This window comes from Maylandia zebra, linkage group LG2 (genome assembly GCF_041146795.1).
Source record: "Maylandia zebra isolate NMK-2024a linkage group LG2, Mzebra_GT3a, whole genome shotgun sequence".
Classification (NCBI taxonomy): Eukaryota; Metazoa; Chordata; class Actinopteri; order Cichliformes; family Cichlidae; genus Maylandia; species Maylandia zebra.
In genome coordinates, this window is record NC_135168.1 from 8,230,931 (window position 1) to 8,302,130 (window position 71,200).

General features: G+C 42.4%; 2 protein-coding genes and 1 long non-coding RNA gene across 3 annotated transcripts in view; 1 reads left to right on the plus strand and 2 right to left on the minus strand.

The window, feature by feature from the left end:
- Positions 1–25,218: 25,218 nt before the first annotated feature.
- On the minus strand, positions 25,219–39,272 carry LOC143420700 (uncharacterized). The gene is made up of 3 exons (XR_013100430.1): positions 39,217–39,272; positions 25,577–25,620; positions 25,219–25,282 (listed from the first exon to the last, which is right to left on the minus strand). It is a non-coding gene; the product is annotated as an uncharacterized LOC143420700 (long non-coding RNA).
- Positions 39,273–43,236: 3,964 nt separating this feature from the next.
- Positions 43,237–54,189, plus strand: LOC143413500 (uncharacterized). Its single transcript, XM_076876704.1, has 3 exons — positions 43,237–43,328; positions 51,881–52,729; positions 53,055–54,189. The coding sequence occupies exons 1-3, from the start codon at positions 43,311–43,313 to the stop codon at positions 53,745–53,747; spliced, it is 1,560 nt and encodes a 519-aa protein (XP_076732819.1). The 5' UTR covers positions 43,237–43,310; the 3' UTR covers positions 53,748–54,189.
- Positions 54,190–70,672: 16,483 nt separating this feature from the next.
- The window catches only part of LOC143413398 (uncharacterized), a 38,448-nt gene continuing 37,920 nt past the window's right edge, over positions 70,673–71,200 (minus strand). The window contains exon 12 of the mRNA XM_076876369.1: positions 70,673–71,200. This exon is cut by the window's right edge and continues 337 nt beyond it. Within this exon, the coding sequence (XP_076732484.1) occupies positions 70,999–71,200 (202 nt within the window). The 3' untranslated portion in view covers positions 70,673–70,998.

Here is a 71,200-nt window from a genome sequence, read left to right on the forward strand (position 1 = left end):
CGAGCTGACGGTTCACTCGTTAAGCTGAAAGAAAGATGCTTTAATCACAGCAGTCGCACATGTGTCCACTGCACCATCTGGAACTCTTCTTGTTTACACTTGTAATAACACAAACACTAAATCCTGCTTCTCTGGTGCTGTTGTGTAGCAGTGTGTACACCTGAGACTGTCACCTGTCTGTCTGTCCTGCACTCTCTCTCTGTTTCTTTCTCTCTGATTGTGGAATAAAAGTATGAACATGTGTTTATAAGTTACACTTGTGTTTGAATCCTGCAGCTTATCACGCATTTGATTTCCATGTGTGACGACTGCAAGTGTCCAGAGTGAGGACAGACTGAGGGAGCCACTGCTGCACATCATCTGTGAGGCTTTGCAGCCCTGATGATCCACCAGGACAAACTCAGCAGTGTGTGAGGAAGAGGAGGAGGAAGAGCCAGCAGCAACTGACAGATGGAGAGAATAGACAGACTGTTCCCTGTTTGTGAAGGACTGCTAGGAAAGTTTAACATAACTGTCTGTGCTGAATCAGTCTTATTAGGTAATGTTCAAATAATGTGATCATCCCAGTGTTTTCAGTGTGGGAGAAAGTACTCAGGGCCTTCAAGTTACACACTATGAAAGACAGCAACAAGTTTAATGTTCAGAAACCTAAAGTCTGTATCAGCAGCAGGATGGAGCTAAAAATAAATGTTGGTTTCAGTTCTATGAAGCTTTGAGTATTTTGGATCAGTAGCTGCTGTGTTTGTTGCATCATATTGCTGTAACTGTTTATATGCTTTATATATTCTGAGCTAAGTTGATCTATAGTGTTACATCATATTCTATAAGGATGTTATGTGTTTGTAGACTTTCTGCCCAGTTTGACCCATTTAGCAGAAGTCAGCCTGTTTAAGGCTGACGTCTGCTAAATGTTACATGATACACTCTCAGAAATACGAGAGAGAACAAGGGGAGAGAAGAGAAGAGAGAAGAACATTTTTGGTCTTTAAATATTTGGTCTATAGGAACATACTGGTGTTTAAAAGTCCAGAAATGCCCCTTTAAAGGTTCAATCTGAAATAAAGTACAAATCTGTATTATAAAACGTTTCCAGCTGTTAGTATCATGGTTGCTAGGCAACCTGGGCAGCGCGACGGAGGCTAGACGTCCCGTTTCACGAGCCTACGAGCCTCGCACTTCGGCCTTAGCGGTCTTTGAGTACGCGGCCCTTGAGGACTTTAAAGCTGCAGAACCTGAATCGGGATGCAGCCATGATGATCTCCAGCCTCGTGCTCGCCAACATTCTCACCTGAGTTAAGAAGACGATCACTGAAATGGTCTCAGCAGGTCCTTTGATGACAGCAATGAAATGCAGCGGTAAGGCTTTTTGGGGATTAAGTTCGTTTTCATGGCAAAGAAGGACGATGCAGTTCATCTGATCACTCCTCATAACATTCTGGAGTGCAGGCAAAATGCTATTATAAAAACTTAAGCAGCAACTTCTCCAGGTTCCAATATTTATGCAATTCTCAAACCTTTTGGCCACGACTGTATAACCTCTTCTGAAGTTTAGTGGATATTATACATGGTTATGCTCAGGATGTGTCGGCCAGTTTCCACTGGAAACGCCTTTTGGTTAAACTGTCAGCGAGGAATTTGCATTTGCACTGTTACATTTTTATATAACTTTAATGCACATAAACAACAGCTGCTTGTTTCAGTGAAAATACATTGATGGGTTTTTAATAAAGTTGTGCAGCTGTAAAGTATTTTGTCTGGTGTCAATTCTATCGTCAGCTACATCGTTATGGCAAATGTTCAGATGTATATGGTGATAAATATCTTTGGTCATATGGTCCTGCTCTGTCTGTCACCTTCTGTGTTGAGCTCATTGTTTCCTCTGTAGTGGCTGAGCTGAGTCCAAGTAGCTGAAAATGTTCCTCTGCTGCTCCGTCAGACTCTCCTCCTCCTGCTGATCAGCTGGGACACAAAACAGATCTTTGTTAGGCTCCACACTGCACTGAAGAGTCAAAGTGTCTCATATGTTCATCTGACAAGTAAAAGAACACATTTTTGTTTCCCGAGGTGGGCAACTTGTTGGAAACAAACACAAAAGCTTTGAGCACTGATACCTGCCATTGCTGCCATTGAAAGATGCAACGCCAGCAATGTGGATTGTCAAGACTCAAACCAATCATCAAGCAAAGACAACAGGGATCATTTGTTTCTGTTTATTTAGCATTCACAGCATTTGTAGTTGCCTTCTGTGCAGGGGAAGTCCACGCACACTGTGTGGTACCGCCATCCGCAGAAGGTGCATTCAACCTCTGTAAGAGAAACGAGGTTGTCTGAGACTGAAATGATATTCACTAAAGAAGTGGTGATTTGTAAAACTTCACATTTTGATCCGGGACGTACTCTGCATGAAAACAAGCGCTCACTCTTCCTGCTCAACAAATGACAAGGGCGGAGCCTTATACCACGTGATACAGAAGCTGTGCCGTGTGATGCTAAAATTAGCAGGGAAACAACAACGGCGAGCACGTCAGGGACTGTGCAAAACGAGGGATTTAGGAAAAGGAAGAGAGAGAGCAAGCAAGAGAGAGAAATAAAAGAGCAAGAGAGAGAGATGGAAGAGCAAGAGAGAGAGATGGAAGAGCAAGAGAGAGAGATTGAAGAGCAAGAGAGAGAGATTGAAGAGCAAGAGAGAGAGAGCCAGGGCATCGATTATGGTTAGTTTGAGTCTTGACAATCCACATTGCTGCCATCTTTCAATATGTTTGAATGCACCAGTGTAAGTGCAGCCACTCAGACTCAATGTGTTCATAGAAACAGGTGCACATGTGTCACGAGTTCATCCAGCAGTAGCTATGGCACTTGGCCACAGGGGGCAGCAGTGGACTGACCTGCATTTGAGACTGCTCCAGCTGCTCTGTGACAGTCAGTAGATCTGCTACAAATTGCAGATCATATGCAAGTTTTGGAAATGACATTATAAATATTCCTAACTTAGCCATGGCAGCCATGTTGATGCATTACCTATATTGGCTGAAAATGTTCATTTGCAGAGAAAAGACACAGGCAGACTGTGCTTACAGGACAACAACAACAACAATCTTTATTTATAGAGCACATTTAAAAACCAACGGCATGCCAAAGTGCTTAACATAGAACAAATTAACACAAGTATAATCAGAGTCATAAAAATAAAAGTGTAGAATTATGTTCATAGGAAAAAGCCACCAATAGAAAAAATATAACTATAGCACATAGCTATAGCACAATATAACTGTGCCATCAACACACAATGGGGATAAGACATACACAGCGCAAATAAAAAGCAAGACAGGAAAATTAGTAAAATAAATCACTGCAGACAAGGCCAGCATTTAACCGGTAGAAAACGCAAGATTAAACAAATACGTTTTAAGCCGTGATTTAAAAGATTGAATAGAGTCAGACGCCCGAATGCCAATGGGAAGGTTGTTCCACAACTCTGGTGCGGCCAGGGCAAACGCTCGATCACCTCTAGACTTCAGCCGAGATCTAGGCTGCACCAACAGTAACTGTGAGGATGATCTTAAAGCCCTAGCAGGACATATAAGCTTAAGAGTTCCTTAAGATAGCTCGGTGCTGTGTTATTAGTGATTTTAAAAGTAAACAGCAGAATTTTAAATTGGATACGGTATTTCACAGGCAACCAGTGCAAATCAGCTAGGACGGGAGTAATGTGGGCAAACTTCTTAGTTTTGGTTAGAATGCCTGCAGCAGCATTTTGGACTGTCTGTAATCTATGGAGGAGGGAGAGTGGAGTCCAAAATAGAGTGAATTGCAGTAATCCAGCCTCGAAGTTACAAAGGCATGGATGAGTTTTTCCAGGTCTTTATGCGGGATGTACTGCCTGGCCTTAGAAATAAGGCGGAGTTGGTATAAACTCGATCTAACAACAGCAGACACTTGTCTATCAAGTTTAAATGAGCTGTCAAGTAACACGCCCAAATTCCTAACAGTGTCGGAAAAGGAGCTAGTGAGAAAACCAAAAGCATCACGAAGTTTGGCACGAAGGACGTCACTGCCAAAGACCACAATTTCAGTTTTCTTATCATTAAGGATAAGAGTATTTGCCAGGAGCCATTGCCTGACCTCACACATGCACTCTCGAAAACTATTCAAGGACAAAGCTAGGTCATCATTTAACTCAAAGTAGATCTGAATGTCATCAGCATAATAATGAAAAGCGATGTGATATTTCTCAAAGATAGCGCTTAATGGAAGCATGTACAATGAGAACAGAGTAGGGCCTAACACAGATCCCTGAGGGACACCACAACAGACAGGTACAGCGAAGGAAGAGGAAGTGGCCAAGTGAACCGAGGAGAGCCGATTGGACAAGTATGATTTAAACCAATCCAAGGCAACACCCTTGATGCCTACAGTGTGCTCAAGTCTCGCCAATAGGATTTTATGATCAACCATATCGAAAGCCGACGATAAATCCAATAGCACTAGGACCGAGGAGCGCCCATTATCAGCCATTAGTAGAAGGTCATTGAGAACTCGGAGCAGCGCTGACTCAGTGCTATGATGTGGTTTGAAGGCCGATTGGAATTTATCATTAATGCTATTCTCATCCAGGTAGGCCTGGAGTTGAAGCAACACTATCTTCTCAAGAATTTTGGCCAAGAACGGAAGCTTGGAAATCGGCCTATAGTTCGCATAATCATTATAATCGAGGTTCCTTTTTTTAAGAACAGGCTGAATTATAGCATGTTTAAAGGCTGATGGTACGCAACCAGAGAGCAAAGAAGAGTTCAAAAGGGACAATATACTAGGTCCAATTGCACTAAAACAGTCCTTAACTATACGAGATGGAAGAACATCATATACGAGATTAGTATTGTTCAGTTGTTCAACCAGACGCTTAAGAGTAGGGAGTGAAACGGGTTCAAACTGATAGAAGGAAGAGGAACAGTCAGGGGTAAACGCAGGGCCTGTCATTAAAGGAAGAGCAGATTTAAGAGATGAGACTTTATCTAAAAAATAATTTAAAAATTGTTCGCAAAGAACCGTGGAGCACGGCAGCGGCATAGTGGGGCAGGGGTTGACCACAGAGTTAAAAATTTTAAATAAAATTCGAGGATTGTTACCATTGGTAGAGATAATTTTTGAAAGAAAAGCTGCTTTAGCCATTTTGGCAGCAGTTTGAAACTTCAAGCGACTAGTACGTAGGATGTCGTAAGATGCCTGGAGTTTATCTTTCCTCCACCTTCTCTCATCCCGCCGACACGCACGTCGTAGAGCGCGAACAGAGTCACTTAACCAACATTGTGAGTAAGTTCTGGGGCGCTTCATTTTAATAGGTGCCACAGTGTCGAGGATGGAGGAACATGTAGTTAACAGGGTATTGGCAAAATTCTCAACCATATGAGGGGTAAGACAATCTGACGTAATAGATGCAGAATACACAAAAGAAGCAGAGAATTTCACCACAGCATCAGCATTAACAGTACGCACATCACATAATAACGTTACATGTTATTATGTGATGTTACTGAAATCATCATGAATAACAGGAGTGGTGATTCCTGTAACTTTGTGTATATAATTTGGCATTTCTTACTGATGTAGGCCAAAAATAAATACATAAACTGAGCACCTGATGGCTTTGAACTTTTGTTGTCCATCTTCCATTGGTTTGAATTTTGCGCTCCAGTACAAACACAAATCCCCCAACCCGAGGATCAGCACAATTAACCTAACAGACCTACACCTTAGTTCACAGATTCACTTTGTCTAAGGTTGATTTCTGGGATTTCACACAACCCAGGATTCAGATCGTGAATCCATGATGGGCTTGGATTTACATCATTATAAATGAAATGTGCTCTACTTGGAAGCAGCCGGCCCCGCCCCTTTTGACGGGTTGTGTGAGACTTTAAATCATCAAACTGTAAATTATAAATTTTAATTGTTATTGATCCTTTACCCCGAGTCCTAAAGTGTAGATTTATTTTCTTACTCTTCTTATATTTATTGTTTGTTTACTTGCACCGCTGTAACTGCAGCCTCGTCGTCTCGTCTCTCTATATGCTGGACTGTCTGTAGCGGAGATGACAATAAAGTTTACTTTGACTTCAGCAGCGCGCAGGCGCACCGAGGGCTCTCGCGCTCACTTTATAGAATTTAGAAAAAACATCGGTGCAGATTATAAGTCTGTATCATAATATCTGTTTGTTGTGTTGTTTTTATTTTGTTTTGCGAGTTGGTTATTAGATGCCGCTCCAGCCAGCCAGAGACTCCCCGCCATAATAAACTACGTATTCTCTTATTGCTGTTACCAAGTTCCTGTGAAAAGCAGATTTTTCCCACTGCTGACTCAGCTGGATCAGGGAGAGTGACTGAGGCAGATATTGAGCTGTCAGTGTTTTTATATAACATTAAAGTCCCTGAGGGTATGGCACCAAGCACCATTGAGAATTCCCCAACACTGTTTGACAAGTTTGACGAGCATCTTGACTTTTGGTCTTTGGATGTTAACAGTCCTGGGTATGTGACTTCTTGTTTAACAGAAATGTTACAGAGAGCATTTGCAGTGCAGCCTTTAATTGCTAGTAATTCACATTTTTTTAGATTTCGACATAAAGCAGATGCCTCAGAGAAATCACTAATAACACTAAGGGCTGGACGGATTTGATTTGCATTCTTCAAGAAGAGTGTGGTGTCATCAGCTAGCTGGCTGATGATGAGCTCCTTATCAGCTGTGCTGATTCCTTGTATAACAGGTCAAATCTCGGGGTGGAGTCTTAATCATTTTAATTGAGCTATTGCCATTCGTGTACAAGGTTTTGATAGCTTTACAGAAAAATGCCAAATTTTTCCAAAGAGTGGAAAATAAATTGATGTTCAATTGTATCAAAAGCCTTTTAAAAATCCAGGAAGAGAATGAAGCTATAGTCAGATACCAAATCAGAGTAATCAAGTAGATCTAAAACCAGTCTCATGTTCTTAGAAAGGTGTCTGTTTCTCATAAAGCCTGATTGTGTCTCATCCATAATTGTGTCCAAGAACTCTTTCATTCTGTTAGCAAGTACTAAAGCCATAATCTCATAGTCATCATTGAGCAGACAGATGGGTCTCCAATTATCAATAAGAAGTAAGTCTTTGTTTGGCTTTGGAATAAGTGTTATGAGACCCTGAGTAAGAGTAGGAGGGAGGATGTTATTCTCTACACTTCCTATGAAAAGCTGCAGTAAGAACGGAGCCAGGAGATTAGAAAATGATTCATAAAACTCTGCAGTTAAACCATCTGTGCCGGGAGATTTGTTGGCCTTAAGTGCAGAAATAGGATTACAAACGTCCTCCACAGTCAGAGGGCTGTCACAGTGACTTCTATCTTCCACAACAATAGTTTTTAGGTTTTTAATATTATTCAGAAACAGCGTTGAGACATATATATATATATATTCTACTTTTCTAAATGATTGACTATTTCAATGGAGAACCTAAATGACACGGACCCGTGTTTGTTATTACATATCTCTATTTTGAATGTGACAAGTCTATCATTCCCTGTTATTCATAGGTATTAACAGAGTTTTTGGCCTTTTTTTCCTCTATAACAGTTAATTGACTCTTTACAGTGGCCTGCTATGGTTAATAATAACATGTTCAGTCATGAGTGAAATCAAAGCTTTTCTTCACTTTAGCATTTAACATTCCCAACAATATAATGTGATACCTTAATTAAAACACAGCTAATAAAACACAATTTTCTTAATGCAAACATCAGTGACTCAACATTAGCAACCAAAGGGTTCAGTCTGCAGCTCACACTCATGTGAAGCTACAGCCTCCCCCTTTAGTCTCTGTCATCCTTCTGCTCCTGCACAAACAAAGCAAGACAAAACCTCCACCCTTCTTCTACAGGCTGGGTGAATTGTTGTGGACATTCACTAATCCTAAAGTCGGCACCGTTTTTGTCTCAGTATCAAGTCAGTAAAACTTTTAGTCGTCAGTCCGTCACAGTCCAGTCACATGCATACATCCACACACATTCATACCAGATATTGCTGATAATGGAGTCTCACGCGCAGCCTATTCGAGCCTCCATCACCAGCAAGATGACGTCATCATTTTAAAGGAAAACAGCTCCTTGTTTTTGGACTGGATTGACTCGCTGCAATCCTTTTAGGCTCAGGACTTCTCATGTGATCAATGTCACATATAAGTGAATTTCTCCCAAGCCCATTATAATCATGGAGAAAAACACTTTGCCACTGTTTCCAGTAAGAATATTTTATAGCGCTTTAAAGTTCAACCTCTCAGGTCTGGATTAAAGAGCTGATTTGTTAAATCGGGAACTCACAAAATACCAAAATATCACCAGCGGTGGATCACACCTCTCAGATGTTCTTATCTCAGTGCACTGTAACAAAAGCACAAACAAACGCAACCAATAAAATACTAATAAAGTAACAAATACTGGGGCCCATTGCAAACATGTCCAAGCATAAAACCATCTTTCTCTCTCTTAGAGAAAGAAAACAATCCAAACCTCACTGATAAAATCAACCTAGTGTCAAGCAAAACCCAAAAATCAACCAAAACTTCACCAGAAAGTTTTCCTCCCTCCCGGGACAATATTGTGCAGGAATACAGGCACCGTAACTCCTTTTGCACTGACAAAAACATGTTGGATTTACTTGATTCAATAGTGGACACTGGTTGCACACAAAGGTTTTGCTTTGGCAGAAACTTAAACAACTGAGTTAAATCAACACAACCTTTTCATATTCAGTAAAGCTGCATGTTGTGTTCATAAAACACGATTGAAACATGTTCAGATGGAGTAAGTTGAGCTCCTGGAACATTTTAATCCTTCAATTGAAATTGAATGGGTCTACAACAACTACCATCCTCCTATCTCTATCCTGGTTGCAGCAGGGCTGGGAAATAACCCTGAAGTGATAGGTTACCAGGCAGGGTACACCCTGGACAGCTCACCAGTCTATCAGATAGAAACACACAGCCGTTTACATTCATGGATAATTTAGCCCAGGACCTTCTTACTGTGGAGCAACAGCACTAACCAGCATGCCAACAATGGAGGAAATACAGGAAAGCTATGATTTCCTGTATTTGAGGCAGAATTCTTTTGTTCTTGCCCTTGACAGGTTAATCCACAATAAATAGCAACAGCATGCATGTGGTGTGTGTGTCGTTGTCTGCCTCTTATAACTCCAGTGATTTTCCTGTAGTTTGAAATCTTATGCGGTGTTGACACAATAATTTGTTGTAAACCAGGAAATTCCCAACTGTGGTAGAAAGCACAGCTTAGCCTCAGCAAATGTTCAAAGAAAAGTCGTCACTTCCTGATTTCTGCTTCACTGATAAATATTGTCACACTGGGGTTTTTGCAAATGATATCAGTGAGCACTGTGTGGCAGCTGGAGTCAGACAACTGAAGCTCCCACAATCAAGACCACAAACAGCTTTCAAAGGAGATTTGAAGCTTTTCTGGCAGCAAGCTTCATGATTTATGGGACTGGAACTGGAACAGAAACTACCTGATCACCAATGGTGAGCTGGCATGGAATTATTTTTATGACATTTTATCAAAGTTATAAATAAGCATGCCCATTAACACATAGTGAGTGAGCATGTTGTCTTCCCACGCAGTGAACAGCGGATGCTAATGTTTCTGTCACTTTTTACAGAGTCAAACTCAAAGTAAGGTCAGTGCTTCCACGCTTTAAACGCTGCACGCTCACACTCTCTCCACACTCGATAGATTATCCATTGTTCATCTGCACACAGCTGCGGTTTTAGTAACGCAGTAATGCAGCGTGCTTACGGGAAAGTAACAGTAATCTAATTACCTTTTTTGCAATAGTAATCCCTCACTTTACTCGTTTCTTGAAAAACGTAATCGGATTACCGCCCATCTCTGGTTGGAGCTGTGCACTTGTGGGTTCCACCTTGTGTACACGTTTATCTTTGCTGTGTGTACTTGTACCTCTGAGTGGAAGCTGAACTCTTGAGTTCGAGTATCGAAGCATCAGCTGTGACGTTAAAGTCCAAACAGCTTGTTCATTTGACGTGCAAATGAACGAAGGTAACGCCGTTTTCATGTGGATGTGTCACTGAGACACTTTCCACATCCACAGCTCACAAAATGGGAAAACTATAGAAGTATAACAATGAAGAAGTTACTATGTTACGGGTCCCAAGGATGAAGACCTCGATGACAAATATGTTACCTGTAAAAGCAGGTGAAGAGCAGAGTAAGGAAGACACGATGCGTCTCTGCTTTCCTCCAGAACGTGTCTGAGTCTGATTTATTTCACACAAATAAATGCTATAAAACACTAAACATGAGCTTTCAATATACTGTTCAGCTGGTTCCTCATTCACATCAATGACATTTACTTATTTCACAACATCAGTGAAATATACTCTTTTTAACTGGTTCAGTTTCTCAAGTTCACACTTCTTTCCATAACAGCTACATCCTTTTATCATATCAATAAACACATCACATTGTCTTCTGCAGTGTCTTACTGGCTAAACAGTTCTATTCAATAACAGCATTGGTAAATACATTACATTTGTTCCCTCCAGTAATTTACTGGCAAAATCACTATTTAGTGCATCATGAAACACAGCTTGTTGAATCAACCCATGAATGCCTCTGTTAGCTACACAGAGTTGCTCAGAGTGCTTGTGTTACACTAGCTAATCTACTCAGTCACTTTAACAGAACTATTAACATTCACATCTCACAGAACTGATTTGATTGGAGCATTACAACACGTTTGCACAGAGCATAGGAGCGCACTGACTCTGCTTCACGAGCGCTCCACCTAACGAGCGGGCTCGCGGTGCGGTCGCGCGGGACACTCCTCTGGTTTTCTCCCGTGTTTACATATAAATAACTTTGGCGGACCGCCTTAACTCTCCCATTCACATTAACGTGGGTAACCATGGTGACAATAAACAACATTTTCGGTGCGAGCACCGTGTACCGACCTGTAAAAGCAGGTGAAGAGCAGAGTAAGGAAGACACGATGCGTCTCTGCTTTCCTCCAGAACGTGTCTGAGGAAGCAGCGGAAGGTGGGCTCCACTTACTGCTCCCCGAAACCCCGGAGCAAGCACCAAAGTTCCGCCCTCACTGCTTTCTAACATAAAATGAATCCCTGTTACATGGATTTTCTATCCTCTTAAAGAAACTGAAAATAAATACATATAGCAATGAAAAATGTCCCGTTACATGAGTGTTTTACACAAAATAATATTCATGTGGTCATTCCCTCACAGGGGTGCCACAACTACACTGCTGTTTTGACAGAGACACAGTGTGTTTATCTAACTTGGCTGAAGCCAAAGTTCTCCAGACAAATTCAGTCTGTTTCTGCCAAGTGTGAACTCACTGGATGAGTGCCAGATACACAGAATCAAAAAGGGATAAATTACTTTTCTTATGTCATGTTCCCGTCACAAACTGGCTCAAGAAGAGGGGAAGCAGGAGTCCACAGATGAAATGTTCCTATAAATAAAGTGGAATTTATTCAAACTTTACCAAAACTTCAACACATCAAATACAAGCAGTTCAGCAGGGAGTGGATGTGTGTTGCATGTGCCAGGTGGATGCAGAGAGAGGCCAGGGCCACGTTCAAACCTGAACACGCTGCACAGTGTTTTGTTCCATTTGTTAGGGATGAATGAAATGCTTCCTTGAAAGGATGTGTGCAGTCACCAGTGGGCGTGGAAGCATGTGCGCCCTCATTTGGTGGGTGTGCAAGAAAAGTCATCCTGTCACACAGCAATGCCTACATAAATCACACCACTCTGCTTAAAATAATAATGTTTAGTGAAGCAGGTGAAGCAAAGGGCTGCTTTTAATAGGCTGGGAGACCCAGGTGTGCTGCTTTAGCTGCTGAGCCTCTTATGACAGAACAGCGGAGAGTGGTAAGAAGGGAGGAGGGGGTCTGGCTGTGTTTGTGAACGATAGATGGTGTAACTCTGGGCATTTCTCTATCAAAGAGACGCTATGCTGTAAGGACATTGAGCTGCTAGCGGTTAGCATGAGACCGTACTATCTACCACGAGAGTTTACACACGTGATTATGATAGCTGTGTATGTCCCGCCCTCTGCTAACGCTGCAGCAGCCTGTGAGGTCCTGCACACTGTAACCAGCAGACTCCAAACACAGCACCCTCAGGCCCTTTTCCTGATCTCTGGGGACTTTAAAGATGATGTAACCATTTAATTATGGTTACATAATTAATTATGTAATTAATTATGCAAAATGCAAAACGCTCAGCTGTGTCTCCAATCAAAGCTCTGTAACTTCAGAGGTGATGTTCATATGTTGACTAATGGTTTTCTTTCATTTTTGATGTACTGCAGAATATTTGTATAAAATCCAGGCCAGGAAAATCTCCTTCATGTGTTTCTGTGTTTTGTCTTCAGCTACGTTGACACAAAGGCCTCTGCTGTGACGCTCACACCTTTGATAAAGTCTGGAGAGTGTCAGCTTCCTGTTTATAGATACAAAAATATGTAATGTTGTGAACTCTGGCCGCAGCGGCGCAAGAAAAAGGAGAATTACGGGAAGCACTCACAACAGGTAAAATCAAAATAACAAAGTAAAGTAGGATAAAATAAAAAACAACAAAAGAACAACACAATATACTTCCCCGTACTGTTACTGCTAACCTCTGTTAACCTAGTAACTCTTACCTTCTAACTGACAGCTGGTCAATAAACGAGCTCCATAAACGCTCCATATTCACCTTTACATGGAATATAAAGGGAAAAGAAGAAACACAGTGCTGTGTCAGCGTTAGACATATAGATATATCCTTGCTTTTAATACATTTGAAGGTGGGTGGGAGAGGTGCTTCTCTGCGTAGTCTACGGTCTCTTTGGGATCGGTAAAGCTTTTCCTCACATCACCATGGGTCACTAACAGCTTTGCAGGGTATAGCAGTCTGTACCTGACGCCGGTCATCCCACGTAGTCTTCCTCTCATATTTGCAAATGCGGCTCTGCGTTTCCAACAGAGGGAGGGAAATCTGGGAGGATGTTTATTTTAAAAACCCTTATACATCAGGTTCTTGTTCTCTGCAGCTTTCAGCAGAATTTCCTCACCAATGTGGTAGTAGTGCAATCTCAAGATGATGGGCCGAGGAAGATGACTTTGTTTGGGACGCTGGCGATTCACTCTATGTGCTCGATCAATGAGTGGCTTCTCCTGGAGAGATAGCGCCTCCGCCAACAGGTGTGAACCAACTCAGTCATCTTGGGTCCCTCTGTGCCTTCTGGTATTCCTGCAGTTCTTAAATGATTCCTCCTGGAGTGCCTCAAGAGCTCCACATCTCTCATCTAACTTCTTTACCTCCGCAGACAAACGCTCCACAGTGGCCTGGAGAGTGGCGATGGTGTCAGAGTGGTTCGAGGCACAGTCCTGCAGTTCAGTCAAAGTGTTATCATGCCTGGCCACGTCGCTTTTTATGTCCGAAATTGAGGGCTGGATGCTCTGGTTCAAGGATGATATCTCGCCTCCTATGGTGGTAGAAATCTCTAATATGCAAGTGTCCAGTGCTAGTTAGTTAGTTCTAGTTCTAGTGGTTAGTGGGGCTTTATTTGATGATTCTAGTGTGTGTTACATTGTTGTCATATTGTTGAGTCGCAGAGCTGTACAGTGTTACAGTTTCTGTAGAGTCTGGTATAAGGAACTCAGATCCCTCTGTGAATAATGTTCACTGAAACTGATCTGTAGTTAATGAACTAGTCAGGATTTACACTAGAGAATGTTTCTGCCATTACATGGCCTGTATTTGTAGAGCGCTTTACTCGTCCCTAAGGACCCCAAAGTGCTTTTTTGCCCAAGGACACAACGACCGAGACTGTCCAAGCCGGGGCTCGAACCGGCAACCTTCCGATTACAAGACGAGCTGCCACCTCTTGAGCCACGATCACCCCACATATTGTTGTCTTTTGTTGCAGACACCAAGTGTTGAGATCCTGTCTCAACCTCCTACATTCTTCCAGCAGGTTACACATTATTTTTTGTATTTGGAATCAAATATATGTGTCAGTTGGGCCTAGTGCAGGGGTCAGCAACCTTTAACACCCAAAGAGCCTTTTGGACCCGGTTTCCACGCAAAGGGTCAGGGTTCGGGAAAACACTGGGAGCCGCAAATACTTTGTGACATCTAAAATGAAGATAACACTGTGTATATTGTTTTTACCTTTATGCTTTGTGTGAACAACTACAGTGTGTTGCTTATGAAATCCATGAAGTGCTACAGAGAAAATTACATTTGATTTATGTAATGAACACATTTTGAGCTCTTAAAGAAATATAACAAAGGAAAGCTGAACTACAATGATCCATGTAGCAAACACAAACTGTTATATCGCCTTTGGGCTTTTGGAGCCTTGACCTGACTTTTAAAAAAAGCGCGTTCATGCAAACATCGTCGGGTCTGCCGTGATATGTTTACAACGGGACTTCTGCTCCTGAACCTCTGCGCACAGCGTCTGCAGGTAAGGTAACTTTATTTATACCCAAAGGCAAGGTAAATTTGCTTTACAGACAAATGGCAGCATTTGACATCCCTTTAAAAACACACATACCTAGTAAATATATAAAGCTCACTGTGATACATACTTTAATATTTCGAATCAAAAACAGTTCTTATTTAATTCAGTGACAGCAACGGGGACAAAGCTGTTTTTATAACGCTTTGTCCTGCATCTCGGAAATAGAAACCTCCGTCCTGAGGGAAGAAGCTGAAATTCACCCCTTAGAGGATGGGAACCATTTTTAAGGATTGATAAAGCCATCCTCTGTACCTGCTCAGAGTACAGGGAGGCTAAACAAGACTGTGGCTCACCTATCAGACGACTGGACCATCTCACTATCTGATTCAGAGAGTTTTTCTCTGTGACAGAGGTCTGACCGAACCATGCCACCAAACAAAAGGATAAAACAGACTCAATAAAAGAACGATAAACAAAGTTAAAATTTTTTGGTCAATGTGGAAATGAACAAGTTTCCTAAGGCAATAAAGGTGCTGGTGACCCTTTTTACAAACTGATTTGCAATTTTGATCAAAGTTCAGTTTTTCATTGATTATGGTCCCAAGATATTTATATGATTGTACTTGCTCTATTTTCTGACCTTTAATTAAAGTGACTCCGTGCCCATTTTGTTGTTTCCTAAAATCAACAACCATGTCTTTTGTTTTAGATATGTTCAGCTGGAGATAAGACTCCTCCCACCACTGAACAAAGTCATCAATGACTGGGCCGTGGTTAGTTTCACCCTCTTTCAGTAAGCTGACAATAACAGAGTCATCTGCATATTTAATAATGACCCTGTTTTCATGTCTGCCCTGACACATGTTTGTATAGAGAGTGAATAATAAGGGCGATAGGACGCAGCCTTGAGGAGAACCTGTGGAGGAGAACACTGGGTCAGACAGAACCCCATTTATTCTCACTCTTTGTGACCTGTCAGTTAGAAAATCTAAAATCCAGCCCAGCAGGTTTTTCCTGATTTCAAACTGTTCTAAAAGTCTTTTAATTAAAATATGGGGCTGTGTTGTATTAAAAGCCGAAGAAAAATCAATGAAAAGAAGTCTTGCAAAAGTCCCTTTACTCTCTACATGTTTAAGAATCAGATTTAGTAAAGTCAAAAGTGCGTCCTCCACTCCTCTGTTGGGCCTGTATGCAAACTGCATTGGATCCAGCTGACCTTCAGTCTCTTCATAATCACATTTCTGATGATTTTTTCAAAGACTTTCATGACAACTGAAGTGAGGCAACAGGCCTGAAGTCGTTTAGATTTAGGGACAGGAACCACGACTGCTTCTTTGCAAAGAGAGGGCACATGTTGTGTTTGCAAGGATTTGTTAAAAATAACCTGAAATATAGGCCTGAGTTCATCAGCACAAGATTTAATTAGGCGGCCACTAATATTATCAGGACCTGGCTCTTGTTCACATTGACTGTATGAAAGGCCTTTTTAACATCGCTGAGTTCAATGATAAAGTGCTGAGTATCTCTCAGTTTCTGTTTCACTTCCCAAATATCCTCGCTGAAATCAGAAGAACTAAAACGAGCATAAAACATGTTTAAAGCATTTGAAAATCTCTGTCTGAATTAAAACATCTAAAATGACCTGACTGCTGCTCTGGGGATTTTGAAACCCTGCTATGGTTTTCATACAAGTCCAGGCAGACCCAAAAGTTTTTGCAGCAAATTTGCTTTCAAGAAGGTTTTTGTCTGTTTTGCTTTCAAGATCTCGATTTTCATTTCCTTGGTAGCTGTCTGAAAATCGGTAACAGCCCCTCTTTAAAGGCCCGTCTCTTTTTCCTTAAACAGGATTTGACACTTTTAGTGAGCCATGGATTATTGTTAGCGTAAATTTTAACACGCTTACGGGGTGTAATCATGTCTTTACAAAATACTGCACAGGAGCTAGTAACATCCACCAAAGCATCGAGATCATCTCCACAAGACTGAAGACGGGGCTGTACGAAGTCACTTTATCTCTACAGACTGTAAGCTGTCGTCTGTGAGGCGTGAGCGTGTTTGTTTGAACACAGTTCACGGTGGAGAACAGCTGCTGACATAATGTGGATCCCAAGATCCATAACTGGCCTACCTGGGGCTGAAAGTCTCCATAAATGCAGGCGTTTCGGCGGCTACACCGGCTTCCACGAGTGTGACGCTTATTTTGAGAAAATAATAGAATATAAATGTATTTTTATATTTCAATATCACAATAATCTTCCAATGTAGAACTACAAGTTAAAAAAGAAGTAACATAAATCAAATCCACTTCAGCTAAATACTTCTCATTTATTTCCATCTTACATGCTGTGACTGCAGCCATTCCCACATCTCTGTGAATGGGACTCATGGACATGGATCAGTGGTTGTTGATCAATGGTCCTGAGAATCTGCATAATTAAGATGAAGGAACGGAGCTCCCAGCCCATCGTTCCTGCAGCTGCTTTCAGTCTTTATGCAAATGTCCTGTTTGTAAGACTGAAACCTGCAGCTGAGACTGAAGACGTCACCTGATGATGACGACACGTTTCTCCCACAAAACGCTGCGTCCAGATGAACAGAAGCAACAGACTCACTTTCCTGGATGATTGAGATGCATCAAGACTTCATTGTGTGTTACTTCTCATTCAGCACAGACACATTATTCCTGTTAGGTCATGTCAGCTGTCACTCAGTACAAGCACAACTGTGAACAACACAAACTTCTCTTCAATGTGTGACAGAAACACTAAGTGTGAGAGCCTGTATGACACACAGGACAGACTGTAAGCTCTGCTGGCTGCACAGCACTTTGTAGCAGTTTTCCAACATGTCCTCCACCCGTGATGTCAGTGGTGGGACCGCAGTCACAGCACTCAGCACCACCTCCTTTAAATGGATTTTATAGCAGTTCCTCCCGTTACTCGGTGCAACGCTTCTTAAATGTGTTTTTGCAGGATAAAACACAGCAGGTGGTGTAGAGAGGACGTCAGCTGACGGAGCAGAGGGAGGCAGACTGTGGATAAATGACAGAGTGAGAGGAGAGCAACCATGACAGAAGCACAGGTGTGGCAGATAGAAGTGGCTTTATAGACACTTATTGTCAGTCCTCGTGCATGCTGTGGAAATAAGTGTCTGTGTCATGAGGTGACATGTGAGCTTATCTTTGGTCAATAAAGCTGAACGACCAGTTTTCACTTTGCTTGTTACGCTTGTTTAGTGACGTCTGGGTTTCTGTGGAGCCCGAATTTTGATGAGTTCTGGTGAAATCATCTGAGATCATCTGAGCATCGGTGAAGAGTCAGCAGAGAAAGTGTGGGACAGAAGTTTGCTTTGGACACATGGACTGAAATCAAAAAGTAACAAACAGGATTTCCAATGGACAGTATGGAGAAGTGAAAGTACACAAAGGCTGTGCTGGAACACGTGTGTTACACTTTTTGACAGCTGAGAACAAAACACAATATTTTGCATCATCTCTGCAGTGTCTCTTCTTTCCTCTGCTGTTGTGCTTTTAGCTCCAAACTGTTTCAAATGGTTTGTCAGCAAGCTGACCTCTGACCTCTGCAGTACTAACTCCTGACCCGTACAAAGAGCGGGCGTTTCTGACCTTTGACCTGCAGCTGTATGTCTCTCAGTCTCAGTTCTTCTCTCCGTCACTGATGGAGCAGGTGTAGTTGCTGCTGACAGTCAGTCGTTTGTTTTCTCAGAGTGAGGCTGAAGTCTGAACTGTTCAGAGCATCAGGTCTCATCAACGTGCGCTGCTGTAACGCCGCTTTGTCCTCTGAGATCACCAGGTATGAAACCTGAGTGCTGACAGAGCAGCATGTTCCCCCTCATTCACCTCCACCACCACAGCCAAGGCATGCTGGGAAACTGAGGACACACAGACGGAGAACTGAAGTGTCTGCTGTGTGTTCATCTCAGAGTCCTCACAGGTGACACATTAGCTCCAGAACACCAAGCCAGGTGTTTGAAGCCTGACAGGGATTCTTCCCATCCAGAGGGAGGATTTAGCTGCACAACAATGAACATTAGTGTGTAGTTTAGAAACACAGACTGTGCCTGCACTGCATCTAGTGAAGAAAAGTGTTACTGCCAGAGAACGAGGCTCCTTTAAAGCAGCTGATATTAAGGTTGAAAAATCAACAATAAGCTGATGTAATCAACGTTTCACAAAATGGTCAGCAGCTAAAATCTGGAGCCGTTCTTTGGTGGTAATTAACAGTTTGTTCTTGTTAGCTAATTATGTCATTAAAGGTAGCAGCAGAAGCCTTGTGTTGAAAGCCCATTCACTCACACATTCACACAGTATGTGTGTGTCTGTGTTACACTGTGGACATCCCTTCTGTTGGAGCGCCATCTTGTGGCAGGTTTAAGAAATGTTCTTCTTGTAAATCCAAACTGATGCACCTCCATAGCAGACTGTGGAGGCTTTCAGTGACATGAAGACTTGATTTATACTGTCATATTCTCCTGTTACACAAAGCACAGCACGCTGAACATGGATGAACTGAAACTCCCAGCATCTGACTGAGGAAAAGCACAAATCATTCTCACACTGACTCCTGCTTGATTTTAGATTTGCTTTCAAATCCTCACACTTTCATATGAAGCACTAAATGGGCTCCAGACTGTTTATCTCAGCTTCCTGTCAAACACACTGCTGCTCACACCGAGGCTCAGTTTACTCCTCCAGCCTGGCTTAACCTGCTGTCTGTTAAAAACAGTCCCACACTCCTCTGTTTAATCCTTCTGATCAGACTCTTTGATTTTGTATTGTTTTTACCTGAAGTTGTGTTTTTGACATGGTTCTGTCTGTGAAATAAAGCTCACACACACACTGCTACAGTCCTTCATACACTTAGAAACGAAGCTGCTCCTTTCCTCAGTGCTGACACATAAAGAAGAGTTGGTTTTATATCCAACACGTCTCTGTTCCAGAAAACAGCTTCAGCAGCCTCTGAGTCTGAACTTGGAGTTGGTTATAAGCCACAGGCCTGTGTGCACAGCAATGAGGAAATATAATGCAGTAAGTGAAACATGGATGTGTGGAACAGATTATCCCAAAGGTTGATTCTGTTCATCTGGACGTTCTCAGTGAAACATTTGGTCTCTCGGTCAGGTGACTCCTTTAGTCTCAGCTGACTGCAGCTTTCCAAACCTTTGTCACTGGATCACTCACTTCATCTCCAACGTGTCCCTGACACAGACAGCTGGAGCCGTTACAGCAAAATCATTGATCATCGTTTTTAGAACATTAGCTGGTGTTGGTGGGCAGGCTAGCAGTGCTAATTGTTAGCACTAGTTCTGCTGCTCTCCCTTTGTCTCTGTTATTGTTGGTCTTTAGTGAACAATAGAAAGTGTCTTCATGAGACTGTTGCCTAATGTTCAAATGTAGATAACACCACCTGCACCAACCTGTTACACAGCACAACCCTCTGGTGTAGCTTTGGCTGGAGCACATATTGGCAGCTCCAGTGACATCACCACTCCATGGTGACATCATCTCTACAGACTGTGGCTGTTACATATCCTCACCTGGTAATAATAAGACTGTCCTCAGCTGCACACAGCTCCAAGATGAACAAACTGAAGTAAATACAAATTAGAGTTACGATAGATTGAAATCTTGTAATCAGAGCTAATTCTTAGTGAAACTCTCACAACATCATATCCTGATCCTGGGTTAGTGTCTCGGTCTCAGATCACAACATCAGCACAGGCTTGGCTTGGGTGAGGTATTGAGTGGTTCTTGTCCATGACAGCTGCAGGTACAGTGCCATCAGCCATGCTGCACCACATGTCTGCCCAGGAACATTAGTGTGGCTGAGTCTCATGTAAACATTGTGCTAAAGTGGTGGGAAAGTGGCTGCAAGCTGGCTGCACTGTGTCCAATACTCTCAGTATGATATCCACAAACCTCTGAGTGTCACAGAGTGGGCCTGTGCTCAGCTCACTGTGCCCCATTCAATTCTACTTGCATAGTTTTACAAGTAAAATTAAAAGTTGCTCAATGATAAGTTATTGTAGTAACAACTAAGTCCATGGTCATTATTTGTTAATAGTAGCTTAAAGCTTCTGCACCAATCATGGAGCAGCAGGTTTAGAGCATGTGGATCTACAAAAGTAAGTCCCAGTAAGATGGGCTGAGCCTTACATACTAGAAGAAACATGTCATTCCCAGCAGATGAAGCGCCCTTTAAAGCAGGATCTCACTTTAAACCTAAAGAACTTGCTATGAGCATGCAGTGCATTCATGGTTATTATTCATACGATTGTGGGGAGCTAATAAAGTGCAACTATCACATTACATTTTATTATTAAATTGTTGTTAACAATCCCTTCACTTCTGCTTATCTAATTCATGGTTGCAGGATGGCTGACAGCTTCCATTAGGCAGGAGGTAATGTCCATTCTGGCCACAGTGCAACCCACAATGTGTAACTGACACTATTATATTGCATTATGTCACATTGTTACATCTTTTTAATAAATGATGACAGTCAGCTGAATTTGCTGCCCCCTTGGTGGAGGACATCAGGATCAGCAGCTGCTGCTCCATCACAAACACCACAGAAGAAGAACAACACTGGATCAGATTATCTGGACGTGTTTGACAGGGACAGTGTTCATGTTCATGGACATCAGGACAAAAACAGACGATGGAAACCTGCCAGATTTGAGCTAAACTGCTCGTTTCCATGTGTAGTCCCTGGGAGGTCACATGACCAACAAAGACACACAAGCTGTGTCCCAAAACGTCGGCTGCATCCTCCGGAGGCCGCATTTGAAGGCCGATGACGTCACAGCCAGGCGACGAAGGCTGTCCCGATTCCTCGACTCCTTCAAATGCGTCCTTCATTCCCCCGAGTTTGAAGGATGGGTCGGGTGTGTCCTTCGTGGCCCACCATATCCCAGAATTCATAGCGCGGCCCAGCCAAATTTCAGCTGCCAACAATGGCGGCCGCTACTAAGTTTTAAAATTTAACGAGGGAGTACTACTTACTTACAATGAATTCCTTACACTATATAATTTTCCCGTCAGTGTTGGGGAATTCTCAATGGTGCTTGGTGCCATACCCTCAGGGACTTTAATGTTATATAAAAACACTGACAGCTCAATATCTGCCTCAGTCACTCTCCCTGATCCAGCTGAGTCAGCAGTGGGAAAAATCTGCTTTTCACAGGAACTTGGTAACAGCAATAAGAGAAGACGTAGTTTATTCCAAGAAGATATCATGTCTCTCCCATATATAGAATATCTTACTGGAACCGACATGTTCCAGATATCACCTGGAAGACAGTCTGGATGATCCCATAAATATCTAATTGTGAACAAGGTGAAGGAAATCTCATATAAAATTCTTCATAAATGTGACCCAGCCAGTCACTATATGGTAACATTTAAAAGAGACATAAATACTAATTGAACTTTCTGTGGGGATCATGCAGAAACTGTGGCGCATCTCTTTTGGTTCCTCTACACAGAGATTCTGGAAGAATTTAGCAGTTTTGTTATTGTCCATATTTTAAGGGAGTTTTCTTTACGATGGAAAATGTTTTATTCTGTTTCTTTAAGTTCCCCAGGAAGAATGATAAATGTTTTTTATAAAATATTTGTTAATACTTTTAGCTATTTTATATCCATAAATGTAAGTTTATTAATAAAACACCATATTTCTGCCTTTTTATAAGGATATGAATTGTACATACAATCAATTTCAGACTCAACCAACAAAAAGCCTCTCAGAACAATATTTATATGTTGATTTTTTTCGCCTCCTCATATCATAATTTTTTTACTCCTGGTTCTGTATGTTCATGTTCTGTTCTTTTGTAAACTTCATCTGTTTGTATGTTGTATACTCATTGTGTTTCAATAAAGTTCGATTTAAAAAAGGTACGTTCTAAACGAAGCTTCAGACGTCACTGATCACGTGACTCTGGCCAAACGAATCAAGCCTCGACACGGTGCTTCTGAAGCAGCGCGTTGATCTTTCTGACACACGCACCGGAGCGTCAGCTTCAAGCGGACCATCACTACGTCTCACATCTAAAGGTGTCAAGGTAACTTTGAACTGAGTTCAGTCAATCTGGAGTTTTTCCAAGTTTTCTGTTGCTCTCTGTGAGAGAAGAGCGTTAAAGGCGGGGCTCTCCAGAGTCCAGCAAAACAGGAAACCACAGCTGGGTGTGTGTAAGTGTGCAAACCAATAGAATGCATCGTGGTGGGGGGGGGGGGGCATCACGGGCAAGAAAAAAATAAAATAATCGGTCGTACCCATGCTTCCCCGACGTCATGCCAGCGCATATTGGGAAATTCGTAGGCACCGATCGGTTTTCTATCAGCCATTTGCTGGGAGTAAGGGCGCCCTCCGTTTGCGAGGTGCGCCTGCTGCTGGCGGCACAGGGAGGAGAGGGCGGGGCGGCGGGGAGTCTCTGGCTGGCTGGAGCGGCATCTAATAACCAACTCGCAAAACAAAATAAAAACAACAAACAGATATTATGATACAGACTTATAATCTGCACCCATGTTTTTTCTAAATTCTATAAAGTGAGCGCGAGAGCCCTCGGTGCGCCTGCGCGCTGCTGAAGTCAAAGTAAACTTTATTGTCATCTCCGCTACAGACAGTCCAGCATATAGAGAGACGAGACGACGAGGCTGCAGTTACAGCGGTGCAAGTAAACAAACAATAAATATAAGAAGAGTAAGAAAATAAATCTACACTTTAGGACTCGAGGTAAAGGATCAATAACAATTTAAATTTATAATTTACAGTTTGATGATTTAAAGTCTCACACAACCCGTCAAAAGGGGCGGGGCCGGCTGCTTCCAAGTAGAGCACATTTCATTTATAATGATGTAAATCCAAGCCCATCATGGATTCACGATCTGAATCCTGGGTTGTGTGAAATCCCAGAAATCAACCTTAGACAAAGTGAATCTGTGAACTAAGGTGTAGGTCTGTTAGGCAGGGCCGTGCAGAGAGGTTTAAAGGGGCGGGTGCTCAAAGTTAAAAAGGGGCACATTGAACCAGGCTGAATAACAACAACACACTTTCATCAAGAATCTAATATGGGCAACAAGGCAAAGCAAACGTAGCCGATGCTTTACCTGATGGGTACAATGTTGCTGTTGAGGGGTTGCTGTGGATAGTGCTGGAGGGCAGGCAGGGCTGGACTGGGACAAAAAATCGGCCCGGGCATTTTGACTGGAGACCGGCCCACCAAAAATGTGACGTCATTCATGGATAAAACCGCAAAGGATTCTGGGAACTTTTGGCAAGCGGTACTAGCGCATACAGGCTTTCAATTGAACTCAGTTACACAGCGATAAAAAGAAACACAAAAAATGGCAAGAAGCTAATTAACATTAAAAATGTATTTTGTAAGAAGTAGTTGGACAGCAGAAATGGCTCAAATATTACAATTATTTTTCAACTACTAATTAATTACCGTTGAGCTCAAAGGTTATATTAATACACGGTTAACGAATGTGTACTTATGACGACGATTTGTGAGACGAACAAAGGTAAACTTACGTTTGTTTGTACGATGGTCTTTCGGTGCATTTCAAGGTCCTGCACCCATCCGTCGGTAAACTGTACCTGGGCTTGTTGCAGTGACCTGAAGTTACTAAACTTCATGAGTGTATGCACTCACTCCAAGAACCGTATAATTATAAATCTGAGCGTGGTGAAAGTTGGGCAGCACGCTAACGTCTTTTGTCCCTCTGTGTGCTCGTAAGGGTCTGACCCTTTCACTCCTTTGATTTTTTCCTCGTATCTTTTCTTTGTCTTTTCGTCGAGTCTGTCTTTGTACGGACCGGCATTGTTCTCCGTCGTTTTGTACATTCCTTTTTTGTGCGGCAAAGAAAAAACAAGAAGGTATTGGAACCGGAGAATGAACGTTTTGCGGTGCTGCAATTGCAAATGCTTGTATTTGATGCGGTACTTGGATTGTTTTGCCAGGAGTTCCCGGCATGCAATGCGCAAAGTCACGTGGTCTGTCAATCGCTATAGGAAAAACCATAAAGCCTTTGCATGAAAACAACTGCTTTGATGTACACTGCCTTGTTGGTATATATGTATCAATCTAATAAAGTTAAACCTACACCATTCTCCCTATTCGGGATTTTAAACAGTACATAGCGGAAACAAAAAGACTGCTTGGTAGAGTTAACCTCCTGAACTATCTACAACACATGGTAGAAACCTGAAATTAAGACCAAGAACACTAGAGGTGAGACATGATCATTAATTAATATTAAAATTAATAAATGACAGATTTAGGGATATTTTCATAAAGTATTTATTTACCAAAACAATAGAAAACAGAATGGTAGCACAATATATTTTGTTAACACAGCAACCTTTAAATATGAAAGGAGACAGAGAAAGAAAGGTGAGAAAGAAGAATAAGAATAACACTTAATTGAGTTTTTGATGGCATTTTACACACAGTACTAATACAGTATCTAGAAAATATGGGAAAATACTGGCATCATATACAGTACTTACTTCTGAAGAAATTATATGGGACCCTGAAAAACAGGACACAAGTGAAAGGACAAAGAACTGTGAATGGCAATTGATGGACTTGCTCAGATGATCACAGTACTGGCATCTTTATTCCAGAAAGGAATTAGAGAAATCATATACACTAGTACTTACGTTGATGAACTTAAAAAGTTGAATGGTCTCGAACCTCTTAAACAAACAATGTATGATCAGACCCTGACAAACAGGACAGAAAGGAATAAAGATTAGATGAATATTAAAATCTATAAAGGACAGATTATGATTGAATTGTATCACCAAAGACTATTCACTCATCAATAAAAGGTCACCTACAACACTTCCACAGCAGCAACACTGAACATATCTTAAGACATGGAAACCTTTATGAAGTGAAAGGACAGACAGTGAAGGTTGAGAAAGAATTGTACTTAATAGATTTTTACAGACGATGACAGTACTGGTATGCTTACTCTAGAAAAATGGTTGAATCATATTCCATATAGTACTTACTTAAAATGAACACACTTCAGTCCTCCTAAAATGACTGACAGCATCTGAAATGAAACAATGACAGATTAAGACTGTAAGAATATATGTTTATAAATGCCTAATACTCCAATCTCATATTTATTCTATCTATTAAGATGGACAAATTCTAAGCATTTACCAATCACTTGACTTGTTTGAAGTGAAGGTAGATACTAAATGTATTCATTTAGGCAATAACAATAAAGCTGAATCTAATATTAACAATAGATAATTAGGAATGTTTTGCTCATTTTTATTTCACCTCACCAGGTTACAAAAGGAGCTTTCTCAGCAGGTCACTCTTCTCAGCTACCCTGTCAATGACCATGTCAGAGTCCAATGACATGAGAATGTCCTTTTCAGTGGCCATCAGCATAAACATCTCCAGCTTGTTTGCAGACAGGCTGCTTCGGAGTCTGCTTTTAATGAACTTGAGTGTAGAGAATGTTCTTTCACAGGCAACCTGAGTGAGGGAGAGGGTCAGCAGGTACTTGTATGCCAGCCCAAGGAGACGATAGGCATCAGACAGCATGTTGAACCGCCTGAGTATTTGATAGCAGCACAGTGGGCAATTTTTGCAAGAACCACAGCTTTCGGTCACAATTTCACTTTCTTCGTCCCATTCTTCAGATCTGTCCTTTGCTGTTCTGGTCGTGTACTCATCTACATGTGATGTCTTAAGCCTTTCCCACTGTTCAGCAAAACGTTTCAGTTCTGACTGAAGGTTATTAACTGTAGCCCTGCTGTCAAATTTAAGTAGACAGGCGCTGAGGTTCTGAAATGCATTACTTGGAAGAGAAACTGTTCTGACCTGGCTAAACTTCCTGGGGTCCAACCATGCCAAATCGGCAAGAAGAGGGCCATGTATGACAAATCGTCTGTGGATTGCTTCAATAACTGTGTCCAGGATGATGTTGTGCACTTTCACCTCATATGATTTCTCAGCATTGATTTGCAACTCATCTTCAGGCATCTCTCCGGCCATGCCTTTTCTCCTTTTGGCTCTCTTTTTAGGTAGTTCAGCCTCCACTTCCATGTCTGTGTTGTTCTCCCTCTCCTCTAGTTTTTGATTTGTCTGTTTCACAAATGTGTCTGCAGCTGTCTTCACAGTTGGAAAGTCCCTGGCAATACTTTTGAGGCCATCTTGTGTGGCAGTCACCATATGATGGGCAGAGAGAATGTCCATCCCCTTTGACTGGAGGTACTTTGACAGAGGAGTTGTTGCTCAAACACTCTAAGAAATATCTGTGCTGTTAACACAGTTTCATGCTTCAAGAGACACTCTTTAAAGCCTCGTGCTTTGGCACAAACAGCTGGCTTTTCTTTTTCCCTCTTTTCAATGGCTTCCATCGTCAGCACTACATCAACGAAGAGGCCATCATCTGGTTTTCCAAAATGTCCAAAGATTTTCTGGAGGGCATCATGCTTGGCCCACCACCGTGTCTCACCTATTGGACTGAGGCGTCTGTGTCTTGTGTTTTCGGTTTGTTTCTCCCACAGATTAACCTTGTGATAGGACTCCTTGATGAACACAGCTATGTCATTAAGTAAATTAAAGAGTGATCCACTTTCAATGACACTTTGTGTTGTGTCAGCAATCACAAGATTAAGTATGTGTGCATAGCACCACACATGCACATGAGTTGGAGACTGGGCAGTCATAAGTGCTGAAAAGCCTTTGTACTGGCCCTGCATATTTGAAGCACCATCTGTTGCATTCCCAATGCACATGGCCTTGTCTAGATTCAGATGCTCTAAAACTCCGGAAAGCAAGTTTACAAAGTACTGCCCCGTGGATGCTTCGCACCTCACTATGGAGACAAGCCTCTCCTGCACAGACTCAGTAACATACCTGATGATTACTGAACACTGATCATAACCTGTGATGTCTTGGGTTGTGTCTAGCTGAACAGAAAACATCCCAGCTTTCTGGACATCACTGGCGATGCTCTCTTGAAGGAGATGGCCAAGTGCATCAATCACTGAGTTGACAGTTGTTTTGGAGAGTAGGGTGATGAGAGATCCTCTACCTCTTGATCCACTGGTCTGATGCAACTTCTTGCTTTTTTCAATGCAGTCATTCAAATGTTCTCCAAGGCACATATCATACTTGCCTAATAACACAATCAGTTCCAGAAAGTTACCATGATCGATGGTGTTATCACCTAAAATGTATGCAGCCTCATTCTCCACATGCCTATAGCTGAGTCCCCTCTTCCCAAGTACTTTGATCACATCCACTATACGCTCTAAAACTTGCCGTCTCTTTTTCACTTGTGCTCTGTGAGCTGACAACTGACTGCCAGCAAACAAGCTCCTGATGTTGCCTTTTGAGCACCTTAAGAAAAAAGCTTCAGCACAGGTCTGGTGTGTATTGCTCTTTTCATGCTCCTCTGTGCGCAGATGTATATGTCGCCAGTCACTCATGCCTGTTATAAATGTGCTGGTGTCAGTCAGCCTTGCAAATGCCAGACACACAAAGCAGAACAATAAATGGCGTTCTTTGCAATAAGTAAGCCACTTCCTGTTGGTGCCATCTTTACAGCTGAACACCCTCATCACAACTGCACTGCTACTGTTCTGCTGTGGGTGGTAATCTAAGAAGGCCTGTAATATGGCAGGTTCAGGGCGAGCAAAGTAATCGATGCCCTGGCTCTCACTCTCCTGCTCTTCCATCTCTCTCTCTTGCTCTTCCATCTCTCTCTCTTGCTCTTCCATCTCACTCTCCTGCTCTTCCATCTCACTCCCCTGCTCTTCCATCTCTCTCTCTCTTGCTCTTCCATCTCTCTCTCTTGCTCTTCCATCTCTCTCTCTTGCTCTTCCATCTCTCTCTCCTGCTCTTCCATCTCTCTCTCTTGCTCTTCCATCTCTCTCTCCTGCTCTTCCATCCCTCTCTCTTGCTCTTCCATCTCACTCTCCTGCTCTTCCATCTCACTCCCCTGCTCTTCCATCTCTCTCTCTTGCTCTTCCATCTCTCTCTCTTGCTCTTCCATCTCTCTCTCCTGCTCTTCCATCTCTCTCTCTTGCTCTTCCATCTCTCTCTCCTGCTCTTCCATCCCTCTCTCTTGCTCTTCCATCTCTCTCTCTTGCTCTTCCATGTCTCTCTCTTGCTCTTCCATCTCTCTCTCCTGCTCTTCCATCTCCCTCTCTTGCTCTTCCATCTCTCTCTCCTGCTGCTCCATCTCTCTCTCTTGCTCTTCCATCTCTCTCTCTTGCTCTTCCATCTCTCTCTCTTGCTCTTCCATCTCTGTCTTGCTCTTCCATCTCTCTCTTGCTCTTCCATCTCTTTCTCCTGCTCTTCCATCTCTCTCTCTTGCTCTTCCATCTCCCTCTCTTGCTCTTCCATCTCTCTCTCCTGCTGCTCCATCTCTCTCTCCTGCTCTTCCATCTCTCTCTCTTGCTCTTCCATCTCTCTCGCTTGCTCTTCCATCTCTCTCTCCTGCTCTTCCATCTCTCTCTCTTGCTCTTCCATCTCTCTCTCTTGCTCTTCCATCTCTCTCTCCTGCTCTTCCATCTCTCTCTCCTGCTCTTCCATCTCTCTCTCTTGCTCTTCCATCTCTCTCTCTTGCTCTTCCATCTCTCTCTCCTGCTGCTCCATCTCTCTCTCCTGCTCTTCCATCTCTCTCTCTTGCTCTTCCATCTCTCTCTCTTGCTCTTCCATCTCTCTCTCCTGCTCTTCCATCTCTCTCTCCTGCTCTTCCATCTCTCTCTCCTGCTGCTCCATCTCTCTCTCTTGCTCTTCCATCTCTCTCTCTTGCTCTTCCATCTCTCTCTCCTGCTCTTCCATCTCTCTCTCCTGCTCTTCCATCTCTCTCTCTTGCTCTTCCATCTCTCTCTCCTGCTCTTCCATCTCTCTCTCTTGCTCTTCCATCTCTCTCTCTTGCTCTTCCATGTCTCTCTCTTGCTCTTCCATCTCTCTCTCCTGCTCTTCCATGTCTCTCTCTTGCTCTTCCATCTCTCTCTCTTGCTCTTCCATCTCTCTCTCTTGCTCTTCCATCTCCCTCTCTTGCTCTTCCATCTCCCTCTCTTGCTCTTCCATCTCTCTCTCTTGCTCTTCCATGTCTCTCTCTTGCTCTTCCATGTCTCTCTCTTGCTCTTCCATCTCTCTCTCTTGCTCTTCCATCTCTCTCTCTTGCTCTTCCATCTCCCTCTCTTGCTCTTCCATCTCTCTCTCCTGCTCTTCCATCTCTCTCTCCTGCTCTTCCATCTCTCTCTCCTGCTCTTCCATCTCTCTCTCTCCTGCTCTTCCATCTCTCTCTCTTGCTCTTCCATCTCTCTCTCTTGCTCTTCCATCTCTCTCTCTCCTGCTCTTCCATCTCTCTCTCTTCCTCTTCCATCTCTCTCTCCTGCTCTTCCATCTCTCTCTCCTGCTCTTCCATCTCTCTCTCCTGCTCTTCCATCTCTCTCTCTCCTGCTCTTCCATCTCTCTCTCTTCCTCTTCCATCTCTCTCTCTTGCTCTTCCATCTCTCTCTCTCCTGCTCTTCCATCTCTCTCTCTTCCTCTTCCATCTCTCTCTCCTGCTCTTCCATCTCTCTCTCCTGCTCTTCCATCTCTCTCTCTTGCTCTTCCATCTCTCTCTCTTGCTCTTCCATCTCTCTCTCTTCCTCTTCCATCTCTCTCTCCTGCTCTTCCATCTCTCTCTCTTGCTCTTCCATCTCTCTCTCTTGCTCTTCCATCTCTCTCTCTTGCTCTTCCATCTCTCTCTCCTGCTCTTCCATCTCTCTCTCTCCTGCTCTTCCATCTCTCTCTCCTGCTCTTCCATCTCTCTCTCCTGCTCTTCCATCTCTCTCTCCTGCTCTTCCATCTCTCTCTCTCCTGCTCTTCCATCTCTCTCTCTTCCTCTTCCATCTCTCTCTCTTGCTCTTCCATCTCTCTCTCTCCTGCTCTTCCATCTCTCTCTCTTCCTCTTCCATCTCTCTCTCCTGCTCTTCCATCTCTCTCTCCTGCTCTTCCATCTCTCTCTCTTGCTCTTCCATCTCTCTCTCTTGCTCTTCCATCTCTCTCTCTTCCTCTTCCATCTCTCTCTCCTGCTCTTCCATCTCTCTCTCTTGCTCTTCCATCTCTCTCTCTTGCTCTTCCATCTCTCTCTCCTGCTCTTCCATCTCTCTCTCTCCTGCTCTTCCATCTCTCTCTCTTCCTCTTCCATCTCTCTCTCCTGCTCTTCCATCTCTCTCTCCTGCTCTTCCATCTCTCTCTCCTGCTCTTCCATCTCTCTCTCTCCTGCTCTTCCATCTCTCTCTCTTCCTCTTCCATCTCTCTCTCTTGCTCTTCCATCTCTCTCTCTCCTGCTCTTCCATCTCTCTCTCTTCCTCTTCCATCTCTCTCTCCTGCTCTTCCATCTCTCTCTCCTGCTCTTCCATCTCTCTCTCTTGCTCTTCCATCTCTCTCTCTTGCTCTTCCATCTCTCTCTCTTCCTCTTCCATCTCTCTCTCTTGCTCTTCCATCTCTCTCTCTTGCTCTTCCATCTCTCTCTCTTGCTCTTCCATCTCTCTCTCCTGCTCTTCCATCTCTCTCTCTTGCTCTTCCATCTCTCTCTCTTGCTCTTCCATCTCTCTCTCTTGCTCTTCCATCTCTCTCTTGCTCTTCTGTCTCCTCTGTCACAGACTTCTCCACTTTTGATGATAAATCAGCTGGTGCAACATGGATTGGCACAATTTGTTAAGATTTTGAGAAGTTTGAGAAACTAACCTTAAGCATAAAATAAAATTTACTATCAGTAACTTCATAGCACCCGCCCAGCAGTATATAAACTCCGTCATGCTAGTTACGCTGTACGAGTTATTCTAAGCGACTGTATAAAGTCACCACAACGAAAACAAACTACAACTAAAATTAGTTTCTATCTGACACAGATAGACAGCAGGTCATAACTTCTTGCCTGAAGTTCAGTTCCTCTGCCACTATGACCGGCGGCCACCTCGGGTCTCTCCTCCTCTTGCCTCCCCTTTCCTTCATCCACCTGCTGGCCTCCACCACTTGCTGATCTTGCTAAATCTATGGAAGCTGTGCCATAGCTACCACCAAACAATTCAGTAATTTTCACACATTTGGCAGCGTCTGCCTGAAGGGCTTGTTTCTTTTTGGCCCTAATTTTTTCGGCACCACCTTTCCTTTTTTTGTTCTCCATTTTCTTTAGTTCGTCTATAAGATTGCTAAACAAGGGGGAGGGTGCATCCGACCTCCTCGGCTGTAATTGGTCCAGCCCAGAGTCGATCATGACCAATTGGCCAATCCAACGCCTTTCATTGTTTATACCCTTCCCAATCGGTCGGCCCATAAAAAAAAAAAAATCGCCAGCGGCCCACCGGGCAAGTGTATGCCTGATGGCCAGTCCAGCTATGAGGGCAGGGCTGTGTTGGTCTGAGACTGTAGACATTAAAAAGTCCACAGGAGAGATGGTAGCTGATTAAACAAGTGTCATGAGATAATAACAAAATGCAAAGATTGGTGACAGCGCTTGGAACCATAAGGCAACAAAAAACTGTGAGAAATAATTTAGGCTCTGCCTGTGAATCACTCTTTGCTTCTCTTCTTCCTTCCATCCCATCATTTCATATATCACTCTGCACTTGCTGTCTATGTGAGAACAAGGCACAACTTGCTATTGCAATAAACTATAATCTAATTATCCACACCTAACAACTCTTACACTTAATCTATAATAAAATGATGACAGAAAAATGTTATAGCCCTGCCTTTAGTAGCCTCACACAGCTCCTGCTGTTTCCTCCTCATGTCCTTACCAGCCATGTCTGGACAATGTTATATCATGAGTAATATTTTTTTTAAAAAATCCATCTAAATAAAACACACACATGCACACACACACAGTGACATTTCAGACCTTCTTCAGAATACTGTATATACTATGGGCATCATGGTGCTGATCCAGAATCCTTACATTATTATTCATTACTAGAGCTACAATAATAAAGCAAAGAGGAGGGGGAAGTAATAAATATGAAATAATGTATTTATGATGATTCCATGTGTTTCACTATCGACTCTGTGCAGGGCAAAGCTTATTAGGCAAGGCAAGGCAAGTTTATTTGTATAGCACAATTCAACAGCAAGGTGATTCAAAGTGCTTTACAGAGACATTAGAAACAAAAACAAATAAAAAGCATGATTTAAAATTGATTAAAACAAGCAAATAAACTAACTAATTAACAAACAAACAAACAAAACAGTATATAAAATCAAAACAGATAAAATCAGAACAGTAGATAAAATCAGTAGTTAAATGTAAGTTTTGAAATTTAAGCTTAAAAGTGTGGATTTGGTGCTTTATTCAAATGCAGCTGAGAACAGGTGAGTCTTCAACCTGGATTTAAATAAACTGAGTGTTTCAGCTGATCTGAGGCTTTCTGGGAGTTTGTTCCAGATATAAGGAGCATAAAAGCTGAATGCAGCTTCTCCGTGTCTGGTTCTGACTCTGGGAACTGATAAAAGACCGGATCCAGATGACCTGAGGGATCTGGAAGGTTCATACTGGGTCAGGAGGTCATTGATGTATTTTGGTCCTAAACCATTCAGAGCTTTATAGACCAGCATCAGAACTTTAAAGTCTATCCTCTGACGGACAGGCAGCCAGTGTAAAGACCTCAGAGCTGGACTGATGTGGTCCACTTTTTTGGTCTTAGTGAGGACTCGAGCAGCAGAGTTCTGAATGAGCTGTAGTTGTCTGACTGATTTTTTAGGTAGACCTGTAAAGATGCTGTTACAGTAATCAAGCCTACTAAAGATGAATGCATGGACTAGTTTTTCCAGGTCCTGTTGAGACATCAGATCTTTTATCCTTGAAATATTCTTGAGGTGATAGTAAGCTGATTTTGTTATTGTCTTAATGTGTTTTTCTAAGTTTAGGTCTGCATCCATCACTACACCCAAATTTCTCGCTTGGTTTGTGGTTTTTAGATGTATAGATTGAAGTTCTCTGGTGACCTGTAATCGTTTTTCTTTGGCGCCAAAGACTATTACCTCAGTTTTGTTTTTGTTTAGCTGGAGAAAATTGTGGCACAACCAGTCATTGATTTCCTCAATGCATTTACCAAGAGCCTGCACAGGGCCTTGGTCTCCTGGTGACATTGTGATATATATTTGTGTGTCATCTGCATAGCTGTGATAGTTTATTTTGTTGTTCTTTATAATCTGTGCCAGTGGGAGCATGTAAATGTTAAACAGAAGGGGTCCCAAAATGGAACCTTGGGGAACTCCACATGTGATACTTGTCTGCTCAGATGTGAAGTTACCTAGTGATACAAAGTATTTCCTGTTTTCTAAGTATGTTTTGAACCAGTTTAGTACAGTTCCTGAAAGACCTGTCCAGTTCTCCAGTCGTTTGAGTAATATGTTGTGGTCAACTGTATCAAATGCTGCACTGAGATCCAGTAAAACTAAGACTGACATTTTTCCACTGTCTGTGTTCAGACATATGTCATTAAACACTTTGGTCAGAGCGGTTTCAGTGCTGTGGTTCTGTCTAAAACCTGACTGGAAGGCATCGTAGCAATTATTCTGTTTTAAGAAGTAATTGAGCTGTTGAGAAACTGCTTTTTCAATGATCTTACTTAAAAATGGGAGATTTGAGATCGGCCTGTAGTTGTTCATTTGTGTCTTGTCAAGATTGTCCTTTTTCAGTATAGGTTTGATTACAGCAGTTTTTAGTGATTCTGGAAACACACCTGATAATAAAGAAAAGTTGACGATCTGTAACAGGTCTGACTCTAAAGTCTTTGAGACCTTTTTGAAAAAACTTGTTGGCAGGACATCTAAACAGCAGGAGGAGGAGTTCAGTTGACCTAGGATGTCCTCCAGGTCTTTGCTGTTAATAGGTTGAAACTGTTTCATGGTGTTTAAACAGTTTTTTGGTGGACACAGTATATATATCCTGGATCTGCTGTTGATGTACCAATTGCTTGTCTAATTTTTTGGATTTTTTCTGTGAAGAATTTGGCAAAGTCATTGCAGGCCATGGTCGAATGAAGTTCAGCTGCCACTGACACAGGAGGGTTCGTTAGCCTGTCAACTGTAGAAAATAAGACCCGAGCATTATGGCTGTTTTTAGTGATGATGTCAGAGAAGTAGGACCTCCTTGCACTCCTCAGTTGTAAATTATAATTGTGAAGTTTCTCTTTATAAATGTCATAATGAACCTGGAGGTTTGTTTTTCTCCATCTGCGCTCAGCTTTCCTACACTCTCTTTTTTCATTTTTCACCAGTGTGGAGTTTCTCCATGGAGACTTTTTCCTTCCAGAGATAACCTTCACCTTAATGGGAGCAATAGTGTCCATTACATTTAACATGTTAGCATTGAAGCTATTGACGAGCTCATTGACTGACCCTCTGGGCAGGTCAGGTGTTAATGGGAAGACCCGGTTAAAGATCTCACTACTGTGTTCAGTTATACACCGTTTTGTGATCACTGTTGTTGATATATTTGTGTGGGCTGAGATTTTACTTTCAAAGAAAACACAGTAATGATCAGACACGCCCACATCAGACACAGTAACCTTTGAAATGCTCAGGCCTTTGGAGATCAGTAGGTCAAGAGTGTGTCCTCTATTATGTGTGGCCTCTGTTACATGCTGAGTCAGCCCAAAGTTGCCCAGAGTGTTACTCAGGTCTTTAGTCCCTTTGTCCTGAGGGTTGTCCACATGAATGTTAAAATCCCCAACAATAATTACACAGTCAAAATCAACACAGATCACAGACAGCAGTTCACTGAGGTCATTAAAAAAGTCTGTGCAGTATTTGGGAGGCCTGTAAACATTAAGAAACACAACTTTGGATGGGGCCTTCAGCTGTAAAGCCACATATTCAAAAGACTGAAAACTTCCAGGAGATAGCTGCTTACATTGAAATGATTCATTAAATAAGACAGCAACCCCTCCTCCTCTCCTGCTCGCCCTGACCTCACTGATAAAACTGTAGTTAGGAGGGGTCGTCTCGATGAGAACAGCTCCACTGTTACTTTGGTCCAACCAAGTTTCAGTTAAAAACATAAAATCAAGGCTGTGCTCAGTGATTAAATCATTAATTAAAAATGTTTTCCCAGCTAAAGATCTAACGTTTAATAAAGCCAACTTAAGTGTTTTAGAGGTATTACTTGTCCCCTCGTGTTTGGGAGCAGTCTGTGGCACACAAGGTATGTTTACTATGTTTAAAGATCTTTTAGAGTGCAGCTCTCTGTGTTTTGACCAGGCCACATGTCTCCTGTCACCTAAAAGTACAGAAATTTTAAAACCTTCTAGTAAACAGGGTCCCAGCTTCTCCTGGGAAAAGTCACCACTGCCATAATCCTCACAGCCCGGACCCTTCACACATCACACATCAGACTGCGGAGACAGGGCATGAAGAGGAACTAAGGGGGGCGAGGCTGGGCAATGTGACTTCGATTGCTCTGTTGAGGGTGGGGCTCGATGGCGAACCTTTGGCCGCTCTGGTGGGGGGTTTATGGGGGACAAAAAGGGATTGGGACAGGGGGTAGATCTGAGCCCAGCATTGACCCGCTCCATCATCTCCTCAGTGAATTTCAGGTGTGGGGAGGAGGGAGAAAGGGAGGGGGAGGAGGGTGATGGCCTGTCAGGGGTTTGGGGGACTGGGGAAGGTCGTGGTCCCTTGTCCTGGTCGTTGGTGTTGTTGAGAGAGTTGGAGGCAAATAGGGACCCCTCTTCTTGCCTCAGATGTCTCTCCTTTCTGAGGCTCTTCCCGGGTGGGGGCAAATGGAGCTCCTCCTCAAGGTTTCTGCTGGGCTTTGTCTGTTCTTGGAGTACTGTTTGTTCCTCTTTATGAGATAACTCCTCGTTTATCTCAGCCTTGGCACCAAGCACAGATGGATGACGTATGGAATAAAACAAGTTGGAGGTGAACAGTTTCACCCCTGACTTGTTAAAATTAAATCCATTTGCTTTGAACAGATGCCTGCGTTCCCAAAAAATATTAAAGTTGTCGATAAAGTGCACTGAGTGGTCAGCACATGCTGATATAATCCATTTATTCAGTGTAAACAACCTGCTGAATCTCTCGTCTCCTCCTCTGACCGGCGGTACAGGTCCACTGATGAATACAGCTGCATTCAGAGAGTTTACAGTATTTAATAATCCAGTAAAGTCCCGTTTCAGAACCTCCGACTGTTGTTTGGACACATCGTTTGACCCTGTATGCAGAACAATGTTTGTCACAGTTGGATATTCATCTGCAATTTGAAGAATTCTCTCCTTCAGGTTGTTGACCATATCGTTAGGAAAGCAGAGGACTTTAGTGTTCTTACCGCACATCCTTTGTACATCCTTTACGGCAGAGTCACCCACAATCAGAGTTTCAGGCCTAGCCTTTAGCTTTCCCTGTGGTCTTTTACTTTTCAACAGATTTTCAGACCTTACTTCGCTGCTTTTAGATGGATGGTTGTCCGATATAGATCCAGGGTCCTTTGATAGTGGAGCAAATCTGTTGTGCAGTTTCACATTCAGTTGTTTTGGAGGTTTGTTGTTAACCTTCCTATTCACTGTTGTCCAGTCCTGTTTCCTCTCGTATACAGGGGTAGAAGAGCTTCTCTGTCTCGTAGGAAGTGAAGGCCAGTCGGTTTCAGAGATTTCAGCTCGCTGTGCCCTGCCTGTGGTACGTCCTCCCCCTTCCAGGAGACATGATTTATGTCTTGGTTTTGCACCAAGACAGTCCAAGGGGGGATTATCACTTGAGGATTTATAATAATGCACAGAGTCTACTTTCTTGGTCATGTTATCTGTGCTCCTTAGCTGTGTACTAGCTTGCTCATCGCCATTGTTTTGAATCAAAGGCAAGGTTGTTTCATTTCCACACAGTCCATTTACCTCCACGTTTACTTCTAAGCGATGAATTTTTGTCTCCAGTACTGCAATCTTCTGCAGGAGGCTGTGGTAGTCATCTGTGGAGAGGGAAGGCATCTTGTTGCTAGTTAGCCTAGCGGTTAGCCCCTTTCCAGGCTATTGAGGCTGTTCGGTGCCCAGACACTGTAATCAGGCTTCAGCTGTGTCTAGGCCACAGACACACGGAGCGCTGAGGATAAGGTAACTATAAAAATGTTGCTGTTTCTGTTAAGAACACTTTAGTCCTAATGATCTATAAGTGTCCAGAAGCTATCGCAGGTAAGCTCATAGGGAAAAAAGGGAAAAAATCAGCATAAAAATCAATAAAAATCAATAAAAGAAGCAAAGCATTTAAAGAGCAAAGAGATGAAGCGTCCACACTCACAAAAGGGGAGGAGAAACTCATTACATTACACGTTTAAACTGTAGAGATACAATCATTTTACTGCTGTAAAATCCAAATTTTGTCTTATTTAAAATATAAATCTAATATAATCTGCTTCTTAATGTATGTTCTTTAAAATACAGCGTGTGTTTTTAATATATTATAATGATAATAATTATTATGTGGACATGCATATTAGATCGTTTTTTAGTGAAATATAATCCCTCCAGAAAGGCAGGAAAAGCCCGGAAACTTACTTTAAAACTAAATATGTTCTAAATACTTTAAAACTAAATATGTTCCCTAAAACGGTGACAGAGCTACAGACCCATGACAGCCTTACACAGGTAGCCAGCAGCTGTGACCAGCACTACCTGTGCAGTTAATAAAAGGACAGGTAATGTTTGTCGCGCTGTTGCACACACAGCACGCTCGTTTGTTTCAGTTCGTCAGTTGCAACAAGACAGCTTACCAACGTGTACGTAATAAGCTAATACTCCTGGGTGCTACACACTACAGTGTGCGCTGTACACCTACTTACTGGTTTTGTCGCATCAGTCTGTGTCTCTGAGTTCACTTGTGTTTCTCCTACAGCTCCGGACCGGAAAAAATGCACGTGCTCTTTGTGAGCTCGTTCCCGGCTCGTAACCAGCGCGTTCTGCCGTCAAGGGCGATCATTGGTTAAATGTGATCATGTGACTGATGCAAGCCAGATCCTTTTATTTAGCAAAACTGTGATTACTAGTTAAATATTATTGTTGAGGGGCACAGACAGGACTCCGCACGCACACACACATTAAAAACAAAAAGAATTTTTTTTAAAAAGTTGCCTCAGCAAAAGGGCACCTTGGGCACCCATCAGGAAAGGGGCGGGTGCTCAAGCCCCTCTAGCCCCCCCCCCTCTGCACGTGCCTGCTGTTAGGTTAATTGTGCTGATCCTCGAGTTGGGGGATTTGTGTTTGTACTGGAGCGCAAAATTCAAACCAATGGAAGATGGACAACAAAAGTTCAAAGCCATCAGGTGCTCAGGTTAGAAAAAAGAGAAAAGATGCAGGTAAGCAGACGTGTGATTGGATAATGGCAGGTCATCCTGAACCAATCAGACTAAACTCCAAACAATACATTATGTTACAGATTTTAATATTAATTAGTCATTGTTACTTGTTGATTTGTCCTTTTCTCATTGTGTGACGAATTATGACGACTGTTTGGTAGCTGTTATTGTCTCTCTCTCTCTCTTCATGTGTGTTTCTCTGGTGAAACAATAGTTTTGTGTTAATGTTAGGGCTGCACGATTTTGCATAAAATGAGAATCACGATTTTTTGGCTTAGAATTGAGATCATGATTCTCTCATAACAATAAATAAACATAAAACAACAAATGTCTCACGTTTTGTTGTTGCAGCAAAATGTTGTCCTGCTTGAAATTCCGTCTCCACCGTTGCTCGACGCTGCGTGTACAGAGCAGGTAGTGCAACAATAGAAAAATAGTTGCGGGACGGCACTGTGTAGCGTTTGTCTAGGGTGTTGATCGTTTTCCTAAATCCCTCGTTTTGCACAGTGTTGATGGAGCCATATCTTTGGTCAGGTGATAAGTGATAGCCTCCGTAATGTCTTTGTGCCTGCGGGAGTTCGACGTGTATAGGGAAGCGCTGTATAAGGTTCCCGTTATTGATGTTTGGGTGGTTGACCGGGACGGATTTTCTCCTGTCACTTTCTCGTCATCCCTGACGTGCTCTCCATTGTTTTTTCCCTGCTAATTTTAGCATCACACGGCACAGCTTCTGTATCACGTGGTATAAGGCTCCGCCCTTGTCATTTGTTGAGCAGGAAGAGTGAGCGCTTGTTTTCATGCAGAGTACGTCCCGGATCAAAATGCGGTACATTTGATCCCTGTTGTCTTTGCTTGATGATTGGTTTGAGTCTTGACAATCCACATCAGAATCAGAAAGGGGTTTATTGCCAAATGTTGAGCAGGTTTACAACATTAGGAAATTGCTGCGGTGCTTCAGTGCAAACATAGTGTCATAAATAGCACTTAAATAGACATGAAAAAATAAAAGTAAGAATAAGAATTAAAAGTGCTACGTAGAAAGATATATACATGAGTGCAGGTGGTGATCAGTGCCAAACATGGAATGATGCAGTGACACAGCGTAGGGTCATGTGTTAGTGGCGGGGACAGTCATACGGTTATTGTTCATGTGTCCAACAGCAGAGGGGAAGAAACTGTTCTTATGGCGAGAGGTTCTGGTGCGAATGGACCGGAGCCTCCTGCCTGAGGGGAGCAGGTCAAACAGACTGTGTCCAGGGTGAGAAGGGTCAGCTGAGATCCGAGCTGCACGCCGCAATGTCCTGGAGGTGTACAGGTCCTGCAGAGATGGGAGTCTGCAGCCAATCACCTTCTCAGCAGAGCGCACAACACGCTGCAGTCTCTGTTTGTCCCTGATAGTGGCTCCAGCGTACCACACGGTGATGGAGGAGGTGAGGATGGACTCGATGATTGCAGTGTAGAACTGCATCATCGTCCGTGTTGGCAGGTTGAATTTCTTCAGCTGCCTCAGGAAGTACATCCTCTGCTGGGCTTTCTTGATGACGGAGGTGATGGTGGGCTCCCACTTCAGGTCCTGGGTGATGGTGGTACCCAGGAAGCGGAATGAGTCCACAGAGGTGATGGGGGTGTCAGTCAGGATGATGGGGGGGAGTGGGGCTGTGTGCTTCCTGAAGTCCACAATAATCTCCACTGTCTTCTGGGCATTCAGCACCAGGTTGTTGTGGCTGCACCAGGACACCAGACGTTCAACCTCCCTCCTGTAGGCAGACTCATCCCCGTCCGAGATGAGCCCAATAACGGTGGTGTCATCTGCAAACTTGATTAGCTTGACAGACTGGTGGGTGGAGGTGCAGCAGTTGGTGTACAGGGAGAAGAGCAGAGGAGAAAGAACACAGCCCTGAGGGGAGCCGGTGCTGATGGTCCGGGAGTCCGAGACATTCTTTCCCAGCCTCATATGCTGCTTCCTGTCCGTCAGGAAGTCAGTGATCCACCGGCAGATGGGATCAGGCACATTCATCTGGGAAAGCTTGCCTCGGAGATGGTCTGGAAGGATGGTGTTGAAGGCAGAGCTGAAGTCCACAAACAGGATCCTGGCGTAGGTTCCTGGGGAGTCCAGATGCTGCAGGATGAAGTGTAGGGCCATGTTGATGGCGTCGTCTACAGACCTGTTGGCTCTATATGCAAACTGCAGGGGGTCCAGGAGGGGGGCCGTGAGGGTCTTGAGATGGGAGAGAACCAGGCGCTCAAATGACTTCATGACCACAGATGTCAGAGCCACGGGTCTGTAGTCATTTAGTCCAGTGATCCTAGGTTTCTTGGGGACAGGGATTATGGTAGAGGACTTGAAGCAGGCAGGCACATGACATGCCTGCGGTGAGGAGTTGAAAATGCCAGAAAACACTGGGGCCAGCTCGTTTGCACAGTGTCTGAGGGTGGCAGGAGACACACCGTCTGGGCCGGGAGCTTTCCGAGCATTCAGATTCTTAAACTGCTTCCTCACATCTGCTTCATGAATATGAAGAGTTGTGGTGGGAGGAGGTGGTGTGAAATCCTCTTTTGTGTGGGGTGAGGAGGGGGGTGTTGTAGGTGAACAGTTTGAAGGTGGTGATGGCTCTATGGAGGGGGGAGAGGTGGGGGAATGAGTGTCCAAAGTGTCTCTATTGTTGGGGCCGTTGGAGGTGTGAAGGCTGCCTGATGGCTCGTCAAAACGACAGTAGAAGTCGTTAAGGGTGTTGGCCAAGAGCAAGTCATCAGTGGAGTGGGGGGTTTTAGGCTTGTAGTTGGTGATATTCCTAAAACCTTTCCACACAGAGGCCGAGTCATTCTCTGAGATCTGCTGCTGCATCTTCTCAGAGTGCTGATGTTTAGCAATGTCCACTTCTTTAGTGAACCTGTACTTGGCCTCTCTGTAGCAGTCCCTGTCTCCGCTTCTGAACGCCTTACTCTTTTCCAGCCACAGCTTTTTGAGTTTAGGAGTAAACCAGGGTTTGTCATTGTTATAACTCACCCTGGTGCGTGATGGCACAATGCTGTCCTCACAGAAGTGGATATAGGAGGTGACAGTGTCCGTAAACTCGTCCAAGCTGTTAGAAGCAGCCTTCAATGTGACCCAGTCTGTAGACTCCAAACACGTGCGAAGCTCCTCCACAGCCTCGTTGCTCCACAGTTTTTTGGTCCTCACGACAGGTTTGGAGAGCTTCAGCCTCTGTCTGTACGCGGGGATTAGGTGGATAATGACGTGGTCAGAAAGTCCGAGTGAAGCGCGGGGCACCGCGCGATAGGCCCCGCTGATCGTGCTGTAACAGTGGTCTAATGTCCTCTCCTCTCTGGTCGGGCATTTAATATACTGCTTATATTTCGGAAGCTCATGGCTCAGATTGGCTTTGTTAAAGTCCCCAAGAGCAATGATGAGAGAGTCCGGGAATGTCCGCTCCATGTGGAGAATCTGCTCCGCGAGTGCGCACTGAGCTGCCTGCGCATCCGCGTCTGGCGGGATGTAAACAGCGGCCAGGATGAATGAAGCAAACTCCCGCGGAGAATAAAACGGTTTGCAGTGAATAAAAAGATATTCCAGAGAGGAAGAGCAGTGCTGAGCAATCACTGTTACATCTGTGCACCAGCCACTATTGATGTAGAAGCAGACACCTCCACCTTTGGACTTACCGGAGAGAGCGGCCTGCCGGTCCGCGCGCAGCAGATGGAAGCCCTCCAGCTTGAGCGCGCAGTCTGGGATGTTCTCACTGAGCCACGACTCCGTAAAACAAAAGACACAGGAGGAGGCAAAGTCTCTGTTCATGCTTCTCATCAGGGCCAGTTCGTCTGTCTTATTCCTGAGTGATCGTACATTGGAAAGGAAGATCCCAGGAAGAGCAGTTCGCAGTCCGCGTCTCCTCAAACGCACGAGTGCGCCGGCTCGCTTCCCTCTCTTTCGGCGTCTCGCTTTCCTGATCAGAGTCTGCAGTAAATCTGCCGCAGATGCGACAAATATTGGAAATAAATCCACAGGCGTTGTAGTCCTGTAGTTAAGGAGCTCTTCTCTGGTGTAAGAGTATCCAGAGGAGTGCCCAGACACAGAAGAAATGCACAAAAACAAGACAAAAGTAACGCACTGAAGCACCAGGGCATCCATACGCGGCGCCATCTTGGTTGTACATTGCTGGCGTTGCATCTTTCAATGCCAGCAATGGCAGGTATCAGTGCTCAAAGCTTTTGTGTTTGTTTCCAACAAGTTGCCCACCTCGGGAAACAAAAATGTGTTCTTTTACTTGTCAGATGAACATATGAGACACTTTGACTCTTCAGTGCAGTGTGGAGCCTAACAAAGATCTGTTTTGTGTCCCAGCTGATCAGCAGGAGGAGGAGAGTCTGACGGAGCAGCAGAGGAACATTTTCAGCTACTTGGACTCAGCTCAGCCACTACAGAGGAAACAATGAGCTCAACACAGAAGGTGACAGACAGAGCAGGACCATATGACCAAAGATATTTATCACCATATACATTTGAACATTTGCCATAACGATGTAGCTGACGATAGAATTGACACCAGACAAAATACTTTACAGCTGCACAACTTTATTAAAAACCCATCAATGTATTTTCACTGAAACAAGCAGCTGTTGTTTATGTGCATTAAAGTTATATAAAAATGTAACAGTGCAAATGCAAATTCCTCGCTGACAGTTTAACCAAAAGGCGTTTCCAGTGGAAACTGGCCGACACATCCTGAGCATAACCATGTATAATATCCACTAAACTTCAGAAGAGGTTATACAGTCGTGGCCAAAAGCTTTGAGAATTGCATAAATATTGGAACCTGGAGAAGTTGCTGCTTAAGTTTTTATAATAGCATTTTGCCTGCACTCCAGAATGTTATGAGGAGTGATCAGATGAACTGCATCGTCCTTCTTTGCCATGAAAACGAACTTAATCCCCAAAAAGCCTTACCACTGCATTTCATTGCTGTCATCAAAGGACCTGCTGAGACCATTTCAGTGATCGTCTTCTTAACTCAGGTGAGAATGTTGGCGAGCACGAGGCTGGAGATCATCATGGCTGTATCCCGATTCAGGTTCTGCAGCTTTAAAGTCCTCAAGGGCCGCGTACTCAAAGACCGCTAAGGCCGAAGTGCGAGGCTCGTAGGCTCGTGAAATGGGACGTCTAGCCTCCGTCGCGCTGCCCAGGTTGCCTAGCAACCATGATACTAACAGCTGGAAACGTTTCATACAGCTTTGTTTGACAGAAATGAAGGAGAACATATTTAGTTCATTTGTTTCTACATGAGCTCTGTGTGATTTGATGAGTATCTGAGGCTGAGACCACAGGACTGTGAAACATGATTGTTGGGCTTCATTTCTGTGCTGAACAGTCGTTTAAGATTAGCTGTAAATAACAATTAGCTGATGTTGTTCATGAGACTAAAGTCATCTCACTGTGGCAATGTAAATATAATATGGCCAATATTATAGTTATTAGACCCAGACCTCCCTTTGCTTAGGCTGCTGCCCCCGCGACCCGGCCTCGGATAAAGCGGATGAAGATGGATGGATGGATGGATGGATTATAGTTATTATATTAATCACTTCACTCACAGACAAGTATCTGTGACAGTGTGTATACAGATGTATCATATATAAGAGACAAATATTGTTCGTTTAATATGTTGGTACTAAATGTGGCTCAATGCTTACATATATGTGTAAAAAGCAAATGTAGGAGCTGTGATAACTGTGTCTGATAGAATGAAGAGTAGACTGATATAGGAAATATTCCTTTATTGGGTGAGAAAATCAGACCATGTCATAACTGCTGTAAGTCACACAGAATAGATATCAGAGCCTTAAACAGGCTGACGTCTGCTAAATGGGTCAAACTGGGCAGAAAGTCTACAAACACATAACATCCTTATAGAATATGATGTAACACTATAGATCAACTTAGCTCAGAATATATAAAGCATATAAACAGTTACAGCAATATGATGCAACAAACACAGCAGCTACTGATCCAAAATACTCAAAGCTTCATAGAACTGAAACCAACATTTATTTTTAGCTCCATTCTGCTGCTGATACAGACTTTAGGTTTCTGAACATTAAACTTGTTGCTGCCTTTCATAGTGTGTAACTTGAAGGCCCTGAGTACTTTCTCCCACACTGAAAACACTGGGATGATCACATTATTTGAACATTACCTAATAAGACTGATTCAGCACAGACAGTTATGTTAAACTTTCCTAGCAGTCCTTCACAAACAGGGAACAGTCTGTCTATTCTCTCCATCTGTCAGTTGCTGCTGGCTCTTCCTCCTCCTCTTCCTCACACACTGCTGAGTTTGTCCTGGTGGATCATCAGGGCTGCAAAGCCTCACAGATGATGTGCAGCAGTGGCTCCCTCAGTCTGTCCTCACTCTGGACACTTGCAGTCGTCACACATGGAAATCAAATGTGTGATAAGCTGCAGGATTCAAACACAAGTGTAACTTATAAACACATCCTAGCAGAGAACCCAGAGTGATGATGAAGCAGAGTGTGGACCCCAGCCCTGCAGCCAGGCCCTCAACTTAAAAAGAATCAAGGCCATCCGCCAGCAGGCCACAGCCAGGCTCCACCATCAGCCAGCAGGCCCAGCCAGGCTCCACCATCAGCCAGCAGGCCCAGCCAGCAGGCCCAGCCAGGCTCCACCATCAGCCAGCAGGCCACAGCCAGGCTCCACCATCAGCCAGCAGGCCCAGCCAGCAGGCCCAGCCAGGCTCCACCATCAGCCAGCAGGCCCAGCCAGCAGGCCACAGCCAGGCTCCACCATCAGCCAGCAGGCCACAGCCACGCTCCTCCATCAGCCAGCAGGCCCAGCCAGGCTCCACCATCAGCCTGCAGGCCACAGCCAGGCTCCACCATCAGCCAGTAGGCCACAGCCAGACTCCACCATCAGCCAGCAGGCCACAGCCAGGCTCCACCATCAGCCAGCAGGCCCAGCCAGCAGGCCACAGCCAGGCTCCACCATCAGCCAGCAGGCCTAGCCAGGCGCCATCATCAGAAATTCCGCTTCCGAGTCCCTCGTGGTGGCCGCCTCGTGCTCTCGCTTCAGTATGCCACCCAAGAAAGGCCCAACACCAGAGGAGGTTGAGGACATTAAAACCTCCCTCGGAGTGCTGTGCGGAGACGTGGCCGCAGTCAGGGCACAGCAGGAGCTGCCTCTGGGGCTTCTGGAGGAGGTAAAACAGCTACGCCTCCAAAATGCCGAGAAGGACAGACGGATCATGGATCTCGAGCGGCGGGTGGATGAGCTGGAGCAGTACACCCGTACGAACGACGTGGTCATCAGCGGTATTAAAATCAAGCCGCGCTCGTACGCGCGCGCGGTGGCCGGGAACGTCGGGGAGCCCAGCGACGAGGAGACCCACTCGGTGGAGCAACAGGTGGCGTCCTTCCTCCAAAGCAAGGGGATAGAGATGGACCTGGAGCACATAGAAGCATGTCACTCACTGCCCAGGAGGAGTGACAGACTGCCGGCCATCATTATGAGATTTGTCAATCGGAAGAACAAGGTCGCACTGCTGAAACAAGGACGCAAACTGAAAGGCACGGACGTTTTCATTAATGAGCATCTGACACGAAAAAACGCAGACATCGCGAGGAAGGCAAGGCAACTGAAGAAGAACGGTAAAATACAACATACATGGGTAACAAACTGTAAGATTTTCATTAAGCTAAGCGGGACACCAGAAGAGGCAAAAGTACTGATAGTGAGGAACATGGAGGATCTGGACAAGTATAACTGACACCAATGTATCAATTACACCAGGAAATGACATGGACACGTTGAAATTAGTTCTTCAACAGAAAGTAATTGATCTAGATTGTGAATATAAGGAGCATAATATAATAGATCCAGAAATAGATTCTGAAAGTAACTTTCTCTCTTCTTTTGTTAAAAATTGTAATTATTTCACTCAGGAACAATATGAAAAAGAAATTAACCTAGACGGGAAGCTCTCATTAATTCACTTTAACAGCAGAAGTATGTACTCTAATTTTGATTTCATTAAGGACTATTTGCAACAATTTTCTCGCCCCTTTAGTATTATAGCCATCACTGAAACTTGGTTCAATGTCGATAAAGGAATAGATTTTTGTTTGAATGGATATGATTTAAAATACATGAATAGATTAAATAAGGCGGGCGGCGGGGTTGCTATATATGTTCATAATTCTATAAAATATAATGTTGTAACAACTATGTCTATGGCTATTGATGGAATTTTGGAATGTTTGACTATTGAGATTATGAATGAAAAAAAGAGAAATGTTATAATAAGTTGTATATATCGGACACCCAGTTCAAGTATTGACACTTTTAATGAATGGATAGAAAAAACGTTTGCTTCGGTGAACCAAAAATTACTATTTATCTGTGGTGATTTTAACATTGATTTGCTAAATCCAACAAGGTTAAAAGCCATTGATGACTTTACTGACACGATGTACAGCTTATCACTATATCCAACAATAACAAAGCCAAGCAGAATAACATCACATAGCGCCACTATTATTGACAACATTTTTACTAATGTCATGGATTTCCAAACTAATAGTGGCCTGCTTGTCTGTGATATAACTGACCACTTACCAGTTTTTACTTTGTGTGACTGTGATTTAAAAAAAATAGATACCAAGATCATGATAGCAAAGCGAACAATAAATGAAGAAGCAATTCATGCCTTCAATTTTGATTTAGCACAACAAGATTGGAGTTCGGTGTATGAAGAGTCAGATGTGGACAAGGCTTATGATAATTTTCTAGATATTTTTACTATGTGGTACAATAAACATTGTCCTGTAAACGAACACATGACAAAGAAAAAAAAGATAAAAAGTCCTTGGCTCACAAAAGGAATTATTAATGCTTGCAAAAAGAAAAACAATCTGTATAAACAGTTTATCAAAGTAAAAACAAAAGAAGTGGAACAGAGATATAAAGCATATAGAAATAAATTGACTGATATTATAAGAACGAGCAAACAACTTTATTATAGAAGAAGATTATATAAAAATAAAAACAATATAAAAGGAACTTGGGATGTGTTAAACAACTTAATTAAACAAGGATCTTCTGGAACATCATATCCTGAATATTTTACTGATGCAAATGGTGAAAATCACAACATGAGTAATATTGTCGATGGGTTCAATAAATTCTTCATAAATGTTGGCCCGGAACTAGCAGCGGACATCCCGTGTCATAAAAATGAAAATATCAGTAATATAAAATCAAATCCCTTTTCACTGTTCCTCTCAGCTACAAATGAGCAAGAAGTAATAAATATCACATTAAAATGTAAAAGTAAGTCTTCAATGGATTATCATGACATAAATATGTCTGTAGTTAAACAGGTTATTCTGAATATTGCTAGTCCCTTAACATATATCTGTAATTTATCATTTCAGTCCGGTTGTTTTCCAAAAAAAATGAAAATTGCGAAAGTAATACCACTATATAAAAGTAATGACAAACACAGTTTTACCAATTATAGGCCTATTTCTCTACTGCCTCAATTCTCAAAAATTCTAGAAAAACTTTTTAATTCAAGATTAGAAAAATTCCTTGAAAAACATCAAATAATAAATGTTGGTCAGTATGGTTTCAGAACGCAAAGAACCACTTCAATGGCGATAATTGAGGCAGTAGAAGAAATTACTGATACACTGGATAAAAATAAATATGCAGTTGGTATTTTTGTTGATCTCAAAAAGGCCTTCGACACAATCAATCACTCAATTTTACTGGATAAATTGGAAAGATATGGTATTCGAGGGAAAGCTGGTAACTGGTTAAAAAGTTACCTAACAGGTCGGGAACAATATGTTAGCATAGGGCATTACCATTCAGAGAAACTTGGTATTACATGTGGTGTTCCCCAAGGGTCAGTGTTGGGACCAAAACTTTTCAATGTATACATAAATGATATTTTTGATGTTTCTCAAGTACTTAAACTCATACTGTTCGCAGATGACACCAACATATTTTTCAGTAGCGATGATTATACTGATCTTGTAATGACCGTAAACAGGGAGCTACAATTAATAAAAAAATGGATGGACATAAATAAATTATCATTAAATATAAATAAAACTAAAGCAATGTTTTTTGGTAATTTAAAATATAATATAGAATTACCAATTATCATTGAAGGTGTACCAATTGATAATGTGAGTGAAAACAAATTTTTGGGAGTCGTAATTGATAATAAAATTTCATGGAAACCCCACGTCAGACACATAAAAACCAAAATTTCTAGAAGCCTCGCAGTTTTGAACAAAGTGAAACAATTCCTTGATAAAGATGCACTTCGTACTCTGTACTGTACTCTGGTTCTTCCATATCTTACATATTGTGTGGAAGTGTGGGGAAATACATATAAAAATACAACTAATCCATTAGTCACAGTACAGAAACGAGCACTGCGTATTATTCACAAGGCTGGTTATCTAGATCATACTCACAAATTCTTTCTTCAGGCAAAGTTACTTAAATTCCAGGATCTGGTTAATTACAATACATCCATAATTTTGTATAAAGCTTTTACTAAACTTTTACCGGCAAATTTACAAACTAGATTTGAAATTCGAGAAAAGGTTTATAATGTGAGAGGCTTTGGAGAATTCAAATTACCCAGAACTCGAACAACCCGTAAAGGCTTTTGTGTGTCTGTATGTGGTGTGAAAATCTGGAACAGTCTGAGTTTACAATTGAAACAATGCAAAAATATTCATAGATTTAAATTTCTCTACAAACAGTTGGTCTGGTCACAGTATACTCAATGATGGTTTTAGTGTGCTCTGTAATGTCTGTTCTCTTACCATTGCTGGTATGGATTCCAAAATAAAAAAAAATAAAAAAGTGTGCGTATGTATGTACATATATGTACTTGTGTGTGTAGATATATATGTATGTATATGTATGTGTGTTTGTTACTTGTAGTTATTACTGCCTGTTACCTGTGGTAATGCAATTTATAATTTATATATTCTGTATTCAGTTATGAAGACTCTAATTGTTGTTTGCGAGCTGCCGCTTAGATGCTTGTATGTGCCCGGGGCTGTTGATGGGTCTGTATGCAATGATGGGCGTAGCTGCGGGAAGTTTATTGTTTTTTTTGTTGATGAGTGAGTATAGGGGTGGGATTTAATAAGTTTTCTTCGTCCCACTCCTTTTTCAGGCAATTTTTGTTTTTTGTTTTGTGTATTTTATGTTCAATATAGGTATTTGTTGTGCCTGAAAATGAACAAATAAATGAATGAAATGAAATGAATGAATACTTTTATTCCACAATCAGAGAGAAAGAAACAGAGAGAGAGTGCAGGACAGACAGACGGGTGACAGTCTCAGGTGTACACACTGCTACACAACAGCACCAGAGAAGCAGGATTTAGTGTTTGTGTTATTACGAGTGTAAACAAGAAGAGTTCCAGATGGTACAGTGGACACATGTGTGACTGCTGTGATTAAAGCATCTTTCTTTCAGCTTAACGAGTGAACCGTCAGCTCGTTCAAACACACGTTAAAGTGCGTTTGGCTCGACACCACCGAACAGAGGCAGCAATATAACACAGCTAACATTAACAGTGCAGTGAATCCTGCTTGTGCCGTGATGTTCAGGACTGCAAACCGAGCAGCATCACTGACTTTCAGCTTGTTGTGTTTGTGGATATATGACTGACTTTAATTATCCACAAAATCATCACATTCTCTGTCAGATTAAGGTCGACTATTGAACGGCGTATATTTTAAAGGCTTTAAAACCAAGTTAACGCTGAAAGTACAAACATCACTAATGTCACATAACTCTGCCGACAAGGCATAGCTATGGCTATGAAATGCTCTTTGTGTATCACTTCTTCATTATGAAAGATGTCATTAATGCACTAGTAATGTCTCATCTGGAGTATTGTTCAATCATTTGGTCAGCAGCTAATAAGACAGATCTTAACAGACTTCAGTTAGTCCAGAATAAGGCGTCCAGATTAGTGTGAAGATGTTCATACTATACTAATATTGATAACATGCATAATAACCTTTCTTGGCTTCCTGTACAGGCTAAAATATTCTATGGCTTACTTGTAGTTCTAAAGAAAGCAATTCTGTTAAACACACCACATTTATTCTGCTCAGCTGCAGTATCCAGATGAAATACATCATCATATTACACAGTTTTCAACAAGCTGCAATTTAGTAAATGCTCGAGTTAAAAGTAACGTTTTGTAAAACTGTTACATTTAGAGCAACTTTTAAGTGGAATAAGTTGCCTTAAAAAATTAGAGAATTATTCAAAACTTCAATGAACACTTAAAAGCCGATTTACAGAGCTTTTAGTTGTTGTAAATATTGTAAGACATGATTTGTTTTTGAAATTTGTGTAATGTGCCTCAATGTTATTGATATTATTATTATTATTATTGATTGCTTATATTTGAACAATTGTGAAACCTCACTGTGGATGTAAGAGTGAAATTATGTGGATATCTTGAATCCACTTTATTGTGTAATATTTTATGTGAGTATTTGACGGAAGACGAGCAACATCTGTTGTGGAAGCTAACAGGGTTCCTTTAGAACAAACAAACATAGGATTTATTATCACTGAATAAATCTGTATAAATCTATACAAATTATAGAAATATGTAATAGGAAACAACAAAATAATCTAAATTATAAAATAATGTGTGTGTGTGTGTGTGTGTGTGTGTGTGTGTGTGTGTGTGTGTGTACACAATCAGGAGGGATGGGCATGATTTTAGTGTTTGAACAGTCATGAATTATCTTTAACAGCAGGTTGGATGTAATGTGTTAGAACTACCAGCAGGTGGGGATAAGAGACCTTTAAGGTGTTTGGTGCCACGCTCCACCTTCAGGTTTAAAACTAGTGTTAATGGAGTTTGAAGGTTGAGTTTGTTCCACGACTGCATTTCACTCACTGCCTCTGTTTGTATCTCTGTCACTGCAGGACCAACATGGAGCCAGAAGTCAGCGCTCTCAGGAGGCCGACAAACCTCACAGAAGAAAGGGAGAGAAAAAACACACCTGTGACGAGTGTGGGAAGGGTTTTACTCTGAGGGCTAAACTAAAACGGCATCAGGTCATCCACACTGGAGAGAGACCGTTCAGCTGTGACTTGTGTGGAAAGTCTTTTTCCTTGAAGGATTCCCTAAAAAAACACCAACTCATCCACAGTGGAGTTAAAGCGTACAGCTGTGATCAGTGTGGCAGAGCTTTTACTTGCAGTAGCAGCTTACAGAGGCATCTAGTTACCCACTCTGGAATTAAGGCATACAGCTGTGACGAGTGTGGGATGGAGTTTACTCTGAAGGCTTCACTAAAACAGCATCAGGTCATCCACACTGGAGAGAGACCGTTCAGCTGTGACGAGTGTGGAAAGTCTTTTTCCTTGAAGCGTTCCCTAAAACAACACCAACTCATCCACAGTGGAGTTAAAGCGTACAGCTGTGATCAGTGTGGCAGAGCTTTTACTCAAAGTAGCAGCTTACAGAAGCATCTAGTTACCCACTCTGGAATTAAGGCATACAGCTGTGACATCTGTGGAAAAACTTTCAGCCGGAGAGGGAGCCGAAATACACACCTACGCATTCACACCAGACATGATGTGTACTGCTGTGAACAGTGTGGCAAACAGTTTACAACAGACGCACACTTACAACAACACATGTTTACCCACACTGAGGAGAGACCTTATCAATGTGACCTGTGTGAGAAGACTTTTAAATCTCCACATTACCTGAGACAACACCAACAGATCCACACCAGAAAGAGAGTCTACAAGTGCAGCTACTGTGAGGTATGTATTTATATTGTTATCTTGTCATTTTAGCCTGACTGTTTGGAACAACTCTGCTCATTAAACTGTGTTAGCATGTTAGCAATTCTACTGCATGGAAAAGCAGCTCTGAGTGATTATTCAGATTTTCCTTTCAGTTATGATTTTAGTATTACTGTAGTATTATGGTGGTAGTATTGTAGTTATTGCAGCCCAGTAAACTGAGTGTGTTAACTGAAACAGTCAAATGTAGTTGGACGTCTGCAGAGATGCTCTTTATTTCAGGCGACGTTCAGGATACAAATGTTGAAGGACTGACTTACACTGTCTTTGTGTCTTTGTTTAGAAGCAGAGCGACACAGATGGATCCAGTTCTCAACCCTGTCATCACTGTGGTGGTGGGAAAGACTTTCATTGTGACCTCTGTGGAAAAACTTTCAGTCGGCAAAAGACCCTAAAAAGACATCAACGTAGACACACTGGAGACAAACTGAAATACTGCAAAGAATGTGGGAGAAGCTTCACCACACCAAGTGATTTAAAACAACATGAACTGATTCACAGTGGGGTTAAAAAGCACCTCTGTGATCAGTGTGGGTCATCCTTCACCACTGCATGGAAGCTTAAAACACACAAACGAGTCCACACAGGAGAGAAACCACACAAGTGCAGACACTGTGAGAGAAGCTTCTCACGGTCAGGTAATCGTAACAGGCATGAACGTGGACACATGGAAGGAAACTACAGCTGTGACCAGTGTGACAAGAGCTTCAGGAAGCTCAGATCATACTCTGCACACAAACGATCCCACGTTACTAATAAACTGTTTCACTGTTACCAATGTGCCCAAACATTCACCTCATTGTCTGCTCTGTGCAAACATCAGCGTGATCACTCAGGGCTGAAATCACTCCCATCACTGGATCACAGTGAATCTGAAGACACAGAAAGATCCTCTGGTTTCTGTGTCAGACTCAAAAAGCTTGAGATCAGGCTCCACAGAGTTCAGATAGAATCATTTAAACTTGTGTTGAACTGAACTGGTTGCTGGGCTGAACTTCTACATAATACAGATCTACATGGGATCTTCTTTTCTGTTGTTTTACTGAGTCAGTTTTGTCCTTTTTTCTCTGTCCTGGTTTTGCTCGTCTGTAAATGATTGAAACTCAGTCAAATAGTTCATTGTTCTCCAGCAAAACGTTTTGGAAACTCATGTTTAACCTTTAAAACTCTGACATGTTTTAGCACACAAGGCTTCATCGGGGAGTTCACTCATGATTGGACCATGAGAACAAAGGTTTTTAGTTCTTTCAAAGAGAGTCTTGGAGATGTTTGATGTTTCTGTTTTTCTGAAACCACCTGAAAGAAAAACTATTTTTCTTGCTTTATGTAGTGTGGAAGTTTTTAATGTTTCTTCATCTGTGATGTTCTTGAATGTGTTCACGTGAAGATGGTACAAATAAACTGTCCTTTCAGCTTTAGCTCCTAATTTATTCATTATTTATGGATGTAGCACAGCAGCCGTCTCTTGATTAACACATGGAGGGCTCGGGATCTGATGGTGTCGTCTCCCTAATTTGCCCACTCAGTAAATCTCACTCATGGCCAAGAAATTGAAATAAACCTTGTTTCCCTGCTGGATAGTGATCCACTGTAACTCTGCTCCTCCTTCCTGTTTAGGATTTCTGTGGCTGAAGTAAAATTCCCTCCATCCATCACTTATCCCAGCTAACCCAAAGTGAAATAAAGTTTTGCTGGTCTTAAAAAAGCATTACAATAATGGGCATTACCAATGCAAACTGAATGATACAGAAGATGAAAGAAGAGACTTTGATCAGTTAATAAAGCTCATGATCTGGATTCATTGTGGCTGCTACACAGATACTTCTGGGTCACTTCTCTCAGTTAGGAACCTTCCTCACCAAACTGACTGTTGGACCACACCCCTGGTTTCATGAGAAATTGTTTCAGCCATGATTTCTCTTCCTGTATTTCAGAGTAAAGACTGAAGTGACAAATGGAAGCATGTTTAAAAACACAATGTGAGAGAGACGTTGAGGTCCTTAGAAGTTACCCTGGGTTTTTCTGTCACCCTGCTAGATGTTACACACCTTGTTATTGGACTGATTTCTACTGCTGGACTACTCCTGCGGAGAGTAACAATACTCTTACTAATTAGCTCCCTTTCACACCTTTGGGGATATTTATCTTTGTGTTTGCAGCGCTGTGAGCCAGAACAGCGAGAGAAAAATCTGCAACAGCGACGAGCCGAATGCTTACGTGAATCGCAGCAGCTGCACATGTGCTACGCTGAATTAGAGGATATCTTTGCTCTGGATTTCTATTTCTACTTTTTCATTTCTATATGATTCTTCTTGCATCTAAACAAAGATGATTCAATTTGCTAAATGTTGATGGCTCTTCGTGCTCAGGTGTAAATGAGACGTAATATTTGCTCTTGGTTTGGTTCTCCTGTACAGAACCTTGCAGTACAACAGAAACCTAAAAACATTATTTGTAGTTGTTATTCTTAGTTGTTCTGCTGCCTAAATACCACAGGGTCTGATTATGAAGTTATTGAGCTGCACATACTTTACGACCTGCTTAAGTTCGAGGTCACAGCGTCTGTAGAGCAGCTGGAACATAATGAAGTCTACAAGGTTAAAGTTTTCTCTTCAGTTATTGTTCTTTCTGCTGCTTGGTTTGATGGATCTGAGAGCTTTTGTTTTTATTATTGTTATTATAATTATCATGAATATTTTACTCTCTAGAAGCTTTAAAATAGTGTTTGTGTTTGAAAAAATTGATTTAAGAATTGAACAGAAACATCTGTCCTTCTGAAAATGGCCCAAAGGCACGGAGACAAAGTCAAAGGATGCAACCTGTAACTTTCTCTTCCTTCATGTCAGGACCATCATCCATGATTTATATAAAATGCATATAGCAACAGTAGCACTTTAGTTTGGACTTTATGATTTCTGTAACTGGAAAATATTATTTTGTTTAAAAGGGCGACATTAACATTAAAATAAATGAAAGAAGCTTCAGCTGAGAGCTTCATGCAGTCATCATCAGCAGCTCATAGCAGTCACAGCTCTTTGTTACGCAGCTTTGCAGGAATTAAAGTGGCTGAAGTGTCAGAGTTTGTGTGAGAAGCTGCTTCATGGACAGCTGTACACACGTCTTTATTATTTCTTCATAAATCAAACACACAGGTTTGTCTGTAGATGATTTAAAGTGTGTCGTTGTGCAGTTAAAGCTGTTTGTGTGACGCCCTGACCTCCTGTGAATGAAACAGCCAATCAGATCCATCAGAGAGAGAGCAGGAAGTGTTGTGTGTTTGTGACAGAACAAGGAAACAGTGATGATGATGAACATAAAGGTCCTCTGATGTTTCCTGTTACAGTAACGCTTGTTCATCTGTTGCTCTCCTACACTTTCCTATAAATAAAGGAGAAAAAGTGCGTTTAGTTTCATTTCCTACAGCTCAGAGTTACACTTCACATTCCTGCTGTCACATCAAAAAGCTTCACTTTGGTCCAACATCTACATGTTAACATGAAACACAGACAGACTCAGAACATCTGGAACATCTGCACTTTGACCCAAAGTGCTATAGCCAGGATATTTTCTACATATTTCTTATGTTGGACCTGTTTGAACTGTAAACGACCTGTAATCATCTGTAAATGGTGTGAGACACACTGAGGCCACCTACAGGGCAGCTGGGGAACAGCAGGGATCTGAAATCATATGAGACGTTAGTGAGTGAGAAGAACAAACGGACTTAAGATGGCTCGAAGTGATCAAAGTTGATCTAAAATAGAAGATGAATCCACTGATTCTTTGTAAAGTTCATCTGCTGCTCACATGAATCCATGAAAGATTTATTTCACTGAATGTTTCTTCAAAGCTCATTTCAACCTGTTGAAGTCATGAATGAAAGTGCAGACTGAGAGTGGATCACATGATGTTTGAGGTGTGTCATGTGACATGTCCAGTATTGTCACACATGTCTAGATTGTCCCTGATATCATAACTGCTCAAACACTGATGATTATATTTGAAGAATTATTCCTGATGGCAGCAAAGTTTGAATGGAGCTCTCTGTCTGTGCTGATTTGTCGCCCTCTGGAGGTCAAAGCATAAACTGCATGATGTCACTGTAACCACCACAGTGACAGGAAGTGTTTTTAAATGATGAAATATGTCAGTGATGCTGATAGTGTGTTCATCACAGACGTTCAGGCTTCGTGTTGACATGAATCAAAGTGAAAGCAGAGAAACTGGAATGAATCAGGTGTTTTTACCTGGTGTAAATGGCAACACATTAAAGGTGTATAGACAGTAGAGATGTTTTAAAAATCTTAACAGTTCAGTAGCAGCGCCTCGCTCGTCACTTCTCACGGTAGATGACTTTAAACTATGGCCCGATGTTAGCTACATCCACATTATTAATGACTTGTATTTTCCGAAGGCGTTGTTGGCGAGGAATTGTGTAATTATAAGAGCACCGAGGCGTATAATTACCTGCACAGCAACAACATTGATAAAGTACTGCTCAACAAACAAGACGACTTTATTTTTCTTAAAGCACCTGTAGAGCCGAGCCAGAACGCTAATCAGGCTAAACACTTAGCATGGCTAATGCTAAGAGAAAGTGGAGTAGTGGAGACAGTCGGCTGTTCCTGTATCGCCGGATTAGGGAGATCATGTAGTCATGCTGCTGTTCTGTGGAGGGTATTTCACTTATCTGGATATCACAATGTTTAAATGACTGAAACAGAAACACTGGACTGGTCAAAGGCTGACTGGGGAGTCACGCTACTGCCATCCAGCCACAGGGGACTGTCCTCTCCCCCTTCCTCTTCACCCTCTACACCACAGACTTCAGCCACTGCACAGAGACCTCCATCTTCAGAAGTTTTCTGATGACTCTGCGGTGGTTGGATGCATCAGCAGGGATGATGAGACAGAGTACCGGGCTGTGGTCGACTCCTTTGTCACGTGGTGTGAGCAGAATCATCTGCAGCTCAACGTGGCAAAGACCAAGGAACTGATCGTGGACTTCAGGAAGACCAGGAAACACTTGACCCCTGTTTCAATCCAGGGGGTCAGTGTTGACATTGTGGAGGACTATAAATACCTTGGAGTACACATTGACAATAAACTGGACTGGGCTAAAAACACCACAGCACTTTACAGGAAGGGCCAGAGTCGTCTCTATTTTTTGAGGCGACTGAGGTCCTTCAACATCTGCCAGAAAATGCTGAGGATTTTCTATGAGTCTGTGGTGGCCAGTGCGATCCTCTATGCTGTTGCATGCTGGGGGAGCAGGCTGAGGGTCGCAGATGCCAACAGACTTAATAAACTGATCCGTAAGGCCAGCAATGTTGTGGGGATGGAGCTGGACTCCCTCAAGGTGGTGTCGGAGAGGCGGATGCTGTCCAAGATAAAGACAATGTTGGATAACACCTCCCACCCACTCCATGACATGTTGGTCAGTCACAGGAGCTCGTTCAGTGAGAGACTGAGATTACCGAAAAGCACCACTGAACGACACAGGAAATCATTCCTGCCTGTGGCTCCCTGTACAACGCATCCACCTAACACACTGTTTACTGCTACAACTACACATGTTTCTTTTCCAACTATTTATTTATGAGTGACTTATGTATGTATGTATGAATATATATGTATATATTGTACTATTCTTAGTTAGCGTATTGTCTGTCTTGTCTTAATGTTGGTTTAAAATGGAGCACTGTAACAAAAAATAATTTCCCCCAGGGATCAATAAAGTATTCTGATTCTGATTACATGGAGTACTGTTTACTGTTTACATGTCAATGCCACTCGTTAACTTTGTGTGGGCTGTATGCTGCACAATAACAGGTTAAATACAAAACTTTATTTGAAGACATCTGTAGCACTGCCTCAGTTCTGGATGTTTCCACAGACTCCTCTGTGCACCTAAAGAAAAGGTCAAAGGTGTTGAAAATCTCCCAATTCTTTGAATCTTTGGGCTGAAGGAAGGACAGTACTCGGTGTATAAATGCTCAATCAACAATCATTTATTTCCATATAATTCAACACTTAAGAGCATAAGAACCATCATGATGGGGAGACCTGCCTGCAGAGGGTCACAGCAAGTCTCAAAGTGGTGACGGGTTACACAGCCTCTTATAGCTTCTAGCGGCCCCCACCTAGTCGTAAAAGCCTAAACATTCACATTCTTTCTCTCTTACGGCGCCTAAGTTATGACCTCGGCTCCTTGTCTTTCTGCTCTCTGTAAGGTGGGGGTATGGAATGTGGTCTGTCTCTTCTATTATCGGCACAAGGTCCTCTGCACACAACATTCTCTTCATGATTCAGCAGTATGACATGTCAAGAAACAGTGTAACACATTCAACAGTGTCAAGTAATACAGGTCAATCCAATAGATCTAATGATTTTCACACTCTTTTAAGTCAGAAGTATAATGCAAACTAAAACTACATACTGATCACACACTCTATATTAAAGGCAAGGCAAGGCAAGTTTATTTGTATAGCACAATTCAACAACAAGGTGATTCAAAGTGCTTTACAGAGACATTAGAAACAAAAACAAATAAAAAGCATGATTTAAAATTGATTAAAACAAGCAAACAAACTAACTAACTAATTAACAAACAAACAAACAAAACAGTATATAAAATCAAAACAGATAAAATCAGAACAGTAGATAAAATCAGTAGTTAAATGTAAGTTTTGAAATTTAAGCTTAAAAGTGTGGATTTGGTGCTTTATTCAAATGCAGCTGAGAACAGGTGAGTCTTCAACCTGGATTTAAATAAACTGAGTGTTTCAGCTGATCTGAGGCTTTCTGGGAGTTTGTTCCAGATATAAGGAGCATAAAAGCTGAATGCAGCTTCTCCGTGTCTGGTTCTGACTCTGGGAACTGATAAAAGACCGGATTCAGATGACCTGAGTGATCTGGAAGGTTCATACTGGGTCAGGAGGTCACTGATGTATTTTGGTCCTAAACCATTCAGAGCTTTATAGGCCAGCATCAGAACTTTGAAGTCTATCCTCTGACGGACAGGCAGCCAGTGTAAAGACCTCAGAGCTGGACTGATGTGGTCCACTTTTTTGGTCTTAGTGAGGACTCGAGCAGCAGAGTTCTGAATGAGCTGTAGTTGTCTGACTGATGTTTTAGGTAGACCTGTAAAGATGCTGTTACAGTAATCAAGCCTACTAAAGATGAATGCATGGACTAGTTTTTCCAGGTCCTGTTGAGACATCAGATCTTTTATCCTTGAAATATTCTTGAGGTGATAGTAAGCTGACTTTGTTATTGTCTTAATGTGTTTTTCTAAGTTTAGGTCTGCATCCATCACTACACCCAAATTTCTCGCCTGGTTTGTGGTTTTTAGATGTATAGATTGAAGTTCTCTGGTGACCTGTAATCGTTTTTCTTTGGCGCCAAAGACTATTACCTCAGTTTTGTTTTTGTTTAGCTGGAGAAAATTGTGGCACAACCAGTCATTGATTTCCTCAATGCATTTACCAAGAGCCTGTACAGGGCCTCGGTCTCCTGGTGACATTGTGATATATATTTGTGTGTCATCTGCATAGCTGTGATAGTTTATTTTGTTGTTGTTTATAATCTGTGCCAGTGGGAGCATGTAAATGTTAAACAGAAGGGGTCCCAAGATGGAACCTTGGGGAACTCCACATGTGATACTTGTCTGCTCAGATGTGAAGTTACCTATTGATACAAAGTATTTCCTGTTTTCTACGTATGTTTTGAACCAGTTTAGTACAGTTCCTGAAATACCTGCCCAGTTCTCCAGTCGTTTGAGTAATATGTTGTGGTCAACTGTATCAAATGCTGCACTGAGATCCAGTAAAACTAAGACTGACATTTTTCCACTGTCTGTATTCAGACATATGTCATTAAACACTTTGGTCAGAGCGGTTTCAGTGCTGTGGTTCTGTCTAAAACCTGACTGGAAGGCATCGTAGCAATTATTCTGTTTTAAGAAGTAATTGAGCTGTTGAGAAACTGTTTTTTCAATGATCTTACTTAAAAATGGGAGATTTGAGATCGGCCTGTAGTTGTTCATTTGTGTCTTGTCAAGATTGTCCTTTTTCAGTATAGGTTTAATTACAGCAGTTTTTAGTGGTTCTGGAAACACACCTGATAATAAAGAAAAGTTGACGATCTGTAACAGGTCTGACTCTAAAGTCTTTGAGACCTTTTTGAAAAAACTTGTTGGCAGGACATCTAAACAGCAGGAGGAGGAGTTCAGTTGACCTAAGATGTCCTCCAGGTCTTTGCTGTTAATCGGATGAAACTGTTTCATGGTGTTTAAACAGTTTTTTGGTGGACACAGTACATATCCTGGATCTGCTGTTGATGTACCAATTGCTTGTCTAATTTTTTGGATTTTTTCTGTGAAGAATTTGGCAAAGTCATTGCAGGCCATGGTCGAATGAAGTTCAGCTGCCACTGGCACAGGAGGGTTTGTTAGCCTGTCAACTGTAGAAAATAAGACCCGAGCATTATGGCTGTTTTTAGTGATGATGTCAGAGAAGTAGGACCTCCTTGCACTCCTCAGTTGTAAATTAAAATTGTGAAGTTTCTCTTTATAAATGTCATAATGAACCTGGAGGTTTGTTTTTCTCCATCTGCGCTCAGCTTTCCTACACTCTCTTTTTTCATTTTTCACCAGTGTGGAGTTTCTCCATGGAGACTTTTTCCTTCCAGAGATAACCTTCACCTTAATGGGAGCAATAGTGTCCATTACATTTAACATGTTAGCATTGAAGCTATTGACGAGCTCATTGACTGACCCTCTGGACAGGTCAGGTGTTAATGGGAAGACCTGGTTAAAAATTGCACTACTGTGTTCAGTTATACACCGTTTTGTGATCACTGTTGTTGATATATTTGTGTGGGCTGAGATTTTACTTTCAAAGAAAACACAGTAATGATCAGACACGCCCACATCAGACACAGTAACCTTTGAAATGCTCAGGCCTTTGGAGATCAGTAGGTCGAGAGTGTGTCCTCTATTATGTGTGGCCTCTGTTACATGCTGAGTCAGCCCAAAGTTGCCCAGAGTGTTACTCAGGTCTTTAGTCCCTTTGTCCTGAGGGTTGTCCACATGAATGTTAAAATCCCCAGCAATAATTACACAGTCAAAATCAACACAGGTCACAGACAGCAGTTCACTGAGGTCATTAAAAAAGTCTGTGCAGTATTTGGGAGGCCTGTAAACATTAAGAAACACAACTTTGGATGGGGCCTTCAGCTGTAAAGCCACATATTCAAAAGACTGAAAACTTCCAGGAGATAGCTGCTTACATTGAAATGATTCATTAAATAAGACAGGGTATAATATGATCTACAGCAGTATCAACTACTTTGATTACATATATAAGGTAACATATGATAACCGAATAATCTCACAAAGGTCAGCAGCACATGTAGTTGGGACAATTCTTCAGTCGCACAAACTACACAATCATTTTCCTCCAATGACGACTTTTCACTTGCAGAAATGGTCCTGTGTGATTTCCAGGCTGTGATATAAAAACTAGTTCCTAATGGCAGCGACTCACTCAGTAAACATGTGTTTCCTTCACCAACCTCACACACAGATCCAATAAGATCAGGAAGTGGGCAGTATAGTACAATATGTGTTATTCTGTGCTGCACTGCCCAAACTAAAGATCTGCTGAAGTGTTGGAAATGATCCAGATGTTTATTTTGGACGATACAGCAGAAGATCAGACATGAAAGTGGAGATAACACAGAAGACCTGCAGCAAAGGTCAGAGGTCAGACTGGGCCCCTGGATTCAACAATGAGCCAATGATCATCAAGCAGTGACTAAAGCAGAGCCCTGACGTTCTGACATTCATCACACAGTCAGAACAAATGTCTGCTGATGACTTCATCTCATGAAACGACTGATAGATGTCAGTTCATTGATCAGCTGAGCTGCTGATCTTCATCGTCACAGAAACATTCAGCTTGTTTCAATCAGTAAATAACTCCCACTACTCCCAGTTTGAACTGTTCCCACTCAAAATGCTGTGAGAACAATGATCATTGTAGGACTTCACAAACATCACGTGTTGTTTTCCACATGTAAGATCAGCAAACACACAGAAACTTCCTGTTGCCACACACGGCCTCTAAAATCTCTTCCACGCTTTCTGTCTGAAGTCCACTCTCTGTGTCGGATCCACAGGAAACAACAAGATCTTATTAACATGGTTTTCAATGTGTCTACTTCCAAAAAGTCCAACCAATGAACAAATGTGTGTATTTGTGGAGGCCGAACAAAAGCATGACACATTTCTCTGTTTCTATAAACTGGAGTCAAACACAAACATGAAGAGTTTCACTGACAGACTCCAAAATGCCCCCACAGTGGATCAAAGGGAAATCCTACAGTGTGGCCAGAGACTCTTAATGGCTCCAACATCAACACATCCACAATGTTGGATCCAGTTCTGCCTCACAGAGTTACTAAGACACACCCTCTGCAGCATCACAACAGCTCCACCTGCTTCACCTGCCTCCTCAGCATCTGTACACCTGAAGAGAAAAGAAAGGCTCCAACAGCTCAAATCTACAAAGGATTCATGAAGTTTCATCCAACAATAACATGTTTGCCTTCCACACTTCTGTTATTTATGATCACAAGAACTTGTGCAGCCCTGATATCAGCCCTAATATATGAGTGTGTTTGCCCAAAGACTGAAACAGCATCAACATGACAGCTGTAAGAAATCTTCTCTCAGCCTTGTTTGGCAGAAGATCCCTGCAACAAAGATTGTAGCTGAAAGATGACGTGTGTAAAGTTTGCTCTGTGGGAGGGTCGAGGCTGTTTTTAGACCTTTGATAGTTTCCAATCCAGTTCTGACAGACAGGAATAAAAACAACATCATTAAGATCAGATCATGGAGCTGTTTGCTGCCTTGTTTCTATCTTCACATTACAAGACTTTACTACAATAAAGATGCTGACATGTATCTGTAGCAACAACATCATTGAATCTAGAACAACTGGAGCCAAACCAGTGGCTCTGCTGGGATCACTGGTGAGCCAACACTTCCTTGTTGATGCAGATTTCAGGGCTTCCTTTTGCTCCTCCGTTATAACTGTTCTCTCTTCTCAACACATGATGACACAAAGGAATCAGCAGTGACAAAGATGATGCTGAAGAGAAGCACACACTTCACACATATAACAGACCAGTGCAGTTACACACACCTCTGCTCGACATCAGGCCTCAAACAAAGACACAAAACACTAACTTGACTCTAAACAGAAGAAACGAGCAGCTGTTTCTGTTCTGTGCTTATTTATATTTGACACACATGCTTCTCTTTGTGCAAACACACATCGCACTATAAGGGTAACCTCGCACACAATGATTGGACAGCACAGTGATGATGCTGGGAGATCCTATACGCAGCAACACAGAAACACTGAGAACTTTAAACATTGATTATATTGAGATCAGCAGCCGACCCAGTCTAGATAAGATTTGTTATGGTGTATTGTATTTTGAATGTCAATGGTTACTTACCATAAGCATTGTTTAATTAATGTTTACATGAATAGAGAAATATTTGAGCAACTTAGATGTTTAGTTCTCATATTCGATATGCTTGAAAATTGAATGTTGTACAACAGAACTGTGAGATTTGATAAGATTTAAGATGTTGATGCAATGAATATGAGGTGATGCAATATTTTGATTTTGTATTTTAACCTTAAACAATGCATCTGGGACAGACTGATTAGAATATACATTTTATGACCTGGATTATAGGTCAGGTTTTTTGGAGAGGACGGAAAAGTCCAAGGACCAGGACGATATTCCAGTTGTGATAGATGGCGAGCCAACCACTTTGAGGACGATCTACCCCAAAGAAGATACACACCACACACTCATACATTCCAGTTACACTCACAAGAACCTTTGAAGTTGGCTATCGCCAGCTTAACTCTAAATTCTTAAAGGGCCCCAACGAGTACTTTTATTTTGTTTGAGTGTGCACACTATTTATTTTATTTTATACTTTATCTGTATAAATTGGACAAATACCTGTTATAATTTGTAACAATACAAGAGTGGCTACTCAACAGTTAACATTGTGTCCAGATCATTATTGCTGCTAAATACTTTGGCTCCATACGAATTTGGTGTCTTCTGATTCTGGCCAGGGTCTTATTACGAGCCCAAGTAATTATTGCGCTGTAATTCACCTTTATACCTTAAAGTTGGTTACACATAGCTATGCCTTGTTGGCAGACTCATGTGACATTAGTGATGTTTGTACTTTCAGCGTTAACTTGGTTTTAAAGCCTTTAAAATATACGCCGTTCAATAGTCGACCTTCATCTGACAGAGAATGTGATGATTTTGTGGATAATTAAAGTCAGTCATATATCCACAAACACAACAAGCTGAAAGTCAGTGATGCTGCTCGGTTTGCAGTCCTGAACATCACGGCACAAGCAGGATCCACTGCACTGTTAATGTTAGCTGTGTTACATTGCTGCCTCTGTTCGGTGGTGTCGAGCCAAACGCACTTTAACGTGTGTTTGAACGAGCTGACGGTTCACTCGTTAAGCTGAAAGAAAGATGCTTTAATCACAGCAGTCACACATGTGTCCACTGCACCATCTGGAACTCTTCTTGTTTACACTCGTAATAACACAAACACTAAATCCTGCTTCTCTGGTGCTGTTGTGTAGCAGTGTGTACACCTGAGACTGTCACCTGTCTGTCTGTCCTGCACTCTCTCTCTGTTTCTTTCTCTCTGATTGTGGAATAAAAGTATGAACATGTGTTTATAAGTTACACTTGTGTTTGAATCCTGCAGCTTATCACACATTTGATTTCCATGTGTGACGACTGCAAGTGTCCAGAGTGAGGACAGACTGAGGGAGCCACTGCTGCACATCATCTGTGAGGCTTTGCAGCCCTGATGATCCACCAGGACAAACTCAGCAGTGTGTGAGGAAGAGGAGGAGGAAGAGCCAGCAGCAGCTGACAGATGGAGAGAATAGACAGACTGTTCCCTGTTTGTGAAGGACTGCTAGGAAAGTTTAACATAACTGTCTGTGCTGAATCAGTCTTATTAGGTAATGTTCAAATAATGTGATCATCCCAGTGTTTTCAGTGTGGGAGAAAGTACTCAGGGCCTTCAAGTTACACACTATGAAAGGCAGCAACAAGTTTAATGTTCAGAAACCTAAAGTCTGTATCAGCAGCAGAATGGAGCTAAAAATAAATGTTGGTTTCAGTTCTATGAAGCTTTGAGTATTTTGGATCAGTAGCTGCTGTGTTTGTTGCATCATATTGCTGTAACTGTTTATATGCTTTATATATTCTGAGCTAAGTTGATCTATAGTGTTACATCATATTCTATAAGGATGTTATGTGTTTGTAGACTTTCTGCCCAGTTTGACCCATTTAGCAGACGTCAGCCTGTTTAAGGCTCTGATATCTATTCTGTGTGACTTACAGCAGTTATGACATGGTCTGATTTTCTCACCCAATAAAGGAATATTTCATATATCAGTCTACTCTTCATTCTATCAGACACAGTTATCACAGCTTGTACATTTGCTTTTTACACATATATGTAAGCATTGAGCCACATTTAGTACCAACATATTACAAGAACAATATTTGTCTCTTATATATGATACATCTGTATACACACTGTCACAGATACTTGTCTGTGAGTGAAGTGATTAATATAATAACTATAATATTGGCCATATTATATTTACATTACCACAGTGAGATGACTTTAGTCTCATGAACAACATCAGCTAATTGTTATTTACAGCTAATCTTAAACGACTGTTCAGCACAGAAATGAAGCCCAACAATCATGTTTCACAGTCCTGTGGTCTCAGCCTCAGATACTCATCAAATCACACAGAGCTCATGTAGAAACAAATGAACTAAATATGTTCTCCTTCATTTCTGTCAAACAAAGCTGTATGAAACGTTTCCAGCTGTTAGTATCATGGTTGCTAGGCAACCTGGGCAGCGCGACGGAGGCTAGACGTCCCATTTCCAGCCTTAGCGGCCTTAGTCTTTGAGTACGCGGCCCTTGAGGACCGTTGAGGCTGCGTACTTTAAGGCTGCAGACCCTGAATTGGGAAACAGCCAGAAAGATAATGAGGGAGCACACGGGGAACACAGCTGACACCAATAATCATAACGAGACAGGAGCAACATGAGCTACACTGACGGGAGACTATCAAAGCAAAACAGGACGTACACAGAGACGCCGACTGGAGGGGGAGAGAGAACATGGAGGAGCACGAGGGAGAGCACAGATATGACGGGAAACATGGAATAAAACACAAGGAGGGGAAACAAGAACTCACAATGAAACACAGACACACAGAGGGCAAAGACATGAGGGGGATCTAATAAACCAAACAGAACACCCTAGGAACCAGAGGAACTGAGAACACTGAGTCAAAGTGAGCCAGGACCACGACACTCTCAGCTGGTCCTTGTTCCAGACCTGAAGATCCTCTTCTTTCATTCAGCAGCAGCTTCAGGTCTCTGATGGTCCAGGGCTTGTTGTTGGGAAACAGCCCTGCTGGGATGATGGTGTCCTCACAGAAACAGTCAGTGATGCTGTTGATCTCCATCACAGAGCACGTCCCAGCCTGCAGTCTCATTCCTGCAGGGCCTCGCTGGCTTCCTGACTCCACCCAGTCAACAACAGGAAGTGTTTGAAGTGCAGGAACAAACTGAGGCTGTGGTCAAACAGGAGTTTTTATCTCCTCGCTCTGACTCTCACTGCGGCCCCGCTGCTGTGTCAACATGTGTTTGTGCTAAACAATGATGGAAAGTGTTATAAATGACTTGTTGGCCTCTGATCTGTCACAAACAGCTGAAACGTGTCTCTCATGAGTCACATGAAGGTTTTTGACAGAAAGGACAAAAAGTAGCTGCAGTCAGTTTGTGTCATTTTTATATTTATTCATCTGGGAGAAAAATCTGAGGGACATTAAAATGTGTTTTCAACAGAGACAAGAACATGAATATAACAGAACAGGTAAATGAACATGTTTCAAGTAAACAGCTGGACTGATCAGGTCCAAACACAGAGTGATAAACTTGTCAAACAGCTGTCATATCTTTATATAGAAGCTCTTTATAAATGCTGCTCACTGCAGTCTGTTTACTAATAATGTCAAAGTGTTAGAAACACAGAAACATCAGAATGGTCTTTGTTCACAGAAACCTGTCTGGGATCCTTTGTTGTTCTTTTGATGCAGAGTTACATTATAAATATAAAGAGTTATTTCAGAGTCTCATCAGTTTTCCTGCATGTCTTTATTTAACACATCAGCAGGGCTGAAGCTCTCATGTTAAACACACACTGATCTATGGACACGTTCATGTGTTTCTAACAGAACCAGGCTGTTATCAGCCTGCACTAACATTATGTCACACACACTGAATGTAACAGTGACAGTTTACATCATCACACAATCAGCTGTGATTGTTTCACTGTCATCAAACGAGTCAACAGGAAGTAGAATCAATAGAAACCAATCATTTACTGACAGCATGTCTGATGGAAATAAGTGCAGATTATGTATGAAGTCTAACTGCACACAGTAACTGTGTTACAATAAGGACTTAACAGCGCCCTCTGCTGGAGTGTTTCAGTACTGCGTTAACTAGAATACACCACCTCCTCCTCACACCACCTGCTACAGCTCTACTCTTCTATGACTACAGTCATCCACAGCACTGATGTGAGGTCACATGGTTCATATGTAAGGAGCACAGCTGACCTCAGGTCAGTTTAATGACTGTGAGCAGCAGCTGTGTTATTGTCACTGTGACAGGGAGACACTCTCAGACACAGCGCTCATGTCAGCTTGTTCTCATGCAGGAGGATCAGGAGCTCCATGTTTGTCTTTCTGTTTGAATCATGATGTGTTTGTGCCATCAGAGTCTGTCATGAGTACTCAGGGTTTCACAGCAGCTCTTCTGGATGCTGACGAGGACTCCAACCTCATGTTTCACCTCTCTGAGCTTCTGATGTCTGTGAACACTCGTGTTTCTTCTCTGGGCTCATCTGGACAAAAACACCTTTCTGTGTTTGGCTGCAGCCTCATTCTGACTGACAGGAAGTGTGTTATCCATGAGCTGCACTTCTGTGAGGAAGTTTCCTGCTGTGTTTCCTGTCTGTGGACAAACACGAGTGTTCCAGCTGAGGACTTGCTTCCTTCCACCTGTCCATACAGGACATCACGCTGTCTGCAGCTCTGTAAATGCAGCTCCAGGTCCTTCCACGTGCTGCTCTGTATTTGTGCAGTTTGTAGTGTGTCCTGGGAAACGTAGCACACATGGTGTTCTTCTGCTGTTTCCTCCTTTCACTGAGTGTGAAACACTGACGCTGTGCTGTTGTTCACAGAGGGGAGCTGATTCTAGCTGCAGCTGGACTCTGTCATCTAACTGAATGTGTTGGTGCTGATCACGGGGCTCTGAGGGGGGAGCAGCAGGAGGACTCTGGATGCTGACGTCAGTGTATCTGTGGAAGCTCCCACAGCGTGTCTGTCATTCAATATTGTGCTGTATATTGTATCTATGCAAAGATGAACAGACTGTGTGTTCACTGGTCTCTGTGCTGCAGCTCTGATGTCATCATCACTCCCTCCTCCACCCTCAGCAGTCCCAGCATGCTGCTGTGGTGCACCCCACCCTCACTCTACACCTGAGCCACAGACCACACCCTCCACCTCAATATACACCACAGTTTTCTCTGCTGTGGAAATGAGATCAGGAGGAAATCATCATTATTATTATTTAATAAACGCTCACATTAATGTGGGCTTATTTGTTTCATATTAGAAACATTAGTTGAGTGTTTTTAGTATAAAATGGTCAAAGTCCCTCTTTTTGCTCCTCCCCTCACCTGTGGATGGGCGGTGCTGTTACCGTGGTGACAGCTTGGATGTGTTTCAGTCCTGCCTGGTTATCACTGCAGGAATCTTTCACATTTATTACAGGTAATAACTCTGATTTTTCTGTGTATTATGAACCAAATGTAACCTGATACACACAGAGATGGATGAGCAGAGGTTTTTTTGCAGTTTATGTAGTTACTATGGACTTAATGCATACATATTATTAAAATGAGGGCTATAACAGTTGTATTGATGTATAGCAACTTGAAATGCTCCCACAAATGGCTCCACAGCATGTAAAAATATAACAAAAGCTCTGGCGGACTTGGTTCTGTGGTCAGTCTTAAAGGGTGAAGTTAAACTCTGTAATCTTCACTGTGTCACAGAGTTCAGTGAGTCCCGTTATTCACAGTATCAATCAGATCATCAGAGAACAGCTGATCAGCAATCAATGGTGCCAACAGCGCCTCCTGTGGTGAGAGGATGCAATAATGCAATGTAGCATTTTTCCACTCAACACTTGCAGTCATGGAAACTGTCTGTTGGATCTGTGTGACGTTGCTTTCTTGGTTAGAGTTCCTCACAAATGTCCAGATGATTCTTCTAATGAGGCGTCGACCATGTTTGCAGCTCTTTGGAAGAAAACGTCGCCCTTTGCCATCCTTACTTTTCTTTGACTTCTTCAAATGCAGCTGAACTCCAGCTGGTATTTTCTTGGACTTTGCAGCTGTTTCTGGTCATCAGTTCATTCCTGCAAACCTCTGAAGCTGAACAACAATGATGCTGCATTGCTGGCTGATCCCAAAAGGTTGATTCTGTTCATCTGGACGTTTTCAGAAACGTTTGCTCACTGATCAGGTGACTTCTTCAGTCTCAGCTGACTGCAGCTTTACAAGCTTACAAACAGCACATTTGCACAATGACTGAAAGCAGCAGCACCTGATATATATGATACTAATATAATACATATACATATATAATCCATACTAATGATGAAGGAACTGAGCTCACAGTCCATTGTTCATTCAGTGAACTACTCAGTTTATTTTGGGCCTCAGAAATGCTCACTCTGTTTGTACATCACTGTCAGCAATAGACTCATTCTGCTGTGTGGACAGGAACACATGTGACATCACTTCCTGTTTGTTTGTGACTGAAGAAGTTTACAAGGAATCATTTAGAAGAGTTTCAAACATCAACTGATTGAATCCATGAATCTGAAAACGTGTTTGTGAGTGAAAGAGACAGACATGTACAGACTGAACTATCTGTTCAACAGTCAGAGTGTTTCTGTAACAGGAGACACTCTTTACACTCCACTCAGCACAGGGACACTGAGGCACCAGACCAGACCATAAACCCAGGATAAAGAGTTTGAGTGAATGTGGTGTTGAAGGTGTGGAGGTGGATCAGAGTGTCAGAGGAGACTCTGTAGAAGGACAGAGTGCCAGCAGGACAGTCCACATACACTGCTGCTCTGTTAGAGACAGAGGAGGAGGAGGAGGAGGAGGAGGAGATGGGT

Coding starts and splice junctions, on each gene's coding strand:
- LOC143413500 (XM_076876704.1), top strand. Junction 52,730..53,054: donor ACAAGTGCAGCTACTGTGAG/GTATGTATTTAT, acceptor GTCTTTGTTTAG/AAGCAGAGCGACACAGATGG.